This window comes from Macaca mulatta, chromosome 14 (genome assembly GCF_049350105.2).
Source record: "Macaca mulatta isolate MMU2019108-1 chromosome 14, T2T-MMU8v2.0, whole genome shotgun sequence".
NCBI classification, from domain to species: Eukaryota; Metazoa; Chordata; class Mammalia; order Primates; family Cercopithecidae; genus Macaca; species Macaca mulatta.
The window spans coordinates 16,733,330-16,805,418 of NC_133419.1; the positions used below are offsets into that span (position 1 = coordinate 16,733,330).

General features: G+C 35.0%; 5 protein-coding genes and 2 pseudogenes across 5 annotated transcripts; 4 read left to right on the forward strand and 3 right to left on the reverse strand.

The window, feature by feature from the left end:
* Positions 1 to 436: 436 nt before the first annotated feature.
* OR8K3 (olfactory receptor family 8 subfamily K member 3) lies at positions 437 to 1,387 on the reverse strand. The gene has a single exon (XM_015114453.3). It carries the CDS (start codon positions 1,385 to 1,387, stop codon positions 437 to 439), a length of 951 nt encoding a protein of 316 aa, XP_014969939.2.
* A 10,357-nt stretch (positions 1,388 to 11,744) lies between these two features.
* Positions 11,745 to 21,279, forward strand: LOC100427488 (olfactory receptor 8I2-like; annotated as a pseudogene).
* A 5,178-nt stretch (positions 21,280 to 26,457) lies between these two features.
* Positions 26,458 to 27,399, forward strand: OR8H1 (olfactory receptor family 8 subfamily H member 1). The gene has a single exon (XM_001103843.4). It carries the CDS (start codon positions 26,458 to 26,460, stop codon positions 27,397 to 27,399), a length of 942 nt encoding a protein of 313 aa, XP_001103843.3.
* A 4,482-nt stretch (positions 27,400 to 31,881) lies between these two features.
* On the reverse strand, positions 31,882 to 33,025 carry OR5T1 (olfactory receptor family 5 subfamily T member 1). Its single transcript, XM_028833654.2, has one exon. It carries the CDS (start codon positions 32,985 to 32,987, stop codon positions 32,067 to 32,069), a length of 921 nt encoding a protein of 306 aa, XP_028689487.2. The 5' UTR covers positions 32,988 to 33,025; the 3' UTR covers positions 31,882 to 32,066.
* A 9,532-nt stretch (positions 33,026 to 42,557) lies between these two features.
* LOC114672321 (olfactory receptor 5T3) lies at positions 42,558 to 46,411 on the reverse strand. The gene has a single exon (XM_077964746.1). The coding sequence runs from the start codon at positions 44,699 to 44,701 to the stop codon at positions 43,799 to 43,801; it is 903 nt and encodes a 300-aa protein (XP_077820872.1). The 5' UTR covers positions 44,702 to 46,411; the 3' UTR covers positions 42,558 to 43,798.
* Positions 46,412 to 54,740: 8,329 nt separating this feature from the next.
* On the forward strand, positions 54,741 to 58,663 carry LOC719191 (olfactory receptor 8J2). The gene has a single exon (XM_001113026.4). It carries the CDS (start codon positions 55,234 to 55,236, stop codon positions 56,197 to 56,199), a length of 966 nt encoding a protein of 321 aa, XP_001113026.2. The 5' UTR covers positions 54,741 to 55,233; the 3' UTR covers positions 56,200 to 58,663.
* Positions 58,664 to 61,213: 2,550 nt separating this feature from the next.
* LOC100424590 (N-alpha-acetyltransferase 50 pseudogene) lies at positions 61,214 to 61,707 on the forward strand (annotated as a pseudogene).
* Positions 61,708 to 72,089: the final 10,382 nt, after the last annotated feature.

Genomic DNA, 72,089 nt, shown 5'->3' on the forward strand with positions numbered 1-72,089 from the left:
GTATTAAATGCAATGTCAAAATATACAAGCAAATGTATGAAGGCTAAAACAAAAGGAAAGTGCTTATATACACGAAAACACACAAACACACACTCTGCAAATATTATTCCAAAGTGGATAGAAACACTAGAATCCTTGTCATTCCCTTCTCTAATGACCACTGTTTCCTACTCCCACCCAGCATACTAGCTTTCCTTGTCTCCTTTTTCTTTGTATCCATCATGCATATTCTACTATTTTATAAAATGGAATTATTATAAATTCAATTCATCTATCGATCAAAGAAGGCAAATGTTTCTACTGTTTTATGTATAGCAATTAGAAAAGCCTATCATGTATTAAACATATGTAAATATATGTTGAATCAGTTATGCTAGTTACATCTTCTGGAAGTATACAGAGCAAAAATTGATGCCCATAACCTAATTTATAGGAATCATATTGTACAAACTTTAAAGAAAAACATTAAATTATTCCATGTCCTCCATAGGGCATATTTTACATCTTTGTTTCTTAAACTATAGATCAAAGGATTCAACATGGGAATAACCAAGGTGTAAAATATGGAAGCCACTTTATCAGTGTCAAAGGAATGACTGGACTTGGGCTGCACGTACATGAAAAGCAAAGTCCCGTAGAACACTATGACCACTGTCAGGTGGGCTCCACAGGTAGAAAAAGCCTTTTGTCTGCCAGCAGAATTCATCCTGAGAATGGCTACAAGGATGAGCAGGTAAGATACAAGAACTATCAAAAGAGATGAAATCAAATTGATAGCTGCGAAGATCAGAATTATCAATTCAATTTCATGTGCATTTGAGCAGAGCAAAGGTAATAAGGGGAGACTGTCACAATAGAAATGTCTAATGACATTGCAGCCACAGAAGGATAAAGTAAAAATCTTTACGGTGACTAGAAGAGAAATGAATGTGCAGTAGAGATAAGGGATTGCCACCAGCACTTGACATACCTTTTGTGACATGATTACTGTGTATAGCAGAGGGTTACAGATGGCCACATAGCGGTCGTAGGACATCGCTGAGAGAATAAAAAGTTCACTACCAATGAACACAAGAAAGCAAGCTAGCTGTGTTGCACAAAAATAATAAGAAATTGTATTCTTATCCACAACAAAATTTACTAACATTTTGGGTCCTACGGTTGTTGAATAACCAAGATCCATGAGAGCCAGATTTCTGAGAAAAAAGTACATAGGGGTTTGCAACCTGGAGTCCAACTTAGTGAGGACGATCATGCCCAAATTGCCCATCACTGAGATCACATAGATCATGAGGAACAATGCAAATAATGGTGCCTGCAGCTCAGCAATATTTGTGATTCCCGCAAGAATGAATTCATTCACCGTTGTTAGATTGTGTTGTTCCATCCAGGTTCATCAGAAAACCTATTCTGATAGAGACATCAGCATAGTCAATAGATTTCCTCTATCATCACCTGAGAAAATTTTTAGTATGCAAAGCTAACATAAGATACATCTAAATTTCACAATTTGTGACATTTGAAAACAAATGTACCTCTCACAAATAAAAACATGTTTAAATATAATTCAAGAAGCAGATAAGACAGATCAGCAGTTTTCAGTTGGTTTTGATTTTACTCACCCGAAAACATTTTCCCATTTCTAGAGACATTTTATTTATCACAATTTGGAGGTGGGCCACTGTTGCATCTAAAGGTTAGAAGCCAGTAAGCTGCTAAACATTCTACGATAATCAATACTCAGCCCATCGCAATACCCAACCCCAAATATCAATAGTGCTAAGGTTGAGAAACTCCGATGAGATACATGGATAGATGATAGATCATAGATAGATAGATAGATAGATAGATAGATTATGGATGAATAGAACCATATGAGAGAAAGATACGGACAGATATTCATGTATGTATAGATATCTAAAGAAAATTTTTAAAGTTAAAAATATTGTTAATACTGTGGATACCTGATATATTTACAATTATTGCACTATGTTTTTAGAGTGGTCATATTTATAAATTACTATTACGACATAATACAATTTTAGTTACATAAAAAATTTGTCACAGATTCCAAAAATGCATAAAACCACCTGCTTCAAAACATCATCCTGTGAATACCCGTATCTCTTCGGGTGGTACAGCCGAGACTTTAATAGAGTTGACAGATATTAGGCATATGAGTAAGAGCAGCATAACAGATGACAGTGGCAATTATTTGTATTTACAAAGCAAAAAATATCAGGAAGTGTATGGATATAGATATATTCTACACTGTATCTTAATTCATGTCATATTTGAAAGGTTATGGTAGGCAAATAGTGTAAGTTATCTAAAACTGTTTGTTCTTATGTCCAGAAGCAACATGTCATTGTGGAATTGTTGGGAAGGATGACTGAAGATTAAGTGATTCAATGTGTCTTTGTTGCCTAGAAGTAGTTCTAAAATATCAAGTACATTGTGAGTTTTCTTCTTCTTGTTATTGTGACAGCGCCTTACTTGAAAGAGGTTTTTTTACACATATACACGTACATTATTCTGACTGTGAATTAACATCTTTGTTAGGACCATAAGGATGCCTAGGGGAGTTACAGGTCAAGTAGGATGTAATGCTTGCAACTTAGGGCAGTTCTTCTCCCCTCCCCCAATTCATATTCATGACTAAACTTGGTTAATCGGTATGCTATTGTTTTGGATTACTTATCTGTTTTTCACAACGAATTTAATAACATTTTAGATAAATTGTTTATATAAACTTTATTAAAACATTAATCTTCCCATAGTTTAATCTCAATATAATTGAGAAATGCTAACTTGAATGTGAAAGTTAAGTTTGTTTTATCATACAAAATCTTAGGGGAGTTTGAGGAAATCTGAACAAATTGGGAGAAAATGTGGTCCTTCATATTGGTTTGTATAACGAAGATTTAGTAAAAGCTCCTTTTTGGATAAAAGGATACTATAGATTAAAGAAATGATTAAAAGTCACTTCGTTACACAGTAACATAGAGACAAAATAAATACACCAAACATGAGATATATGTGGATTTCTGGCTGTTTAAAAATTTTCTGGACATGCAAGCCACAGAAACTAGGAAATAAGGTATAGCACATAATGCAAATAAACATATGTATAATTGAATAAATATATATCTAAATATCCCCCAATAACCCACAGATGGATATGGAGGGCATGATAACCTAAGATAATTATTATTGGTTAAAAAAATTCTAAGCCCCAATGCTTTTTGAAAAAGAAAAAATAGTGTTTACAATGAAAATTATAGTGACAGCAATCTGAGTGAGCTATGAAAAAATAAAGACATGCAATTGTTACATTGAATATGAAGATGATTACATATTATTTGAACTTAATTTTCTTAATAAAATTATGACCTCCTCCTATCCTACCCTGACTCAATGAACACACCTTTCTCATATTAGATATATGGTAATGTGTGGCAGTAGATAGGAAAGTTAGATAAATATCTTTAGTAAATACGATGATAAGCAACATAAATCCTGTATTTTGTTTGCTTGTTTTGTACAGTTTGGCAATTTAGAAAGGCAAAAAAAATCATCATTGGTAAGTACCTGTTTTCTTGTTAGGTAAGGAAATCTAAATGAGCTTCCTCTCACCACCATTGGAGTTCTGTGGAAAACCCAGATTGCTTTTTCATATTTTGCTGTCTTTGTTGAATATCAATGGCATTTTTAAAGCTACAATATTTGAGAAAATAATATCTGCTTTGGTCAACTCTTGGTGGAAATTGAAGTACTTTCTGAAAATTGTATTTTTCCCTAAAACTCGGTACGTAACAGTCTCCTAATTTTATTTTCTTATATTTTTAAATGTTTTTTTCTGTGCCTATGATTACCCAAAAAGTCTCATAATTTTTAATACTTTTCACATTCGAATGTAAGGTGGAAACCCCCTTTTTGTCTCATGAAGAAGTGAGAAAAGAATCATATCTACACATTTATTTAAATAATTATCCACTGTTAAATTATTGTTAAGGAGTCTAAGCCTAGAGCATCTAAATAACAAGTATTTGGAAGGACATGAACATGACTGACTAAATAGTTGCAGTTTCTCCATTCTTTCATTAAAAATATATTTATCTCCTTGTCGTTGTGCTTTATATTCTCCAAGTTTTGGCCTCAATTAGATAAAAATATTTTATGTAAAATATATACTTTAGAAACAATATCATGATAATCTTTCAAAGATGCTTATGAGCATTCAGCCTGTGAAACCATGTAAAAAACAGTTAAAAATTATATGAAAAATGGAGCACTGTTATTTCTGCTTAGGCATTATTGGATAACAGAAATCCTGGAGAAATGAATCAGAAATTGTCACACTTTACTATGGTTATGTCATCAAATTAAAGTGGCAGTTTTCCAATGTCACTGAAGCATTGTCGATATCTGTAACATATGGCACCAAAAGAAACATTCTTACCTTTTTTTTTTTCCGTTTGTTACCTGTAATGAAGCCTCTGTCTTGACTCCTCCATGTGTCTCACATGGCACAGTGAGAACAATTTATGCATTTTTTAATCTTTTGAGACTCTCCCTGAGGAGATGGCAGGCAATTTGTTGATAATTCCTAAAGCATTTGAGAGCGTAACAAAATGTTTCGAGGCTGTCCATTAGTTGTAGAAGACAATTTTAATTCATTAGTGTATCAGAGTTCTCCAGAAAAACAGAGCCAAGAGGATATAGTTAGATGAGCGATAGATGGATGGATGGATGGATAGATAGATAGATAGATAATATTATGAGATGGATGGATGGATAGATAGATAGATAGATAGATAATATTATGAATTGTTTTATGCAATTATGTAGGCTTGAGGATTCCTGTGATTTTTTTTCTCTGCAAGCTCCAAGAAAGCTGGTGGTATAGATTCAGTTCAAACTTGAAATATTGGGAGCCAGGGGAGCCAACGGTGTAGGTCATAGTCTGAATTAGAAGGCTCTAGAATCTGGGATGTCAATGTCTGATGCAGGAAGTGAAGGATGTCCTAGCTTAAGCAGGGAGTGAACTCACCCTTCCTCTGTCTTTTTGTTCTATTCAAGGCCTCAGTTGATTGCACTGATACCCACCTATATTGGTGAGGATGATCGTTACTCTACCAATTCTAGTCTTTTCCAGGAGCATCCGCACAGGCACACCCAGAAATAATGCTTGCCAGCTATCTGGGCGTCATATAGCCTAGTTAAATCAACACCTTAACCATCATTACTCCACCCCTTGTCAACTTGGCAAACATAAACATGTACTTAAACCATACTTAGTCTCTCTAAACATAGACAATAACAAGGTCATAGTTGTGCTTTAGATGACACAACTATCTTGCATATAAGTAAAAACTCATTAATCCCTTATTCCAAACAGGAAATATATTCTTTGAGTGATATTGACTAGTCTCCTGATTTTCTCAGAGTAAAATTCTACAATGTAAAACTAACAATATTTAAATACTGATGTGAAGTCCATATATCTTATTTATATAAGGTAATAAAGATGGAATAAAGCATCTTTACTTAATAAATACACACACTTATTTACAATAAAATCAGGATGGAATTCTCATTACAATTACAGCCCTCATTTCTGAACTGACCACATGATTATAGCTGGTATTTGTAACTGTCTTCTTCTTCTTTCCATACTGTATTCCCTTTGTCTTTAGCAAGCACCTTAGCTGGCCATAGCTTTTTTTCTTTTCTTTGTAAAGTGGCCCAAACCTTTATTCCTGAAGAGTTTGAGCCATTAGTAGTTCTGGCTAGTTCAGGCTATTACAGTGTTCCTTTTATTATTATTACAGTTTTTCTTATTAATAAGAGATGTCCTAAGGAATGTCCCATATTCCTGGCTTATTCTTCCTTGTACTGTGAAGTAATAGCGCAATTTACCCTGGAAAGTCAGGATCAAGTATGATAACTTCCTGTTTTGTCTATTGATTCAGTTGCATGAGGAGCTCAAAATGGCTGGGTAGGAGTCTTAACTTCCAATTCAATAGAATTATTGCTATGTCTTTAGGTGGAAGCATTCATTCCTCTGTGACTAAAACCTGTAGGTCAGTAAAGCTTAAAGTCAATGAAGCAGGAAACAAATTTTGACAGTGGGTCACTAGGGTTAATAGTCAGTGGTGTCACTCACATTTCCATCTCTTCATTCCTAGGCTCCTAGATCCAGTCTATGGCAAAAAACAGCGCAATACACTGGAGACTAATTCAAAGTATATATAGCTTTCTTAGGAACCTTTCCCCAGCTATTCAAGTTATTGCCATGTAGCTGGATTGTAATTAAAATTTCAAAGCCAGTTTCTTAGGATGATGGGCAGCATGGTAAGACAGACTAGTGAATTCCATGATCATGGGCTCTTTGCTGCACTTCTTTACCTGTGAAGTGGGTTTCTTGATTATATGTAATGCCATGTGGAATATCATGACGGTGCATAAGGCATTCTATAACTTGGAAGGTAGTTTTGGCAGAATTGCTTGCAGAGAGGGATAATCTGTATCCAGAGTAAGTATACATTGCAGTAAGAACAAAATTCTGCTCTTAAATGTTGGAAACAGTCCAATGTAACCAAACTCCTGCCAGGGAGCTGGCTGCTCCCACTGGGTAATGGTGTCGTATTAGTCGCTCTGTGTAATTCTCCGCTGTTGGCAGATTGGACACTCAGCAGTGACTATGGCCAGGTTGACCCTCATGAGCCGAAGTCCATGTTTCTGTGAGATCACACGTAACCTACATCCCTGCCACCATACCCACTTTGTTTGTGAGCCCATTGGGTGATGACAGGGTGCCTGAGGAAAGAGGCTGATTAGCATCCACAGAATGTGTCATACTATTGACCGGAACATTATAGTCCTCCTCTGCTGAGGTCACCTTTTGGTGAGCATTCCCCTGGGACACCAATATCTTCGCATTTTTTGCTCATTCAGAGAGTTCTAGTCATACTGCTTCCCTAAATTTCTTTGAAAAATAATGACAATCATGTCCTCTCCACGTTTTTTTACTGTCTAGCCACACCACTTGCCACAGCCCCTGAATCCATATATAATCATGATTATCACATGTCTGGTCTCTCATGATGACCTTCTAAGCAAAGTGCATGAGCAGGTGCACCGCCCAAGGTTGTGCCCAGAGGGAGTATTTCCCTTTACTTCTGTCCATCAGGAATGTCCCAGAAAAGGCCTGTAGTGCTACAGTTGCCCACTTTCAGGATGGTGCCTGCATATGATGCAGAACTATCTTTAAACGGGACTGCAGTCTTCTTTTTGTCAACTGACTATAAGAAACTCTAAGGACATGGGTGGAGACTGGGAGACAGAAGATAGTGTAAGAGGAGTGGGGACCATGTGCATCGGGCTGCTACTTCATGTAACTTACTTGTGCCTCAGGGCCTGTTCAGTCCTGAACATCATATACAGTAGTCCCTTTTATACCTATTTTTTTACTTTTTATGGTTTCAGTTACCTGCATTCAACTGTGTTCCACAAATGTTAATTTCCAGAAACAAACAACTCATACCTTGTAAATTACATGTCATTCAATATAGCATAATAAATTCTCACACTTTTTCACTTAGGACATGAATCATTTTTTGTCCAATTATCCACAGTGTATACCTTCCCTGTCTGTTCCACTTAGTAGCCATCTTGGTTATCAGATGACTGTCACAGTATAGCAGTAACTGTGTTAGATAACCCTTATTTTACTTAATGATGTCTGATACTGCAATAGTCATGATGCTGGCAATTCAGACATGTCAAAGAGAAGGCATAAAGTGCTTCCTTTCTTTCAGTGGAAAGATGAAAGAAAAAATCTTATGCTGAGGTTACTAAGAGCTGCAGTGAGAACAAATCTATTTGTAAAATTATGCAGATGGGGAAATGGACTGTGTATGTCCGACTTTATGGCCGAGTCAGAAACCATGCAGTTTGTGATGTGTCACTAGTGAAGACTTCAGTTTCTAAGGCCTAATAATAGTAGGCCAAGAGATTTTTTAAAAATTTGTTACCTACTTTTTACACTTACTTAAATTTGCATTTGTACCACAGAGAACTCTTGATTAAAATATTGTATCTATAGTGCAGGCTCACAGGAAAAAATATTGTATATACAAGGCAGGCCCATCCACAGTGGTTTCCTCAAAAAGGTGACAGAGTGGACATGGTTTTCAACATTGTCCTATTACTTTATTTAAGAATTTTACATGGAATAAAATAATGCATAAAGGAGAGGTGTTGCTTTTTTATTTATGTTGTTCCTTTTTATTTCATCAGGGAAAATGTTTAATTTTATTTTTTTATTCTTCAAATATCAAATGGATATAATTACCCCTACTATGTACCTATAAAAATAAAAATAGTATTTATAACACAGTAAATGTGTTAGTATTAATAAATTATTTTAACTTTTATTTAATGTGACTTACCATCATATCTCTGTTTATAAATTTAGATTTTTTTTCTTAGTTACGTATTGCAGCATTTCATTTGTTTATTCTGTTTAACCCTCAACCAAATTTTTCTTTTCTGTCTTGACATAAACTGTTTTATTAATATATATGTCCTATATTATTGTGTTCTTGTGAATACGTAAAATTTGTGTGTGTGTGTGTGTATTTACCATGCATATTTGTTGTGTTATAATTTCATTGCTGTATTTAAGTCACTTTTTATTTGTGATGTATCAATATTGTAACATTTGTGTTTCTTTTTGCATTATGTACCTGCATTATATTATGTATAATTATATAACTATGATACATGTCTGATAATTTTACCTTGTTTTTTGTTCAAGGCAAGCCTATCCATAAAAAACAGCAACTTCCATGTTAAAGGCGGGGGTAGGGGGTAATTAGATTTGGAGTAAATGGTAGAAAATCCATGCATGGTAGTGAATGCAACTTTTTTAACCTCAGGTTATGGTCATAGCTTGAGGTAAGTAGCAGAAGGGAAAACTGGCCAGAAATTTAAAGTTCCTGGAAAGGAGATGCCAACTGAGGGATTTGATAAAAATTCCAATATCCTATACATCACCAGCTGTCTGACAATCTATATGCACATAATGGAGACTTTAGAGTACTCAGAAGAAAGTAAATGCTGGGGTATACTTGAACACTAATACAGATTAATATGCTCCCCAAACCAGGCACAGGTCAGCAGCAGAGGGTGTGGTGCAAGCCTTAGGAAATCAAAAGTTTTAGAACAACTTTGACCACTAACCTGGAAGACAAAGAGGTAACTCTTAGAAAGTCGAGCTAAAAGTTAATAATGCAAAGGAAATACTGAGCAGAGAAATTAGTGGCCAAATTCTGCATATTCTAAACAAGGTATTTTATAACAAAGAAACAAAAACACACAGCAACAGAGAATCATAGAGGGAAAAAATAAAATCAAATTTTAGAGGTGCTAAAATATATTACAAAATTTCCAGTTCTCAATGCAAATCTGAGTCATGAAAAGCAGAAAGAGGAAATAATGATCTATACTTGCATATGATTGATAGGTAGTCTATAAGCACTGCCTATGACTGGACACAGATGTTGGATTTAGCAGACTCATAGTTCAAAGAAACCGTTAGCTAGTATTTCAAAGAATCAGAAACATGTTTGTAGTACTTGAGAAAATAAATCCACAAAAAGTGAATATCAATAAAGAAATTAAATCCATTGAAAATAGATTTTAGAGTTGAGTATGGAAGTAATATTTTAAGAAAAATTTTCCTCATGGTTCAGTGTATAATATGCAATTGGCTTCTTAAAATACAGATATTCAGCTGTCAAACCCAGAGGCTCAAACCATGCCTGACTTGAGGCTCTGCAAAAGGAGAAAGTGAAGTCTTCGGCAGAACTGTAAGCTGCCTCTGAGCATTTGTTTTAGTCCATTTGTGCTTCTATAACAGAATACCTAAGAGTGGATAATTTATAAAGAACAAAAATTTGTTTCCTCACAGTTCTACAAGTCAATTTTCAGAAAAGAGTACTGTAGAAAATGAATCACTTAAAAAAAGAGAATGACGAGTTGATGGGTGCTGACGAGTTGATGGGTGCAGCACACCAACATGGCACAAGTATACATATGTAACCTGCACGTTATGCACATGTACCCTAGAACTTAAAGTATAATAATAGAAAATTTAAAAAAAAATCAAAAACATTTTTTTTCTGAAATCATCAAATAGAAAATCTGGAGTTAAAAAACAGAATAACTGAAATGAAAAATTTACTTGTTAGATGCAACAGAAGATTGAGACGGCAGAATTAAGAATCAACCAACTTGAGGTAAAGAGACATTATCCATTATAAATAAAATAGAAGAAAAGATCACTAAATCAAGAAATCCTTGGACACTTGTAGTACTACTATTATGTTTATTAATAGAGTCAGTTAGAGTAGCAGCAAACGTTAAGGAAAAAAGGATAAAAATATTTCAAAAACTTCTGTAATTATAGAAATATCAGTGATATGCAGATGTAGGAGACTAAACCAAACTTAAATTTGATAAACACAAAGATTCTCACAGAGACACATAAGTCAACTTTTTGGTAGCAAAAAGGTAAACAATGTATTTTAAAATATCCATATAGACGGGGAGCCAAGATGGTCGAGTGATCACAGCCAGAAAGAATGTTTCCCAGTTCCTGAGACATTGGGAAGACTGGCACACTCTGAACATATCTTCAGAGAGAAGGGATTGAAAGTGGACAATGGGAAAGTGCAGACACTGGGCTAAGGTAGAAAGCTGAGAACCCTACACAGGACTACTGAGGACTAGGACCTGCTCCTGGACCCCACTGACTCCTGGTGAATGGGTGAGTTGAATAGACAGAAACAACCTGCTTTATCCATGGGCCTCCAGAATCCTAGTGGCAGTAGAACCAATGATCCCCCATGGACACTTGAACAGGCAGGAATTGCTGCCTAGAAAACTAATGGGGGCAGGACTCCAGATTTTACAGAGCACAGAGGGTTTCATGCAGCAAGAGCTTCAGTGGCGCATGGCCAGGGATACCCATTCCCCAAGGATCACCAAGCTCCTCTAGGAGGCTTTAGCCTTTAGGGGACTTATGGACCTGGACAGAACAGGGAGATCTTATCTGTGTAATGGGGACAGCCTTATCTGAGTGCCACCCTGTCTCCCAGCCTTTCCTGGGGCTCCCGCCTGGCTGTCCCCACTTGCAGCACAGTCTCCAATACCCAATCAGGGTGCTTTCTGGGGGCCCTCATCATAGCTGCTCTGCTGGCAGGCCACACATAACTAATGAAGAGGTCTAGCAGACTGGACCCCGCCGACATGAGCAGCCCATACACAACCATCGCCTGCTGCTTTGCTAACACACACAGCCCCCATGGAAGTCCCACTACAACTTCACTAGCATGTGCATATGGGCTGATCTTTCTCCCCTCCTCTGATGATGCATATGTGCACATGTACCCCACCATCCTACTGCCAGCATGAGTATACCCCACTGTCCTATCCACCCCTGCTGGCATGCTGCCCCCACTGAGGCACTGGCAGCCAGCCATGTTATCACTACTGTAGCCAGTGCAAGTGTGTGTACAGACACTGGAACCATCTCCCCAACCTGCACTAAACCACTGCCACCACCAATGCCACCAACACAAATGTGTGCGTAGATGCCGGTGAATCCATCACTACCCTTCCAATGCATGGGCGCCACACCATGACCCTGCAGCTGCTGGTACATACATGTGAGCATGGATCACAAACCCCCACCTTTACAAAGTGCTTTGGCTGACACCCCTCATCACAGTATTGGGGCCAGTGGACTGGGAACACCTTGACCCCTTCAGCACAACAGGTTTCTAACCTAAAGGAGTCAGAGAACAGAGTCAGTGGCACAATACAAACCCTCACAATTAGAGCACACAGCCTAAGAGTGATGAGCTGAGCTCATCTTCCAGAGTCAGAGCCAGCTGACTGAACTCATAAGAAAATCAAACATCCCAGGGTATCAAAGATTATTAAAAAGAAAATAAAAGTCCAAAGGACAGTAACTTCAAAGATTAAAGGAACATCAGGCCACAAAGATGAAAAAGAACGAGAAAAGAATTCTGGCAACTACAAAAGCCAGAATGCCAGGCACAGTGGCTTACATCTGGAATTCTAGCACTTTGGGAGTCTGAGGCAGGTGGAACACCTGAGTTCAGGAGTTTGAGACCAGCATGGCAAACATGGCGAAACCTCATCTCTACTAAAACTACAAAAATTAGCTGGGCGTGGTGGCACGTGCCTGTAATCCCAGCTACTTGGGAGGCTGAGGCAGGAGAATCACTTGAAACTGAGAGGCAGAGGTTGCAGTGAGCCAAGACCGTGCCATTGTTTTTCAGTCTGGGCAATAAGAGGAAAACTTCATCTCAACAAACAAACACACACACAAAAAACTGTAAGCATAAAAAATAAATTTATGTACTAATGACAAATGCTCCAGAATACCTGACATCAAAACTGACAGATAAGAAAGATAAAAACATAATTTAACTTGGAATTTTAATATCAGTCTTAATAATTAAGAGAGCAAATAAAGAAGAAAAGAGCAATATTACAGAAGACTTGAACAGCACTCTCCTCCAGCTTGAGCTGATTAAAATCAATAAAACAATCACACAATATTAAATAGCAATTGTTCACATAGGCTTTCTCAAAATTGGCACTATTAACATTCTGACAGGGTAAATTTTTTTGTGAGGGCTGTCTTGTGAAGATTAGATTATTTTGCAGCTTAAGTAACATCTACCTTCTGGATAGCAATAATGTTTGCTCACATCACCTCATCATCATAAAATCAACAATATTTGCAAATATTGCCAAATGTCTTCTAGTGGGAAATCTCACTCCTAGTCAAAACCACTAAAGTTTATTGTAATTTAATTGGAAAATATCATTTAACTTAATTGGAATATTATTTAAATTTAAATAGCTTGTTAAACTACCTTTATCAATATGTCTGTCATTTTTAGAATATCTTCCCTACAATATAGTAATTATTCTCAGAGTTCAAGAGAATTTTACCTCTCAAAAGATTTTCATGTCTTTTGAGAAAATTGAGCTCCTTCCTCCATTCTTCTATCCTTACGCATTGCATTATAAAAATGAATTGCAATTTTTTGTTTTCACTTTCAACCCCTCTTTTGATGTTTGTTTCTGTAAGGAAATGACTATCTTATTTAACCATGCTCCCAAGGTTACTAGTGAGAAGTGACAACGTGCTAGCAGCCCTCGCTCCCTCTTGGCGCCCTCTTGGCGTCCGCTCTGGCCGCTGGAGGAGCCCTTCCGCCCGCCGCTGCGCCATGAGGGCCCCTCTGTGGGGCTGGCCCAGGCCAGAGCCGGCTCCCTCTGCTCGCCGCCAGGTGTGAAGAGAGAGGCGCGGGCAGGAGCCGGGGCTGCGGGCGGCGCGGATTCCGGATGGGCGTGGGCTTGGTGAGCCCCGCACTTGGCGCGGCCTGGGCTTGCTGGGCGCCTGCTGGGCTTGATAGGGGAAGAGTTTCCTCTGGGCTGCTGGAGTGCCCAGGCTAGATGCAGCAAAGTCCCTCCGCCAGTCTCACTGCGAAGTGAAGCCAGCTGGGCTTCTGGATCTGGTGGGGACTTGGAGAACTTTTCTGTCTAGCTAAAGGTTTGTAAACGCACCAATCAGCACTCTGTATCTAGCTCAAGGTTTGTAAATGCACGAATCGGCGCTCTGTGTCTAGGTAATCAGTAGGGGACTTGGAGAACTTTCGTGTCTAGTTAAAGGATTGTAAACGCACTAATCAGCTCTTTGTCAAAATGGACCAATCAGCTCTCTGTAAAACGGCCCAATCAGCTCTCTGTAAAATGGACCAATCAGTAGAATGTGGGTGGGACCAGATAAGGGAACAAATGCAGCCTCCCCACCCCCCAACTCGCCCCAGCTTGCAGTGCCAGCTTGTTTGGGTCTTTTTACGCAGTGTGGAAGCTGTTTTTTTGCCCTTCACAATGAATTTTGCTACCGCTCACTCTTTGGGTCTGCTTTGCCTTTAAGAGCTGTAACACTCACTGCGGAGGTCTGCGGCTTCACTCCTGAGGCCAGCGAGACCACTAACCCACTGGAAGGAATGAACAACTCCAGACACACCACCTTTATGAGCTGTAACACACATAGCGAAGGTCTGCGGCTTCACTCCTGAAGTCAGCGAGACCACGAACCCCCCAGAAGGAAGAAACTCCGGACACCTCTGAATATCTGAAGGAACAAACTCCAGACACACCATCTTTAAGAACTGTAACACTGACTGTGAGGGTCTGTGGCTTCCTTCCTGAAGTCTGCGAGACCAAGAACCCACCAATTCCGAACACACTAGGAAAAAGTGACTGTCACATAAGTAAGTGCTCAATTTTTATTAGTTTAACAAATCGAGAAGTTAATTATTTCATAGAATTGTTTTTTTTTACCTATCACACACTTGCATATTTGACATTGAAAAGTAAATAGATAAATATTTTTCAAACTATATTGCAGTTATTAAAAACTACACTTTTTAAATAAGGCTTTCAATAACACTTGAAGAGATTGTGATATAAATAGTAAAAAATATCTTTTATCAAGTTCCATTAAATGTGGAGCTTGATAAGATATAAATGGTGAATGTAAACAAGGCTATGAAACTGATGGTCAGGGACTGTGTTCACAGAAATAAACATTTGTCCAACCATTCTAAAATGCCTCACAGTAGTGTGACATGAGAAGTCATAGTTTTAGTCCCAGAATTGTGCTGCTTTATTTGAAGAAAATAAATCAAGGGCATTAAAAAACATTTTAAAGGCCGGACGCGGTGGCTCATGCCTGTAAATCCTAGCACTTTGGGAGGCGAAGGCGGGCAGATCACCTGAGGTCAGGAGTGCGAGACCAGCCTGGCCAACATGGTGAAACCCCGTCTCTACTAGCAATACAAGTTTAGCTGGTCATGGTGCTGGGCGCCTGTAATCCCAGGAGGCTGAGGCAGGAGAATCGCTGGAACCTGGGAGGCAGAGGCTGCAGTGAGCGGAGATCACGCCACTGTACTCCAGCCTGGGCGACAGAGCAAGACTCCGTCTCAAAAAACAAACAAACAAAAATGTTAAAACTATGATTAATGGACATACCCAACAGTAGAGAAAATGGTTGAATAAATGGGGATGTATAAATATAATAGATTATTATAAAGTCACTGGTATTACCAACATAGGTATTCAATAAATATCTATCCTATCATATCCTCAATATCATTCTAAATGCTTCATATACAATATGTAATTAAATATTCACAGACACATGAAGCAGGTATAGTATTGTCGCTTTGCAAACATGGACACTGATATGACAGCTTAAACTTTCATGTGGTCACAAAGTAAGCATATGATTTCGTACACAAATTCAGAATTATGGCTTCCAAATATAAACATTTTTTACTGTAGCATAAAGTCTTTATCTGAAAAGTTGTAATTGCACAATGTTGAGAATGTAGAAATATTCAAAACGTGTGAATCCTTATTAAAGGGAAAATACAAGTACACATATAGTAGTATTACATTGTTCAGATCCTGTTTTTCCAAATGCCGTAGTCTCATAAAAGCAAGAATCCTTGGAGAAGTGGTTAATTTTAGAGCTGAATCCAGGAAAATACAAGATGACCTGGAACACTTTGTGCTGCTAGAGTTGTAAGGAATAAAAACACCAATGACAAAAATAATTTTAAGACAGGGACGTGTTCAAAGAGCAAAGAGCCCAGGAGCCAATTTGATGGTGATTCTATTAGCAAAGCTAGAACGATTTGAGCAACAGAATAAATAATGTCAGTATGAGATAACACAAAGAGTAAAATAATTGGCTGGGTGCGGTGGCTCACGCCTGTAATCCCAGCACTTTGGGAGGCCGAGGTGGGCGGATCACGAGGTCAGGAGATTGAGACCATCCTGGCTAACATGGTGAAACCCCGTCTCTACTAAAAATACAAAAACTTAGCCGGGCGTGGTGGTGGGCGCCTGTAGTCCCAGCTACTCGGGAGACTGAGGCAGGAGAATGGCATGAACCCGGGAGGTGGAACTTGCAGTGAGCCGAGATCGTGCCACTGCACTCCAGCCTGGGTAACAGAGCGAGACTCGGTCCCCCCACCAAAAAAAAAAAAGTAAAATAATTTTGAGTGTATATTGATTTAAATAGAAGACTGAATAAATAAATATATAGGGAAGAAATAACTCTTCCTTACAGAATTCTGATGTATAGAAAGAGTAAGGGAGATAGTAAATTTCTACCAAAATTGCACAGTAATAATTGCTATAAGCAACAAACATTGATGAATGGTAAAAAGTAGTCATGGAATATTTACATAGTCTAAATTAGCTTTCCCTCGATACTTAACAAATACAAAGAAATAATTATACTTCTACAGTAAAAATGTCCAGCACACACTACTTTAAGTGATCAAATTTAATATCACTAATATTACCTATCAACACATATCCTGTGAGAAAATGGAAAATGGTATACAGATCGGCTCTCAGGAACTATTCCCAATCATGAAAAACCTCAATTTAATCAGTAGAAAACATCAGGCAAAGTTTAATTGAAGGATAGCTTATAAAATACTTGACAGGTACTAAAATATCAGTTATGAAATAAAAGAAAAGAATATAGAACAGGAACAGACTCCAATAGACTAAGGAGACATGACACTAACCACAAGGTGGCACCCTGGATTGGATCCTGGAAGAGAAAATAGGACTTCAGTGGAGAATTTGGTGAAATTTAGTAAGTCTGTAGTTTAGCTAATATTATTTTATCACTATACATTTCTTAAGTGTTAATGTTCACACTGTGATTAAGTTGACATTAGTAAAAATACAATAGTTAATGAAAAGTAAAAACAGAGTCGATTGACAGAAACCAAAATAGATGTATAGGTAAATGTAAATTCAGTTAAGCTGTTATTAAATATCTATTTTCCTGTAATATTTTCAACAATAGCCCCATAGCAATTATTTGTGATCACTATACATATTAGTTCACCAAATATAAGAATATTAAAAAGCTGAAACAAAATTTGAATCTTGAAACAGGCAATTAACTCTAAGTAGTGTGAAAGGAGAAATGATATCATTTTCATATTTGTAGTCCCACACAAAGCATAGTGCCTGCCATCTAATAAATGTTTAATCATTTTGTGTTGGACAAGTGAGTAGATGAAAAGTTGAGGTTGAACGTGTATAGCCCAATTCTCTCAAAATTTTGTTTTATCAAGTTGAACACGTAGTGGGGGAAAGAATTACTGTAGTCCTTATCTTTTAAATAATCTACAACTCCCAGAGGATACCTGCAATTTCAGGTACTACCAAACTCAATATACACTTTTTTTCCTATACGTACATACTTGTAATAAACATTAATTTGTAAATTAGGCACAGTAAAAGATTAACAACAAATAACTACTAATAAAATGGAGCCATTATAACAATACTCGGAAATGCACAATTTAAAACCTCTGAATTGTCTATTGCTAGAATTTTCCATGTAATATTTTTAGACTGATTGACCAAGGGTAACTGAAACAACAGAAAGTAAAACCATAAAAAATGGGGGACTACTGTATGCCATTTATTTTGTCCTATTACCTGATAATATTGATTATCAGTGAGTGATATGGCACATCTATAATAGATTTTATTGCTTTTTAAAAATCTCTAACGTGACAGGTATTAGAGATGGTTTCTGTTGCTAGGAAAAATGTATTATTTTTCTTTTCCCCATGCAAATATCTGTCTTGTTTCATTATGTAACAGTAGGAAGATATTCGTTAAAGGCTATAAAATTACAGCTTGAGAAAAGGAATGTGTTCTATTGTTCTGTACTACTGTACAATGATTATAGTTAACAATAACATATTATGTAGGGTCAAACAGCTAGATAGAGGATATTGAATATTCCCAACACAAAGAAATGATGAATGTTTGAGATGATAGGTATGTATGACCTGGTCACTACATATTATGTTTTGAAACATCACTATGTACTCCATGAATATAAACAGTTATTACTTGTCAATTAAAAATAAGCCCCCTTTAAAAACAAGAAATAAGGAGAATGTAACAATCACAGCAGAAAAGAAATTTAATTAGGTAAGTCTGAGAGATCCTTCCAAGGTAGTCTTTGTCAAAGTATAATCCATGTAATGTGGGGCATCTTGAAAAATTTAATTTTATGGGTCAATACCAAACCTAATAAACTAGAATCTGTCCAGTATAGTGTAGGCTAGGAAGCTGCTCTGAAACAAATAAAAATAAATGATAATAATGTGAATACAACTGTGAGAAATATTGTATTTACTCATAAATTGAGCATTAAATGGAGAGCATGAGTTTGATTTGTACCATGGGTTTCTTGTTCATTTTCTTAGATGGCATATGTATTATCAGACAATGATATGTATATACCATTGAGCACAATTAAAAATAACTGAATGCCTGAATTTAAAGTAAACACATCTATGATTGTTGACACAGATGGTAATATAATTTCAACACGTATTAACAGCACAAAGTTAATGAGTAGGAAAGCTTACTTCAGTTTCATGGAGGGTTATCTGGGAAGCAGTGGTTATCTGAGATACCCTAACATCATATGTCACCTTTATTTTCATAATGATTTAATGTTTCATGAATGTTTCATGTATACATCTACCCATAACATGTAAATAACATGATTTTTAAAGCTACATCAATTGAATTTTTTAATAATGTCTTCTGCCATTTAACTGAATACACAAAAATGAAGATTATACATTTCCAAACACTTACATTGGAGATATACCCCCAGAAAAATTAAGAAGAGACCTTAGAGTACAATTAAGATAGAAATCTCAAGAGATCAAAGATGATAATTGTCTAACCTCTTTATTAGGTGAATTTAAGTGTTTGAGGAAGAGTTCCAGGTATAAGAATACTGCTTAATGTACAAGATTTCAGAAGAAAATCTTTTGTTATGGGATTGCTTTAGAAATACACTAAGACCAAGACTAATTATAAGAATCCAGGCTTGAGCAAAAAATATAAACTTTCAATTCTCACGAATGCACACGAAAACAACAAGTTAACAAATTAATTTGGCTCTTATTTATATCCTATTAATGGAAGGTAATATATATAATACCCAATATTATCATCAAAACCACCAGTATTTTTTCATCAACATCATAATATTTAGGGTCCATTATATAGGAAATAGAGATTTATGCTAAGTAACTACAGTAACAACAACAACAGATCCAAGTCATTATGTTGATAATTCATGGGATTCAGAATTATAGATGAGGCAAATATAACAAACCTGAAAATAAATGGAAGATAGCTAAAATAATGATGTTTCATTTGGATGATTGAATACCAGGCATATTTAATTTTATTACCTTTTTTCCCCTAAAATTTGCATATCTGCCTGACTGTGAGTATTATTTGCGTGTTTCTCACATCGAGAAACTTTCTATTTTTTAATGTCTGCGTCTTCCATCAGGTTTTAAAAAAATGCCCTTCATGATGAGCAAGACATTTGGTCTTATCTCACCCAAAGAGAGAAAGAATACATGATAGGAGATAAAAGTATAAGAAGTTTTAGCATTAACATGTCAAGTGAGCGGGATGGTTTCTAGTTTTCTCTTTTCTATTTTTTTCTTAACAAAATATAAAAAGCTTTACAGAGCCCAAGGAAATAATAGCTATATTCATCTAAGATTTTATCAAGTTCCTAGAATAATTCTGTGAAGTAATTGTTAGATGTTAAGAAAGTAAGACTGAAACACAAAGGAATTATTAAATTCACAAATTGTAGAACTTCCTTTTCTAAATGGGTTTTATTTTTTTCTAAGAGTATCATACAATTAATTTCATTAGATAAATTGCTATATTTGTTAGATAAAATTAATTTCATTAGATAAATAGCTGTATTCATTAGATAGAATTAATTTCATTAGATAAATTGGTATATTCATTAGATACAATTATTTTCATTAAGTTGCAAGACCCGATGATAGACTGGGGCAGAGAATGGTACATCTCAGGAGCAATCTTTCTTCCTAGACATCCTTCCAGACATGTTTTTTAGTCCACAAAATTGTGAACTTTTTTTTTGTTAATGTTTCTCAGTTTGTAAAAAATAAAAATTATGCATAAATCCCTAACTAACTTGAAATCACTAAATTTTACTTTCCATTTGTAACTCTTTCATTGTTGGAGTCTGAGTCAATTCTGATTATAGGGCCTTTAGATCTAACTCTCCTTATTGTTATTCAGCAGTCAAGTCAAAGGCCTGAGTTGATGTAAGTGGCTGGCAACAATTTCACTGAGGTAACTGTCTTCATCCTCTCTGGATTTGCAAATCACCCTGAATTACAAGTCAGTCTTTTCTTGATGTTTCTCTTCATTTATCTGTTCACTACTTTGAGAAACCTGGGACTGATCATGTTAATCAGAATTGATTCTCAGCTTCATACCCCTATGTACTTTTTCCTGAGCAATTTAGCATTCATTGACATTATTTTACTGCTCTACTGTAACGCCTAAGGCATTGGTGAATTTCCAATCCAATCAGAGATCCATCTTCTTTGTTGGCTGCTTTGTTCAAATGTACTATTTTTGTTGGATTGGTGTGTAGTGAGTGTTTCCTTCTGGGATCAATGGCCTATGATCGCTATGTAGCAATCTGCAATCCCTTATTCAGTAGTCGTGTCTCAAAGTGTGCAACTGGCTGGGAGTAATGCCATATGCGATAGGCTTCACAAATTCTCTGATATCCGTCTGTGTGATAAGTAGTTTGGTGTTCTGTGATTCCAGCATCAATCATTTTTTCTGTGACACCACAATTCTTTTAGCACTGTCCTGTGTGGATGCATTCAGCACAGAAATGGTGATCTTTTCTTAGCTGGATTCACTCTTCTTAGCTCTCTCCTTATCGTCACGGTCACTTACATCACCATCATCTCAGCCATCCTGAAGAACCAGTCAGCACCAGGAAGGCAGAAGGCCTTCTCCACCTGTGCATCCCACCTCATGGGTGTAACTATCTTCTATGGGTCCCTGATATTCACCTATTTGCAACTTGATAACACATCATCCCTGATCCATGCACAGTTGGCATCTGTATTCTATGCGACTGTCATTCCCATGCTGAATCTACTCATCTATAGTGTGAGGAACAAAGATGTAAAAAATTCTCTTCTGAGAGTCATACATAGAAAATTTTTTCCATAACAAATTTATGTATGTTACAATTAAACGTGGATGGCTTCAGGAATTCAATTATGCCAACAACTAGGAAAATAGTAGAGTAACCTCAAAAAGCGTAACACAAACTAAATGAGAACTTAGAGTCTTGCAGTTTGTAAGTTGAATTATTGTTTAATTATATGGACCACTAACTCACTGTATTTGGAGGTCAATTCAGCATATACATTATTCAGGCATAGAAATGTACAAGGAAATAAGAGGCATCCGAACATTCATATGTGAGCATACCATCATGCTGAAACAAGTTCAAAATTACTACATTGAGAACATGTAATTTTTGTCATTCTGTGCCCAGTTTATATCATGTAACTGGATCGTTTGTATCAGCCTGGTGCGAAAGTAATGGCAGTTTTTGTCATAACGGAACAAAACAAACAAAAAACAAACGGCAAAAACCGCCATTACTTCTGCACCAACATATTAACTCTATGGATCAAGTCTTAGAAGAAGGATAAAGCATTCTCCAAGATGTGCTTATTTCACATTGCATGCCTATATCAGAACAGCACATGTGTACCCCATAAATATACACGTTTACTATGGACCCGTAAAAAAAAATTTCTTTTAAAACTAAAAAAAAAACTAAATTGACAATATAACTTGACATTCTGTTTTCTCAGCTATTGGCAACTTGAGAGTAGAAAATGAAAAATGAAGGAATAAGAACAGTTAAATTTTACTAAAAATATTTAGTGACAGCTGATCACCTGAAAGCAAAGAGTACAGAACTGAACAAACAAAAAATAAAAATAACAAAGCAAATATTAGCCACAATGAAAAATGAAAGATTGAAATAATTTCAGTGCAATCACTAATGGAACAACAGATACCAGGCAGTATAGAGAAATCTCTTGATAATATGGAGTCCTTTGCCCCTAACAGTTAAGTTCTCGATCATGTATGTATGAACACAATTTTAGATTACATAGGAAAGTGTTCTGTTCATGGCATATATTTCTATAAAAAACAGGACAGTTTAATTTCTCATTAACTATAGATGTCTCGTTAGCAGTAGCATAATTCCTAGAATATTTTGGATATAAACAGAGATTCTTGCATCTCCAGATCAAAAGGAAAACTGTTAATTCTATAGCACTAAAGGAAGAAAATGCGTATGTATGTGTTCCTGTGTGTGAGGTAAGAAAGATGGTGCTTTCCTTGAAAAGAGACTTAAACCTGGTTTAATGAACTCTCCCAGGTGTTATTAGAAGATAACCATTGAAAAAGTTTTATCAGTACCGGCCTGTCCAACATTGTGAAAACCAGTCTCCACCAAAAAGATATAAAAATTAGCCAGATGTGGTGGCACACACCTGTAGTCCTAGCTACTAGGGAGACTGAAGCAGGAGAATCGCTTGAACCCAGAGGCAGAGGCTGCAGTGATCCCGGATCACACCACTATTGCTGGGGCAATAGAGTGACACTCTATCTCTAAAAATAAATAAATAAAAATCAATATTTGTAAGATAAAAATAATTTTAACTCAAAATTTTAAAAAATTAGAATTATAATTTTATTAAGATTTTAATAACTTAATGACTAAGTATAACTGAGGTTAATCTTAGTCAAATAAGAAATAAAAAAGTTAACTTTACACTATTTTCATAATATGCCACAATAGGAATAATTCATATCACTATATATAAGTGAAAAGTGACACTCAAATGAATAATGCAAATACTAAATTCTGGTATTATTAAACAGGTAACCATGAGAAAATACTGTTACTAGGTATTTTCAATACCTAGTAAGTTTATCAGTACCGGCCTGTCCAACATTGTGGACATTACTTCAATACCTAGTAAAAGTAGGTTCAACATTTGGACCTGTCCAACATTACTTCAATACCTAGTAAAGATATGCAACCTGATAAATTAGGGGAAATAAAATAATAAAACAAAAATAACTAATGAATAAGCAAGTTAGTAAGTCTTTGAACCAAGTTTATCAAAAGTCTTTTTTTTATTGAGCCAAAGATGAAAGACAAATAAAACAATAGTTAACATAATCCAGACGACAGAGATTGAGAGAAAGAGAATAGGAGGGACATAAGTAACGTAGTTTAAAATATAATGACCTCAGGCCAGGCACAGTGGTTCATACCTGTAATCCCAGCACTTTGAGAGGCCAAGGCAGGAACATCGCTTGAGCCCCGGAGTTCAGGACAAGCCTTTGCAACATAGTGAGACCCTGTCTGTACAAAAAAATAAGACGAGCCTGGTAGTGAGTACCTGTAGTCCCAGATAGTTGGGAGGCTGAGGCAGGAGGATCACTTGAGCCCAGGAGGTGGACATTGCAATGAGTCAAGATAGCACAACTGCACTCCAGCCTGGGCAACAAACGAGACTCTGTCTCTAAATAACGAAATCACAACAAAAATAAAATACAATTACCTAGGGCATTACACACTATATTATTTAAATTGAGAGTTTTAAAATCTCTGATCAGAATTAGGCTTCTGCCATGACACAGTAAATGGTAAAATAATTTTCTTGCCATTATAAACAACTCTGAACCTGAACAAAATGGTTTTTAATGTTAGAAAAAAAAATGAGCAAGAAAACCCCTTGTTCATGGCTATTGAGGTGGCTTTGACATAGAAAGTCACCTTTTGCCTCTTATTTGGCTTAAGCCCTAATGATACCTATATCAAAGAGTGTGATTCTGGCTTTTTAATCTCCACATTAGCCTGTCTCAGAATCACTAAATTTGTGATGAACAGAATTGCTCTTCCAAAAGCTCATCAAATGTACAATAAATACATACAAATGTAGCTGCTTTATACATACCAACAAGTTATCTCCTGAAATTCTAGATTATGGACATGTTTCCTTCTAGACTCACTTTTAAATTTACATGAAAATTGATTTTATTATCATGACTTAACACAAAATCACATTAATATTTTACTCTGATTTACACTGTGTTTTCTTTCAGACCCTTCCTTTGCTTCCCCATCTTGGGCAAATAGTACTCAGTACAATATTTCAGCTCAATTTTTATATTTTAACTTTTAACCCATATTTAAGAGAAAATCTGATCTGATTATATATGGAGGAAGTAAGTTTTAAGCAACTAAATTAATTATAAAATGTTTATTAGTCTCAGGGTTGATTTTGTCTTTCTGCTCTCACTTTTATTTCATAAAATTTTTAAAAGCACATGAAAATAACAAAACATATTGCACAAATACTTCATGTAGATGAATTAGGTGACACTGCGAAACCAGAATAAAGCCTGCATTACTTTTTTGGTAATGCTTCAAAATGTCTATTAGCTGGTAAGCACTTAGTTAACGTAGTAAATTATCCCCAGGGCACTAGCCAATACCTGAACCATAGAATTGTAGGGTTTATAAAAGGTTAATGTAACATAGTTCATGGCATAGCATAAAATTTTGGTTATTAAATGATGAAAATACACTGAATATATAGTATAATTATTATGCAAGCTATAGGTACATGTACAAATAGGAATTAAGTGCACAAAAGAAAATAGAAAAAAATTATACTGTTGGCAAAATGTTAACAGTTTAGAATTACTTTCATTTTCTTTTTTTGAATTTTGTTATGTTCTGATTCTTCTTAATAGGTTTTACTTCTATGATAGTATCATACATTTGAATATACAAAATTTTAATTGTAAAAAATGTATTATCCCATCTTTGGTGTCAGTCATAGAATAATTATTTTTCTGGAAATGGCTTCTCTACCACCCCAGTAAAATTATTGAGAACATCACAAGAAAAGACCAATCCAGAATTTCCTTCATTCATGTGGCTTGTAAGGTAAAAAGGAAAACCTTTGCTCAAAAATCTATCATGGCTGCATTTATTCCCTGCACCTTTATCCTTGGAAACATACCAAGCAATTCTTCATTGGTAATTGGTCCACAGGGACTACCAAAAGATGCATTATCATCAGCCCCTCATATATAAGGTACTCTAGAATTATCAGAGTGAGGGGCAAAGAATAATCTCCCTGTAGTCACAGTGGCTTCCAGTGTCCTTTTGACACAACTTCCTGGTAATCTTTCCATTTGACCCAGGACCTCAACAAAATTTCTAGGTTGGTGTTTTGACACAGAATAAAACAAAATGAATGCACAAACATGTAAAAACAATTTATCTCAAGGAAAACAAATATTAGAGAAAATTTTATCTCCTTAAATGCTTTTCATGTTTTATTTATAAGAAAAATTTGAAGTTGACAAATTTCTAGACAGATAATACAAGAAGAAAGCTTTTTCACCAACTTTGGCTCAGACACAGTAAGTATTATTCTCAAAATTGGAAGATTTTATTCCAGATGAAATTAATTTGGGACTTTATCATAATAATATACATATACATATCATTTAGTCCTTACCCTAAGTAATGTCGGGGTTTGTGAAAACAGAAATGTAGAGTTGACGAAATGAGTCTACAAGCAAAGTACATATTTTGATCATATAATTTTTGGAAGCAATTTGATTTTAATTGGTTAAGTTACTAAAACATCATATTTTTAATAAATGAATACATATATGGTCTATAATTTTAATGTATCCTACTAAAATCTTTAAGGGTGGAGTTTATTTAAAATTACTATTAAATGATATTAGAAACAAAGGGGCAGGAAATCTATTAAAAACTGTTTCCTCTCATTTTTTATTACATGTCTAGCTCTTTCTCAAGTTTTCTGAAATTATTTATAAACAGGAGTATGGTATTATAAGCCTTCTCTCTGAAGTCAACATATGTTGGCAGAATCAGTGTCAACATTTAATTGTTCTGACTTTGGATAAGTTACTCAAACCTTCCATATCTTTTTTTTCTCATCTAAAATATGTGGATAATAGTATCTATGGCATAATTTCACGTGGATTAAATGTGTTAATAAAGGAAGGCATTCAGAACAAGGTCAGGTTCATTCTAATTATGCAATATGTTACATTTTATTATATCACATCTAAATGTTAATTTACACTTTTATCTACATTGGCGATATAATTCTGTTTTTAGGTCACATTGTATAAATTTATTCATAATTTATAGAAACACTAAACTAATTAAACGCTAGGTTATTATATAAACAGAAACCTTTTGAAGTCATTCCTGTTAAGTATCAACTTTGATTTCTCAGCAGTTTAAAGCAATTGAACATGATGGGTAGAAGAAATAACACAAATGTGCCTGGCTTCATCCTTACGGGACTGTCAGATTCTGAAGAGGTCAGGATAGCTCTCTTTATGCTATTTCTCCTGATATACCTAATTACCATGCTGGGGAATTTGGGGATGATATTGGTAATCCACCTGGACCTCCAACTTCACACTCCCATGTATTTTTTCCTCACTCACCTGTCATTTATTGACCTCAGTTACTCAACTGTCATCACACCTAAAACCTTAGCAAACTTACTGACTTCCAACTCTATTTCCTTCATGGGCTGCTTTGCCCAGATGTTCTTTTTTGTCTTCTTGGGAGCTGCTGAATGTTTTCTTCTCTCCTCAATGGCCTATGATCGCTATGTAGCTATCTGCAGTCCTCTACACTACCCAGTTATTATGTCCAAAAGTCTCTGCCTCGCTCTCCTCACTGGGCCCTACGTGATTGGCTTTATGGATTCCTTTGTCAACGTGATTTGGATGAGCAGATTGCATTTCTGCGACTCAAATGTAGTTCATCACTTTTTCTGTGACACGTCCCCAATTTTAGCTCTGTCCTGCATGGACACATATGACATTGAAATCATGATATGCATTTTAGCTGGTTCCACCCTGATGGTCTCCCTTATCACGATGTCTGCATCCTATGTGTGCATTCTCTCTACCATCCTGAAAATTAATTCCACTTCAGGAAAGCAGAAAGCTTTCTCTACTTGCACCTCTCATCTCTTGGGAGTCACCATCTTTTATGGCACTATGATTTTTACTTATTTAAAACCAAGAAAGTCTTATTCCTTGGGAAGGGATCAGGTGGCTTCTGTGTTTTATACTATTGTGATTCCCATGCTGAACCCACTCATTTATAGTCTTAGAAACAAAGAAGTGAAAAATGCTGTCATTAGAGTCATGCAGAGAAGACAGGACTCGGGTAATTAAAATAGCAGGAATGCTGAACATTTAAACTCATCTTTTCTTTCTTTTCTATTCGGTATTTCCTTAGTCTTTCTATAAAAACAATTGAATCCTTTAATTTGTTTGCATTTTTGTTGTGCTAACCTTTGCTTGACTAAACATGATCTTGAACATTTCAAGGTGTATGTTTTCAGAAATCCAAATTGCAATTAGAAATCATAGTATGTGTTGGCCGGGTGCGATGGCTCATGCTTGTAATCCCAGCACTCTGGGAGGCCGAGGCGGGCGGATCACCTGAGGTCAGAAGTTCAAGACCAGTCTGGCCACGGTGAAAGGCTGTCTCTAGTAGAAATACAAAAAATTAGCTGGGCCTGGTGGTGCGTGCCTGTAATCCCAGCTACTTGGGAGGCTGAGGTAGGAGAATCGCTTGTATCCAGGAGGCAGAGCTGAGATGGCGCCATTGCACCCCAGCCTGGGCAACAAGAGCGAAACTCTGTCTCAAAAAAAAGAAGGAAATCATAATATGTGTGTCATATTTACAGTCTAAATATATGTTTTTAAAAGCAACTAATGTGGAAAATAAGAAAATATGGTTGTCCTTTAAAATTATGTTATACAAATTCCTATGCATACTTCAATTGTAGGTAAATTTATGGAAAAGAACGATTTGGGGTACAATTATAACAGTTTCAAAAGTTATTTCATTTATTATATCAGTAAGAATTATAACAGAATCTTTAGGAGTACTATTTTGAAATAAAGTTTTCCAAGAGTTAGATTCTAAATATGCTACATTTTCAGCTGTATAACCCAAAATATGTTATCTACAATTTAAAACTCTCTTTCCTTAAGTGCACAAGATAAATAATAACTCCAAATTTGATCAGAGGGTAGTTGTAAAGTATTTAAGGTGACAATAATCAAGGCTGCTCATTATGATTAGAAGACTTGCATTCTAGCACAATGCTTTTTGTGAAGGATATTCACTTGTGTTTTACTAATTACTTTTGGTTAATTTAATTGACACAAGCAACTAAAAAGGAAATAAAAATAATATCGGCAATTCACAATTTGGAGTTTAGGAAGTAAAATATTTCAGTAGAATTAATTATAATAAAATAGCATATATTATGTTAGAGAATAAAAAATATTGTAAAGTATTATGGAAAATAGAAACCCTCAAAATACTGAGTTTCGGCTGTTTTGCTTATGGCGTAGCCATTCTTTTGTTTCTTTATTTTTCTAATAAACTTGCTTTCAGTTTAAGAAAAACAAATACCGAGTTTTGTGCTTGTTCTTCTAGATCAATAGTTTTGATTCAATGTGTCCTGCACGGACACATATGACATGGAATATATAAACTAAATTTCTGTCACTTTGTACTGATTTTCAGCTTTCGGTATCCATTTACAAGTTTGACATTGGATAATCTCTTTGTCATGACAACTCTAATATAAATTTTTTCTTGGTACATAGGCAAAATCAAGACTCATTTCACAATGCTTTGGACTTGAAATATTAACTTACCATGTTACAAATCTACATGCAGTGATATTCTTTTGCGTGCTAAACATTTGAAAACTTGACTTCTGCACTGTGTCAAACTGTTTCTTTGTTCAAATTCTGTGTGTGTGTGTGTTTGACGGAGTTTCGCTCTTGTTGCCCAGACTGGAGTGCAGTGGTGCCTTCTGGGCTCACCACAACCTCCGCCTCCCGGGTTCAAGTGACTCTCCTGCCTCATCCTCTCGAGTAACTGGGATTACAGGTATGAGCCACCATGCCTGGCTAATTTTTCATGTGTTTTTAGTAGCGACGGGATTTCTCCATCTTGGTCAGGCTGGTCTGGAGCTCCCGACCTCAGCAGGTGATCTGCTGTCTCGGCCTCCCAAAGTGCTGGGAATACAGGCATAAGCCACCGTGCCCAGCCAAAATTCTGTGTGTTTCAAGATATCATTGCCTTGCTCCTGATGTCTACAGGTTTGTTTTAGTTTTAAAAAATAAATCCTTGAATTAAATGCTTTATTCATTGATTTTACATTTCTTAATACAGAAAAGTTGTAAAGCAAAGAGTTGATGATGAATTCAGATGTTGTGACATCTTGTAAACTTTAGTCAGAGTGATAAAATGTCTTTTATTTTTAAATTTTTATTTTACATATTCTGGAATCACAATATTCTTTTTCTGTGCTGTTTAAAGGTTATTTTAGAAGCTATTTTCCATTTTCCAAGTTACTTGACTTTTTTATTTAAATTTTCGTAACAACTACTAGATAGTTTTCATTCAAGCAATGTTTGTTTTTACCTTTTGAAATTTGTTTTCTTTGTAAAATTGTATTTGATTTTTTTAAGTGCTTTATGAATGTTTAAAATAGAATGTAACCTCCATTTTAAGAGTTAATATTTTAATATTTTTTCAGTAATTCAAACTGTCAACTAATTTATTCAGATCTTTTAAATATATATTATTGCCTCTACTTAATTTATTTCAAAACTTTGCTTTATCAAATATTAATGCTATATAAAATTATTATGATTTAATTTTTGCTTTGATATCCACGTTGTCCAGAATATATATTTATAGGTTCCCATATTTGTTTTCATTTGCAATTAGAAACAAGTATGTAGTAGAGATTTATTGTTTAATAATATGTTTTTTGGCTCATTCTCATCTTATAAATGCATGATATAATTTCACATATTTAAGGCTCTTTCCATGTTTCTCGTCATTTTTATAAGCTATGGTTTTATCTTGTTTTCATTTATGTCTACTTCTATGATTTAGAAAATGAATCCTGTTAATTTGAGTTACAAAGATGGCCAACCGAATCTATCACTTTGTAGACAACACGTGTGCTGAGAAATTGCTTAAATTCTAATTTAATTAGGACTACCCTATCTGTTTTGTTTAATTTAAGAGAGCTAAATAATTAAACATGAGGCCAAAGTACATAAGAAAGTGGCAGTCTTTTATTGCAAATATGCACACACACTCGGGCGAGGTTCTCTGGTCCTTAGGTGTGGGGGGCCAGGGAAGTTGCGCCGGAGCTCTCGGGTGAGGTTCTTATTACTCTTGACCTGACAGGTCACCCCTTTCTTTCAGGTCTTGTCATTCCAACTGAAGAGACACCATTTGACATTCTAGGGATGGCTCCATGCAAACATTTAAAACTTTTGAGATAATACACTGCACCAGGGAAACTACTATTATCAGGAGGATAATACCAAGAGTTTGGAGTATGCTCTTTACCCAGGGTCCCCCTAAACCAAACCATCTAAAATCAAAAAGATGAAAGAATGAGCTAAAAAGTCTACTCGCTTTACTAAGCAGTCTCTTTGTTAATCACCTCTTTAAAACCTGATGTGATATATTTCTCCATAGGCCACAGGTGCCAGCAGCTACACAGATACTTCTCTGTTTAGCCAGTAAGTAATGCAGAGCAATTCTATTATTTAGCGTTAATTTTACAAGAGAATTTAAAGTCTGTTGTATAATCATCACCTATACAATAGAATCTGCTGTGGAGCCTATCATGAGGGATACTTTTCTAATCATTACCTCTTTTACTTAAAACCATGGAAAAAGAGGACCTAACAAATGATACCATTCTAGTAAAGGGCTTACTTTTAATGTTCTCTTTAACCTATGAGGGTAGGTTAAAAACAGTGAACCAATGTTCTGTTTCTGACTGATTATGAGACAACATATGTACCACTGAAATGTCTCATCTACCTTGGACCTTCATTTTCCATCTATCAAGATACCAGGTTATTCATGTATAAGGCTGGCTTCAAAATCCTTTACAAATAAAAGTATACCCCATGAATGTACACAACAGACCCCCATTTCACTTCTATTGTTCATAGAGACTTAAGCAAGGAAAAAAAAATTCGAAGATAGGAGTCTCATGATAGTAGAGAAATCTTGATCTGTGATCTTTGGGGAAAAGCTGTTCACATCAAGGATGCTATCTTCTGTGGAGAATCATCCCTGGTTACCTTTACCTTAAGGGTTCCAAAGAGGATTGTACAATTTCAGTAGCGTAGAGGGAGCCTTCTGAGTTGTGAGATTTTGAACCCAAGGTTCAAGGTATTGAAGTTTTGCTACAGTGTGGATGGCAAGGGCAGTCTCTCTGTGATATTCTCAAAAGATCCAGTCTTTGGGTTCTAGATTGTAAAGGGGTTGATTGTCCTCAGTCAGCAAACTATAAAAAAGCTTTCTTTACCTGGTAAACATATACTATAGCATAATAATCTGCAGTTATAACATCAGCCCTCTTGCATGAGAAAGCTTTTATACAACCAAAACCCATGCATTGAAAATGATAATTGCATGAAGTCCCTCTATAAATGTTTGAATGGTCCATCAGGTAGTGAAATGTACCTGAAGCTTTGATTGTTTTCCTAGGAATATGAAATATTCTTATATTTGACAAACCAAATACTGGTCATAAACTATTTCAGCAATTTAGAAGTCACCACACCAATATGTATTTAATTGGATCATTTTATCTTTTGCATGATAAATGGTGCAATATATTGATATTTCTAAATGGTGCATTAGTAGACTGATTGATGCTTTATTTGAAAATATTCTAGAAGTTACAAGCACTGTTAAAGAAACAAATTTTGTTTACTTTCTGACCATAGAGGTGTGGACTGACACCCAATATTGTTTACAACTTTACTCAATTTTAAAACTGTAACTTATGTATGAACCAGTTTCTCACAAGCGGTCTTTTGATTGCCTCCTTTACATCTTTGTTCCTCAAACTGTAGATGATGGGATTTAGCATGGGAATCACAATGGTGTAAAATATTGACACTATCATGTCATGGTCTGAAGTGTAGCTGGAACTTGGTCTCACATACATGAAGAAGATTGTCCCATGATAAATTGTCACTCCAGTTAGGTGAGCTCCATATGTGGAGAAGACTTTTCTCCTCCCTTCAGCAGAATGCATCTTCAGAATGGCCAGAAGAATGAAACCATAGGAGATCAGGACAATCAGGATAGTGACTATCTCAATAGAGCCCACAAAGTAGAAGAGTAGAAGCTGGTTTACGTGAGTGTCAGAACAAGAAATAGCAAGGAGAGGAGGCATATTACAAGAGACGTGCCTAATTTCATTGGAGCCACAGAAGGACAGGCTAAATGTAGCCACTGTATGGATAGTAGCATGTAAAATGCCAGCAATGTAGGAAGCAGTGATGAGTGGCACGTAGACTCCGGGTGACATGTTCACTGAATACAGGAGAGGGTTGTAGATGGCTACGTAGCGATCATAAGCCATTGCAGCCAAGAGAAAACATTCTGTGGTTCCAAAAGTACAAGCAAGAAACATCTGTGTTGCACATCCAAGAAATGAAATAGATTTATTTTTTGCCAGGAAATTGACCAACGTTTTTGGAGTGACAACTGTAGAATAGCAGGCATCCGAGAATGATAAAACACCAATAAAATAGTACATTGGGTTGTGAAGCCGGAAATCCCCAATGACCAGTACAACTAGCCCTAAATTGCCTATTAGAGTGAAAAGATAGATTGCTAAAAATAATAAAAATAGGAAGACTTGCACATCAAATTCTTCTGTGAAGCTCACTAATATAAACATGGTGACTTCAGTAAAATTGTTTAATAGAAACTTGTATATTGGGAGCTGTTCTTAAACTGGAAGATAATTGAAGCATATTCTCTTGGGCATATCTCCTGTGAGTTTCATCAGCATTCAAGTAAGTGGATATAAACAATCTATATGAACTATATTCATTAAGAAATCAAACCTGCATTTGCTGTTCCACAGGTGAGAGAAATTTTCAGATCATTAGGAGATGATTTTAGTAGCTAGAATCTAAGAAAACAAGATCAAATATGTTATTTTGTACTAAACATTTTAGCTACTAAGCAGACTGTAGAAAACATTAATTCTTGACCATTGTATAGGTGAATAATTTGTATTCGTACACATCTGATTTGTGCAAAGTTCTTGCCAAGAATTGAAAACAGATCAGTTTGAAGTATGAACAATCAGGAATTAACCAAGAAAGGGCAAGAACATATTTATCTTATTCAACTAATGAGCACTTATATTTTGATATAACAAGAAAAACAATAAAAAATGATCTTAAGTTTATTTTTGCTAGCCGTGGTATCTAGAAGTCACTTAGGATTGCTACTTATTTCTATCGTTTCTCTAGCTTCAATGGTTAAAAATTCCAAATACTTCGAGAATCATGTTTTGTTTTATTTCACTGGGGATGGTGGGTGGGGGTGGAATGTAACTTCCAGAATGTATGCAAGGTCTAATAGAAGGCAGTAAATCAGTAAAAAGTGCATGCATTATTTGGGTGACAGGAGGTTTAATCTTGCCTCTGGCACTTGATAGCTGTGAGATTTCCTGCAAAGTTGCAATAAAACAATGTGCACAAAAGTCTATTTCTATAGCAAGAGCTCAATAAATGCCTATTTATCTCCTTGTTTGCAAATTTAGTGTTTCAATGTCAAACTCAAGATACCTGGAGATTTATGTCTTCTACTAAATTTGTATTTATAGATGTGGCTTTATATTTTCAAAGCTGATCCTATATTATTAGTTTCTTCGAGAAACATAGTCATTTACTCTTTATAACTCTCAATCTTTTCAATATATGCTAGTATTGACCTAGGCTAAACCAGGAAAACTCATCTTTTGGCATCTAGTAAAAATGCTGGTTTAAAGACAAATTTAGCTGAAGTGCTTAACATCATAGCTTTTCTCTATTTCATTTATTTAAAGCAATATTAAGCCCACTATGATGTAGCAAATAGTATTGTGGTAGTATAATTGTGGTAATTTTGGGTATTAACAGATCACATAATTTCTGAAACGTCTTTACTTAAAATAGTTCAAAGTCATAAAGAGTAGACAGAAGAAAATCACAATCAAGATACTAAATTTAGAATATTTAAAGTTAATCCTGATAGAATACTGGAGTACATATTAATAATTTGAAAAAAATAAAGATTCTGGTTCAAGACCCTTGTCACGTATTTTTCAATGATTTATAATATTAATTTGTGACCTAATTTTTACTGGTATTTAAAATGTATATATGATGACAAAAATTCAATTATGTTGTAATATTAAATATAGCAAATTGATATATTAAAGGAAGTTGCTTCATATATTTATTTTTTGAACAATTATTTAGCCTGCCTATCTGCACATCATTGTGCTGTGTGGTCATTCAAATATATTGATATTTTGAAGAGGAAAAACCTTCGTAGAGAAGGCCTAACATCATACATGGCTCCAATCTGTGGAACTGGAATAAAGCAGATTGCATTCCATCATTTGGGTGAGCTTCATCCAATCGATTGATTGGTACAAAATGACCACCCTCTCACAAAGAAAAGGGTATTCTTCAAAAGACTGTCTCAGACATTATCAACCACATTGACTCTTCCTGGTTCTATGGAAGGCTGCTTATGGACTCAAACTGAAACAGTAGCCTTTCTGGGTCTCCTGCCTGCCAACTCAACCTACAAATGTTGGACTTGCTAACCTTTAAAACTAGTAGCTCTGGGATTTCTGCAATTGGCTGTCTAATATGATTAGTTTTAAAGACACGAATGAGGCTGGATGTGGTGGCTCATGCCCATAATCCCATCACACTTTGGGAGGCCAGGGTGGGAGGATCACTTGAGTCCAGGAGTTCAAGACTAACCTATGCAATATATTGAGAACCCATCTCTACAGAAAGAAAAAAAAAACCAGCGTGGTGGCAAATGCCTATGTTCCCACCTACTTAAGAGGGCCGAGATGGGAGGATCACTTGAGCCTAGAAGGTTTAGGCTGCAGTGAGCAATGACCATGCCGTCAGCATCCTATAGGTGAGGACAAAATGTAGACTATGTAGAGGTATGCTATACTCTAAAAGAAGTATTTGAGTTTCATAATATATACAGGCTGAAATTCAGAGAATATGTTTGGAAATGGATATTAAGGACGTAAGATAATGATGAAAGGAATATAATACTGGATCAGACCAAATTTTTTGATACAAGTCCAGTAAGCAGAGATACTACATTTAATGTTGGAGCTCAAAGAGTGAGAAAAGACTCTAACACATTTGTTGTTTGGCTAAAATATGGACCAAAAGGTGGCCCACAGCGAGTTAAACGTGCAGTCCCTGCTTTTATGTTTCTGTAGAAACATGGATGTAAAGGGTTAAAGATATTGAAAAGTTGAAGTGAATTTGCCTGTTAAGATCTACTAACCCAAACTGGGAAAGTCCAAAAGATACATTCCTCACCAAAATAACCTTTGGTTCATTGAATAATTTCCATACTGATTTCCGTATACGTTGAACTAATTTACATTCTCACCAGTGGTGTATAAGCAATCCCTTTCACCACATCCACGCCAACACCTATTGTTTTTTGACTTTTTAATAATGGCCATTCTGTCTGGGGTAAGATGATCTCTCATGGGGGTTTCAATTTGCATTTATCAGATAATTAGCGATGTTAAGCAGTTTTTCATATGTATGTTGGCCATTTGTATATCTTCTTTTGAGAAATGTCTCTTCATGTCATTTGCCTACTTTTTGAAAGGATTATTATTATTATTTTTGCTGATTTGAATTCCTTGTAGATTTTGGATATTAGTCCTTTGTTGGATGCATAGTTTGCAAATATTTTCTCCCAATCTGTGGGTTGTCTGTTTACTCTGTTGATTGTTTCTTTTGCTGTGCAGAATCATTTTAGTTTAATTAGGTCCCATTTATTTATTTTTGTTTTTGTTGCATTTGATTTGGGGATCCCAATTATAAAGTCTTTGCCTAGGCCAATGCCCAAAAGAGATTTTTGTAGGTGTTCTTCTAAAAGTTTTATGGTTTCAGGTATTAGATTTAAATCTTTCATCTATCTTAAGTTGATTTTTGTATATGGTGAGAGATAGAAATCCAGTTTCATTCTTTCACATGTGGAATGAAAAGAATTTTCCCAGCACCATTTATTAAATAGGGTGTCTTGTGCCCAGTTTATGTTTTTGTACGCTTTCTCAAAGATCAGTTGGTTTTAAGTACTTGTCTTTATTTCTGGGATTTCTGTATTCCATCTGTCTATGTATCTACTTTTATACCAGTACATGCTTTTTTTGTTAACTGTAGCTTTGGTTGTAAGTGTTTGTCTTTATTTCTGGGTTCTCTGTGTTCCGTCTGTCTATGTATCTATTCTTACACTAGTACATGCTTTTTTTGTTACTATAGCCTTGGTTGTAAGTATTTGCCTTTATTTCTGGGTTCTCTGTGTTCCAACTGCCTATGTATCTATTCTTATACTAGTACATGCTTTTACTGTTATTATAGCGTTGGTTGTAAGTATTTGCCTTTATTTCTGGGTTCTGTGTGTTCCATCTGTCTGTGTCCATTCTTATACCAGTACACGCTTTTCTTGTTATTATAGCCTTGTAGTATAATATTAAGTTCAGTGATGTGATGCCTTCAGATTAGTTCTTTCTGCTCAGGATTGCTCTGGCTAGCTGGGTTGTTTTTAGGTTCCATATGAATTTTGGGATTGTTTTTCCTAATTCTGTGAAAAATAAAGTTGGCATTTTGACAGAAATTGCATTGAATCTATATATTGCTTTGGGCAGTATTGATGGTAAGGGCAGTCCATCTGGAGTAGCCACTGCGAAGACACCGGCGGCAGCCAGGGAGGCAGCCAGGACTTTGTGCTCCACAGAGCCAGAGTGGGCCAGGAACAGGCAGGAGCCCTACCCACTACCAAATTGGCTGGGTGGGAGCCCTGTATTCCCAGGCACAGCTGCAGCCACTAAGCTGTGGCTCCAGACCTGGGCATCCCTGTGCTTGGATGCCCAGGAGACCCCCTGCCCCCACAGGCTTTAAAGTGCCTGCTTTTGCTCCCTGCCTTGCCCCACTCCTTGCTCCCACTCCAGGGCATAGCAAAGTTGTGGTCGAGCCTGGGCACTATTGCAACCCATCTAGGTTTGTGCACACTCAAGGCAGCACTAGCACACCAGCCCCCTGCTGCCTTGGCATCCTCTGGACTTTGGGCACCAATGAGCATGGGAGGGAGGCTGTGGGTTGTGCCGAGGGTGGCTTGCCATGGGCTTGCAGGCACCCCTTGGCACAAACAGCCTGGGTGCCTTAGATGGCGAGAGACAGACAAATTCCTGGGCAGAAAAAGGCAGTTCTCCACTCACCTTCAAGCCAGGGATAGCCTGAAGCCTAGGGGCCTGGGCTGACAGTTCTGGGTGGAGTCTATGACCTGGAGTGAGAACTTAGTTGCTTTTTCTGGGCCCTTCCATGGCCGCCCATGGGCCAATCAGCATGCACTCTCTTCTTTCTGAGCCCATGAAAACCCCAGACTCAACCAGACTTGGACCGAAATCCAACTACCAGCTTCAGGAAGAAGCTACCAACTTCAGGTCTCCTTGTCTCATTAGGATGACTTACCTATGTAAAGGAGCTACCCACTGTGGCTCTCCTCTCCACTGAGAGCTGGACACTCATCAGGATTATCTGCCTGCAGAAAGAAGCTACCCACTGCAGGTCTCCTTAGAGCTGTTCTGTTGCTCAATTAAGCTCTTCTCTGCCTCCTTGTTCACTCCCCAGTTGTCAATGTGCCTCATTCTTCCTGGATGTGGGACAAGAACTCGGGACCACCAAATGATGAGACTGAAAGAGCTGTAACATAAACAGGACTGAAACATGCTCCCCTGCTACATTGTGGGCAATGATTTGGAGAGAGGAGCTGCAGCCCTTTGGGCAGCCCAGACCTAGTGACTCCCCAGGCCGGGGCTATAACGTCCTCTTTGGGGTTCCATGGTTTCTGACATCTCCAAGCTTTCAGACGCTACCACACACCCCCTGTTCAGATGCAGGTACCCACAGTGGAAGCTGCTCGTGGTACATCTGATCCAGCCACAGCCTCGCACAGAGCCGGGAGCTGTGCTTGCACCTGGACCTGCCTGCCCAGCTGCAGCAGCCAGTGTGCCTGGCTGTGTGTAGTGGCTGGATCTCATTCTCGCTTGTTCATATACCCCTTGCCACTCTGTGTCTGGCCCTCCCTTGGCAGGTGTGGGTCCTGGGCCAGGAGCTCAGGCTGAGGGCAGACTGCCAGGCAGAGCTGATAAAATGAGTCCAGTGGGTGTGAGCAATACTCAGGCATAAGGCCACAGAGATTTCAGGCTGACAAAGCAACACCCCAAGTATCCTGTGACAGTGTGGTCAGTTTCACAATATTGACCCTTCCCATACATGAGCAGATTTAAATAAAACTCTAGATTTTTTAGGATTGAATTGCTTTTGGAATGAGTTAAGATTTCAGGGTGCTATTCAGATGGAACAAATGTATTTTTTTATGTGAGAAGGACATGCATTTTAGAGTCCTGGGGCAAAATGTTATATTTTAAATGTGTCTCTTCCAAAATTCAGGTGTTGCCAATATGGTAGTATTAGGAAGTGAAACCTTTAAGAGGTGATTAGGCTGTAAGGGCTCCTTCTTTGTTAATGAAATTAAGGCTTATTAAAAGTCTTCGTTCAGTATTTGGCAAGCTTGCTCCCTTTCCTGTCCACCTTCTACCATGTGAGGATGCAGCAAGAAGGGTCTCACCAAACAGTAAATGCTGCCACCTTAATTTTGGACTTCTCAGTCTCCAGAAATGTGGGGAAATTTTTTTTTTCCTTTAAAAATCACCCAGTCTCAGGTATTCTGTTTGAGAAGCAAAAAATGGACTAAGTGAGTAGAATGCATTGGATTTCCATCACATTGTTTAAATATTGTCCACTTTAAAGCATGGTGCTCGAAGTATGGAATATCAAGGGACAAAAGTAAACATCATCTAAGGACTTTTCATTCTCTTCTAGGGGAGAGGGTGAGAGCAGTTTTAATTTTGTTAAGAATGGAAATATCATGTTAGGTAGAAGTTTGATCTTATTTTTGTTTTCATTTGGAGATCAGGTATGCTTTAAGGGAATGCATATGACTTCCAGGTTGACAAGGGGTACACGTGTATTGATTAATTTTAATGTGTCAACTTAAATGGGCTATGATGTGCTTACATTTGGTCAGACATTAATGTGTTTGTTACTCTAAGGATGTTTTGGGAGAGATTAACATAGAAATTGGTGGCATTTGAGGAATGCCTATTGACCTCCATAATGTGGGTTGGCCTTACTCAATTAGATGAAGGTTTGCATAGAGCAAAAAGACTCACCTCTCCAGAGCAAGAGCTAATCCTCCAGCACACTGTCTTCAGATCTTGCCTACATCACCAGCTCTTCCTGGTTCGACAGCAGTTTGCTCATGGGTTCCGACTAGATTGTCAGTAATCCTGGATCTGCAGCCTGATAACTCAACCTGCGGAATTTGGAACTGCCAGCTTCCCAGAATCACATGAGCCAGTTCCTTGTAATGAATCCTTCACCCTCCTCCTCCCTCATACATCCTGTTGGTTCTGTTTCTCTGGAGAACCCTGACTAACACACGTCCTTCCTTGGGTCTTCTGAGTATTTTGTGCCTGTGATTTTATGTTTTCTTATTTTTAGGAAATTCTTGACCATTTTGTCTTCAAATGTTTATTCTGACCCATTCTCCCTTGATTCTTGTTCTGAAACACTAACTGTATGTATATTAGATTGTTTGATGTTGTCCTACAGTTTTTTTTGATAATTTTTAGTTCCGTATTTTTTCTTTAACTTTTCTCTCTGGTTAATTTATGTTGCTTTATCTTCAAGTTCACTAATACTTTTCTCAAGTTACTGAATCTGATAAGCTTGTGAAAGAAATTCTTTGTCTTAGATATTGTGACTGTGAGCATGAGTTTTTATTTATATTTTCCATCTCTGATATTTCTCACATATTCATGCATGGTGTTTACCCTCTCCACTAAAGCATTTATTCCAGTAATTTTCACTGCTCTTTAGTCAAAGACAACCAGAAACAATATTTGAAGAAGTTAATTTAATTTTTTTATTATTATTATTTTTTGTACGTGCTTGGTGGGGGCCTGCAGAGAAGACTTGGGAGTGAATGCAAACTCTTTTATTCTAAGACTTCCTGCTTTTCCCAATAGCTCACACTTGGCCTTTAACATTACTTAATTTTAAGCTGATTTCCTCTTTTATTTTTAAAATTATAAAGTTCTGGGATACATGCACAGAACGTACAGGTTTATTATGTAGGTATACATGTGCCATGGTGGTTTGCTGCACCCATCAACCCATCATCTACATTAGGTATTTCTCCTAATGCTGTCCCTGTTCTGGCACCCCATCCCCTGACAGGTCCTGGCGTGTGATAGTCCCCTCCCTGTATCCATGTTGAACTCCCACTTATGAGTGAGAACATGCAGTGTTTGGTTTTCTGTTCCTGTGTTAGTTTGCTGAGAATGATGTTTTCCAGCTTCATCCATGTTCCTGAAAAGGACATGAACTTATCCTCTTTTATGGCTGCATAGTATTCCGTGGTGTATGTGTGCTACATTTTCTTTATCCAGTCTATCATTGATGCGCATTTGGGTTGATTCCAAGTCTTTGCTATTGTGAATAGTGCTGCAATAAACATTAGTGTGCATGTGTCTTTATACTAGAAAGGTTTATAATCATTTGGGTATATAGTCAGTAATTTCTTCCTGTCTGTCTGGTGAACAAACATTTCACACTCTCTGCCCGCGGTGAAAGAAAGATGCTCAGGCATCTCATCTATGTTTGAAGTAACTTGGTCTTCCTTGGTATTCAGATTTCTTGGATGTTTTGAACCTTGGTTCTCTGACAGACTCATGAAAGGGTATAATTTGGTAGATTACTTGGCTTTTTAAGTTGTTAGAATGAGAAGAATTTACTTTGCTGCTTTCCAAATTCTGTGTGGAAGCAGAGGTCCCATATATCATTTAAAATCCCACCCAATACTGTGGTTTCAAATGTTTCTTTTCTGGATAACTCTCCACTCACCACTGCAATATTCTTCTGGAGTTTTAGTTTTATGCATTAAAAACGTAATGGAACCTCCGAATCAGTTTACATATAACCGATCTTAACCACTGAACTTCTACAATATTCATCTTTCCGGTGTGTCCCCTTCCTTTCTATCTCCTTTCTTCTCCTTTTTCTGTCTCTCTTTTTTTTCTCTCTCACTTTTACTTTTTATCTTTGTCTTGTTTTATCATATAGGCTCAAAACTTGCAAATTCAAAAGGTCTCAGTAAATAAAATGAATTGTCAAATCCAGATGAAATTTCACTTCCAATAACTTTTATTTTTAATGAACTTTAAAATTTATAATTGACTAAAATAATTGTACATATTTATGTACGGAGTACACTGTGATGTTCCAATGCATGTATACATTGTAAAATGATCATATCAAGGTAGTTAGAATGTCACTTTAAAAATTTATCATTTATTTGTAGAATAACATTTAAAATATTATTTGCCAGCTATCTTAAAATACATACTATACTGTTACTGCCACAGTCACCCCACTGTGTAATAAAACATCAGACCTTACTTTTCCTGTTTGTTATTTTATATAAATCAACTAACCTCATTTAATTAGTCTCCACTACCCTGTTCAGCCTCTGATAACCACTTTTACTTTTTACTTCTATAAAATCAAGGTTTTTTTTTTTTTTTATTCTACATATGAGTGAGATTGTGCAGTATTTGTATTTCTGTGCTTGGCTTATTTCACTCATTTATTCATCCATGTTGTCATTAATGGCAGGATTTCATTGTTTTATTTCTCAATAATATTCCATTTGTGTGTGTGTGTGTGTGTGTGTGTGTGTGTGACATTTTCTTTATGCGTTCATTTGTAGATGGGCATTTAGGTTCATTCCATATCTTGGCTACTGCAAATAATGCTGCCATAAACATTAGAGTACAGATACCGCTTTGACATACTGATTTCTTGAAACTTCTACATCTCAATGAATGGAATGAATGGCCAAATCCAGTGGAAACCACATTTTCAGTACTTTTAAAATACATTCCTTTTTCTTCTTATTTCTGCCACAGACTTAATGAAGAGCTTCAATGCTCTCAATCATGCTCTCTGGAAGATGACTAATAAAGTTGGTAAAGTGAAAAGATAAATCTGTTCTTTCATTCCATGTATAACAAGCTTAAAAACAGAAACTGTGTAACCAGACAGCTTAGATGTGAATCCTGACATCACCAAAAGATCATAAACAGAAAACTATATTTTAAGATTCTCTATATTCAAATAGCTTATTATTTTAAAAGAAAATTTTGTCTACAGTGTAATCAGGGTTTTGTATCTAAAAAGTTGTATTTTTTTAAGAGGAAATTTAGTACAGATTTTGGCTGCAAGCATTTGCTCGTTCACATAGACAGGGTTAGGTTCTCTTTGCATAATTGATTAATAAAGATTAGAAACTGATGTCTGAAATTTTCAGTGTGGTTAACTATGTTATGATTGGATCATTCTGGTTAATTCACATAAAAATATCCTTGGAGGGAAAAGTGTGTGTTTTATTGAAAAACAATTTCCATTTTTAATGAATCTTCCAATGTTGTAACAAAACTTACTAAAGTGGAATTCATAAAGTAGAGCCAGATGTGAGTAGAGGTAAAGCAAAATAATTTCCATTCTGCAGGCTTGTTCACTAGGTGTAAATTTTGTGGAAGGATGACATTGCAGTCATTTCTTACAGATAAAGTAGATACAAGATAATGGCAGGACTACAAAGTGAGCAAGGACATGCTAGTTTGTCAGACCTTAGAGCAGTCATTTATACATATATTGTGGTTTCATTCCTGGGGTATAGTGTTTCCTGAGCCTTCAGAACACTCTCAATAAATATTAGCATTTACAACCAATATAGTTTCACAATGAATACAGTCAACTTCTGTGGTTGAAAAGGGGCAAGGAAAACATTTAATCATGGAAAAACTTTAGGATGTAGAAATAAACACAGCTAAAGGCATGTTTAGAAGCTTGACTAGATCTCAGTTTATGAAGGCACATTTAGGGAAAGTAAAGTAAAATTTGGATATTTCTTCTTAGGGATTATAGATTGGGGAAGTAACTCCACAATGAATACAAAAACTTTTAATAAGCCATGTAAGCATTTATCAATTCCCAGGATTCTGTAGGATTCACTTACTAGTTATAAGTGTGTAAATGATTTTTACTTACTGTGAAAGCTGTTGTTAGTAGTGTGTGATTGGTAACAACAATATATATCAAATAATATTTAATATAGATCTCTGAACGAACAAATTAATTGGCATGTATGTCATGCAATTTGTTTAAATTTGAAAATGCTGCATTGGCAGTCTGCTTAATGCTTTTTTGAAACTATTCTTTGATATGCAAATACTTTACCTAAAATATAGAGATGTGAACTCTGACACTCAACATTTTTTTCAGTTTTACTCAATTTTAAAAATATTCTTCATGTGTAAACCAATTTCAACATTTTTTTCATTGCCTTTTTTACATCTTTGTTCCTCAAACTATAGATGATGGGATTCAGCATGGGAATCACAATTGTGTAAAATATTGACACTATGATGTCATGGTCTGAAGCATACCTGGAACTTGGTCTCATATAACTGAAGAGAATTGTTCCATGATAAATTGTCACTCCAGTTAGGTGAGAGCCACATGTAGAGAACGCCTTTTGCCTTCCCTCAGCAGAATGCATCTTCAGAATGGCCAACAGAATGAAACCATAGGAGATCAGGACAATCAGGATAGTGACTATCTCAATAGAACCCACAAAGTAGAAGAGTAGAAGCTGGTTTGTGTGAGTGTCAGAACAAGAAATAGCAAGGAGAGGAGGAATATCACAAAAGACATGCCTAATTTCATTGGATCTACAAAAGGACAGGCTAAATGTAGCCACTGTATGGATAGTAGCATGTAAAATGCCAGCAACGTAGGAAGCAGTGATGAGTGGCACGTAGACTCTGGATGACATGCTCACTGAATACAGGAGAGGGTTGTAGATGGCTACGTAGCGATCATAAGCCATTGCAGCCAAGAGAAAGCATTCTGTGGTTCCAAAAGTAACAAAAAGAAGCATCTGTGTTGCACATCCAATAAATGAAATGGATTTATTTTTTGCCAGGAAATTGACCAAAATTTTTGGAGTGACAACTGTAGAATAGCAGGCATCCAAGAATGATAAAACACTAATAAAATAATACATGGGGTTGTGGAGCCAGGAATCCTCAATGACCAATACAACCAGCCCTAAATTGCCTATCAAGGTAAAGAGATAGATTGCAAGAAATAGTAAAAATAGGAAGACTTGCAGCTCAAAATCATCTGTGAAGCCTGTCAATATAAACATGGTGACTTCAGTCTTGTTCTTCAATGGAATCTTGTATATATCCAAACCTGATGACAACTTGTTCACTTCAGTTTTTACTTACAGATTATAAAGATTATAGCCTGTGAAAATGGAGTCCATTCAATTGTATCCTTGTTTTATTTCTTAAGCATAATAATTTCCCTGATAGTAATGAAGTAGACTATGATGAAGTAATTGGAGCCAAAGAGATGAATTTCTCTGTATAAGTAAAAGGAAAAAATATGTAATTAATTTATTGGCTAAATTTATCATGTTTTTAAAAAACCGTGCTAATTAAAGTGATTTTATTTTCCAGTTAATTTTCTGTTGAATTTTTTACCACTTGCTCTCATATTATGTCCTAAAGCTCACAAAGATTACTGAATGTAGAAATATTTAAAACTAAATATGTCATAGTGGAAAGCACACACTTGAGTACAGTCTTAGATTTGTGATGAAGTACATGAGATGTCTTTTGTAAATGTTCACAATTTTTAAAATAGGAGAAACCACACAGCACAGTTCCAATTTAAATTTTTTAAAATATCAAAATTACATAATTTAAAAGGCTTCCAGATGACTAGAAAATGGGGATAAGTCAGACATACATTTCAACTTGTTGCATGCAGTAGCCTTTTCAAATAAAATTATTTCATGTACTCTGTTCTGGCAATTATCTTGTTCCATTAAATATAGAAGAGCAGACCATATTCTAGAGATAGATGTAACTTCTTTACAAACAGTGCAATGTGTTTTATTTTCAGGACTTTTTCTTCCTGAAATATATATCACCTACTTGTCAGTTTTGGCCTCTGTACCTTATTTATCATAACTGTTTTTAAATTTCAACTTAATAACAATGTGAGATGCATCTTACTAATAATTCATATGTTATTTTTGCAAAGTCCTTGGATGTATTTTAAAACATATTTCTGTTAAAGATAAATCATTGCCATTCTTTTAACATATTATAGTTGCTTTTAGAGTTTCTAAAATTACTATGAAATAAAAATCACCAATAATATAAAAATGATGGAATATCTGGCTAAAAATATAACATTAGTATATTTGTGAGAAAGTAGTGTTTGATATCTGGATTTCTTTCCTAATGTTATTCTGTTTCACATTGAGGAGTATGAAGAAAGACAATTACATGACCAAAAATAAATAAAAGAAAATAAGGTAGCAAGGTTAAAGGGACTCCTGTATCTACACTGAAAACCTGTTATTGAAACAGTTTAGTACTACACATACTAAATTTAGGGGGTAAAATTAGAGGGGAGATTTAAGCAAGGTAATTTAGTTTTTCTTTTAGCGTGTCATAGATTATGAAAGTTTTAAAAGGAGTGACAACTCTGTCATATGTAGGTCCAGTCTGAATTCAGTGACTTACAAATGATTTATATTCATGATGTGAAACATACCAAAATTTTGTCATATTAAGATGACCATGCATTAAGAAGAGAATGAACAAATAAGACTAAAACCACTTTTAGAAAGAAGAGAAAGGCCAGGTATTTTTATATATTGTTACAGAAATGTTCTGACAGATCCATGTGCAAGATTTTTTCTAATATACAAAATAAATACCCTCAAATGAAGGACTACAGAACAAAACAAAAATTCTCATGTGATTCTTAGAAAATTCTACAGTAAAAGGTATAATTCAGTTAAATTCCACTTTCTGTGTTGTAAATCCAGACTACTTACATATTACTCGTGAGAACACACACATACACAAATATATTAAGTAATTTTGTGTTATGTTAATAGCTTACAAAGTTATCAATAAATAGTTTAAATATGTATTAATGTATTTTTGAGTCATAAAAAATACAGTTCTGTTATACAAATTCCTATCCTCTCTTTCCTCCTATATTTTCTCCTCTCTCTTTCTCTCTCTTTCTTTCATTATTAGAAGAATCAATGGGATATTTACAAACGTTCACTGACAAGACTCAGGAACAAACAGGAATTAGGCAGACAAGAAACATGATTCAAAAAAAAATATGCCAGTGAATTTTGAAAAATGTACTAATAATCTACCAAAGGAGTCCATTACAAAATACATATTTACCACCACATACAGGAGAAAGGTCAGCTACATTACAGTTCCAGACTTTATTTTCCTAAGATATCTGAAATAAGGCAATTGTAGAATACTAGGAACTATACTTCGACTCTAAAACCCTATATTAAAATGTCATGTTTAGCAGCATAAACTTGGAAAAATTACTTCTCCTTCCAAACTAAAGGATAACTAAGATTGGACAAAACTTGCACGTATACCTCATTCAACTACATAAACATGAGGTGATTGCACAGTTCTTTTTTATGAGATGCATTAAGATCAATTTTAATAAATTTTTATATTACATGTGAATAATACATATAAACTATGACTTAAATTTTTATTTGTATAATAATATAAACAGGAATTTACAAAATCAATATTTTAATAGAACCGTGGTGCAACCCTGATGTAACCCGCCATAGTTTTAGAAATGTTATGTCCTAGAAACTATGTAAAATAGCATTTTTTTGTGTTATTAAATTATTTAAAGATATTAAGCTTAAATAGAGTATGAAAATTTAAAATAACTAAATCTGCTTCTTAGTCAATTACCTAACTTTTATAATAAACTTAAACTTTTCTGGTATTCCTGTATCAGAAAATAAAATAAATTGAACCCAAAGTGAAATATACCCAAAAGCTAGTTGAAAGTTAATTTTCTCTCTAGCTAATTTTTCTAAATGTGAAACATTGGCCCTTAATCCTGCTGCCATTTTTACTTTTCATCAGAAAAAATTAAAACAAATTTCTAATTTATGACTCTATTCACCAAAATATGTAGGAAGTCCTTTATATTTTCTGTGATATATATCCTAGGAGGCATATGATTTAATTTGTGGTGTAAATTTTGAGATTAATAGAATCCTCTCTTTTATATTTAAATATTAAAGCATATATTTTCAAACATAATATAGCTTCTATAATGTGTTATATGTAATAAAGGGGTTTTCCTCCTACCTGTGGAAATAAACTGTTCACTCAATTAGGTACGTGATTAATGTTATGCATGTGGATTCTTATACCAGCTTCTCAAGCTCTTCAAGTCCTCAGGGAGGCCCTTCGAAGAAACACACAAATTCTTTTCTGGGACAGAAAGGTATCAGGAATACTTTTAAAATAATAAACAGGTGAATGTTTCTGGAGTAATGAACTACATGATGAAAATGATTACCTGAAGGAACTTTGGCTTCTGGCTGGAAAAAAAAAAAAAGTGATCCATCAGTGGAAAAGAAACCTAATGATACAAGATATAGTCCCAACTCTGATGCTAAATAGCTATATGCCACTAAGATAATAAATTCTCTGATTTCCAGTTTGCTTTTTCTGGGAAGATAACATGCACATTATCTGGAAATGCTGGAGACATGTGATAAAATAATAGCCAAGCATAACTTATGACAAGATTTACAATCTTCAATAAAGTTTGGTTTCTTAACTTTAAAGTGCTATACTTCTAAGTTGTATGAGAAGCAGATTTAGACTCCTTGAGTGTTCTATTCCTTGAGAAGAGATAAATATGAATACATGAATACATGAATAGGAAATATTGACAGGAGAGAGGGAATAGTGTACAGATAATAATGTTCTATATAATAGAACCTTAGAATATTAGAGCTCTGGCAGAGATAAAGGTCAAACTTTTTGAGTTGAATTTAGTCTTGTCTTGGGGAATTCTACATACTAATGTATAAGCTACTCCCTAGCTATGTACATAAGCAAGTCTTGGGGAAATTATGGAAAAATACATAGATGTCTAGCTGGGCTCCATACCCAGGGATTGTAAATTGATAGGTAGGAAATATTGGTTTATGGAATCTGAATGTGAAATATAAAGAAAAGAAAGTTGATACTGGAAGGCAGACTGTGAACTATCTATTAAGATCATGAGCTCATTATAGATTCAGTGCAATTCCAGTTAAAATTAAGAACTTTTTGTAGACATTGAGAAGTTGATTCTACAATTTATATGTAAAAGTGAAAAGAAAAACTTAAGGGAGTCAAAATAGTTTTGAAAAAGAATAAATTTGGAATGTTTACATAATCTGTGAATATGGCTGATTTTAGGACTTACCACAAAGCTAAAATAGCAGAGTGAGATATTGGGTAAAAAAATACACTTTAATTAATAAAATGGAATAAAATGTTCAGAACCAGATTCACATATATATGGTCAATTGATTTCTGACATAATAAAAGGTAATCTTCGTTGTCTGCTCATCTTTAAAAGTGGGTCACTGAAAAGAATTCTCAGTGTCATTTTACATCACTTCATTCAGATATTATTTCTGATATCCCCACATCATAAAGTTACAGTCTAGACCCTCTCTAAAATATGTCCAAAGCTTGCCACAACATAATATTTCATCCCTTTGTCTTTGTTTCTCTTCATGGTGTTTATAGTCCCTGATACAAGTTTTCTGTTTCTCCCTAAAATAGGCCCAAAATTAATTATAAATATATAAATATGTGAACAATTATGTAAATTATTTCCCTATTCTAGTTTCAATATGCTTACCTACAAAGTAAAAAAACCGTTCATTAGATCTATAGTTTCTAACCCGGTTGCCCTTCAAGAATATCTGGAGAATTAAATAAATGTAATAACTTTGTTATGCCTTCTTGGTCTACCAATGTAAATTTCTTTATTTAGATTCTAGGCATGTGTATGTGTGTTTTGTGTATATTTATGTGTGTGTATCTACGTGTGTATATATGTATGTAAAGATACATATATACACATACATATGTATATATGCATACCATATGTACATACAAATGTATATACATACATATACATATATATCCACATATATACACACATATGTATATGCACACATATTTATATATATACACACCTCATATGTATAGGACTGTGTATAAACAAATACACACATATATAAACATATGATATAGTAGTACCCCTTGATCCATGGGGGATATATTCCAAGACCTCCAGTGGATACCTGAAACTTCAGTTAGTACTAAGGCTTATACAAGCATAGCTCATTTCATTGAAATTTGCTTTATTGATCTTTGCAGATTTTGTGGGATTTTATTCTTTTTTGGAAATTGAAGGTTTATTGGCACCATTTTTCCAGCAATGTGTACCCACTTTGTATCTCCATGTCACATTTGATAATTCTTGTGATATTTAAAACTTTATTATAATTATATATTTTGGTAATCTGTGATTAGTAACCTTTGATTACTATTTTAGTTGTTTTGGGGCACCATGAACTGTGCCCATATAGGAAGGCAAGCTTCATCAATCTATCTCCCAGACTTTGGGTCTCCCGATTTCCTGAGACACACAATATTGAAATTAACCCAATTAATAATGCTACAATAACTACCAAGTGTTCAAGTGAAAGTAAGAGTCACATGTGTTTAACTTTAAATCAAGCTAGAAATAATATGAAAAAAGGCTTATCATCACTGGTCATTAGAGAACTGCAAATCAAAACCACAATAAGATAGCCATCTCACGCCGATTAGGGTGGCTATCATTAAATAGTCAAGAAACAACACGTTGGCGAGGATATGGAGAAATAGGAATGCTTTTACACTGTTGGTGGAAGTGTAAATTAGCTCAACCATTGTGGAAAACAGTGTGGTGATTGCTCAAGGATCTAGAACTAGAAATATCATTTGGCCCAGCAATCCCATTACTGGGTACACACCCTAAGGATTAAAAATCATTCTACTATAAAGACACATGCCCACATGTGTTTATTGCAGCACTATTTACAATAGCAAAAACTTGGAACTAACTGAAATGGCCATCCATGATAGACTGGATAAAGAAAATATGGTACATATATACCATGGATTACTATGCAGCTATAAAAAGCATGAATTCATGTCCTTTGCAGGGACATGGATGAAACTGGAAACCATGATTCTCAGCAAACTAACATAAGAAAACCAAACACCACATGTTCTCACTCATAAATGGGAGTTGAACAATAAGGACACATGGACACTTGGTGGTGGGGTGTGGCATCACACACCAGGACCTGTCAGGGGCTGGGGGTCTGGGGAGGGGATAGCATTAGGAGAAATACCTAATGTAGATGATGGGTTGATGGGTGCAGCAAACCACCATGGCACATGTATACCTCTGTAACAAACCTACACGTTCTGCACACATACCCCAGAAGTTAAAGTATAATAATAAAAAAAAGGTTGTGATAGTCAAAAGTGGTTAATTCTGAATAGAATGGAGGAAATGGAAATGAGAGAATAGGTTAACTGCAAATTTAGATTGTATTTAATGATCAATTATTTTTAAATAATAAAGCATTTAATATAAAAGTATTGTTTAATTTGAGTGATGGAAATAGTGTCTAGAATGTAATTGCAGATGTACCTTTTGCATCTACAATGCTTACAGACTAGAAAACTCCACACAGTGAGTTAAAAAAAGAAATGCTATCAGTATACTTACGATGTTTCTGTATGCTTTGAGGGAAGATCACAGGATCATATAAAAAAAAATTTTCCAACCAAATAATTTTAATTAATCACTAGAAATAAGACCAAATATATGATAAGTATAATAAGAATTTTAATTAATACCCCTTCTGGTCACATTAAGAAGTTAATTAAAAATTGATATTCACTTTTTATAACCACTAACATGTTGAATTTATATTTTATATCACTTGGTTTTTATGACTTAGAAGTTGCTCTTGATGCAGAATATGGGGGTTACATTTAGTTCTGTTCCCAATATTCACATTAAAATTGACCACTGGAGCCAGAATCCAGTGCTTTCTATCTATTTTTTCAACGCAGGGCCAGTAGTGTCAATTCTCATTTTATATAGGAGTAATTGGATTCTTTTTTATTTAATAGTATTATCTGAGTCCCTAGGCAATCTCCACATTTTCACTCTTTGGGTAAAATTTTGAGTGGAATCTTGGCTAATGAATCTGTTTGTCTGTCTTTCCCCAGGGAATCAGATTTTTATTTGGAAAATCTTGTTGTCATGCTTGGGGACTGGGATCTAGAAACAAACATATTCAGCATGAAAGTCTTCAGAGAGTTCAGACACTTGAAAAACTCCAGCATGCTTCGAGCAGAGAAACCTTGGGTCTGGGCCTGGCCAGATCTCTCTACCTGGGTAGGTTACACCAAATATTTTACTTCTTAGTAAGCTTCATGTAAAAATCAAGTATCTTTGAGGATTTACCAATTTAAATCAGGCTCAGGACTGAAATGATATCTAATTTGTCTTCTTTTCCAAGTAAATCAAGTATCTGCCCACTGATTTCTTATTGGAAGTGACAGTGATACAACATAAACAATAGCATCTCTATTGATAGACTAGACAGCTTGAACATTTATACTAAATAATGAGTAGTCATTGCAGTTAGTATATTCCACTTTAATATGAATAATAATTTTTTTCTGCCTTAGAACTGAGATGTTTAGAGAGAATGCTACATGAAAAGGGAAGTATCTTATGTGTCTCCGATGCATATGATTTGATGTTTAAAAAAAGGACTTTCAAAAATACTTGACACTGATGAAAATGAGCTTTTCTTCTTGCATTCCCTGGGCTGAAAACTCCTAGGATGAAAAGATTCCCTGGTACTAATAGTCAATCTCCCTGATGATGCCAAAAACTCATGCTGAGATTCAGTGCTTGTCTCAAAACAGACCTGTGTCTCAACAAGCTTAACACAAATTCCACAATTAGACGCCAATGAAATATAGTCTTGAAATCCTCTCAGAAGCTATTTAAGAGTTAATTTGCAACATAACACCTCATCCAAAGGGTGACACTTTTTACAGTGAAATTGATGCTGAAATTATTAACATTAGATATATTTTTATTTATTTTATATTGAGATTCATGATATTGGTAGACCTATAAATATTTCTTTTCAAAAACTAATTTAAAAAACTTTTGTGAAAAATTATAATAGCTCTTAACAGGAAAATTCTAACTCGAAAAATATTCTAAAAGAAAGAAGACCCAACAGGAGAAAACTGGGCCTGTTCTGAGGAAGCTTTACATCAATGGCATATACTTGCTGAAATAATAATAAACTCCACCTCTGCCCTCAGTCATGCATCAGAAGAGGAAAAATTAATAATGGGTAAAGATATTAAATATTTGCAAAGTCTCTTCCTTCCCTGAGCTAATTGCACAAATTCAGAGTAGGCAGTAAATAATTGCTGTTGTTCATGGTGTTCTTTTTTTGTTGTTAAATTAAGGGTGTCTGTGGAATATAAATGTCAGAATTAACAATGCACTGAGTTGCTTTGTTTGTGGCAACCAAACAGGAAATATTTTGATCAAAGTAATTGTTAGCACAATGTTTTAAATCATAAGCTTGCCTGCTTATAAGACATGCAGTTCTTTTTAAGTACAGTGGCAAGAAACAAAAGATAGAGGACAGATGCTGCACACAATCAGGTCAGTTTCTCAGACTCATATTTGATGTATTTAGTAATGTATCATAACAAAGAAACATTGAAGATTTAAGAGAGAATCTGATTGCAAGACAGCATGTTTTGTTTGTTAAAAAAGTAGCTAGATATTGTAGGTCCCAGTTTTTTAAAAAAAATATGCAGTAGTATAATTCATTTGCTATTTCTGTATTAACTGTAAAAGCACTCAGTAAGGTAGAATGAATTACTGGATTAATAACCCACATTGAAAATCATTCAAAGCATGCTAGTAACAAAAACTGAAGGTAACATCCATTTTGCATTCACTTGGTACCAGGCTCTATAAAAACAAATCTATTTGTGTGCATTATCTCATTTAATTTGAATAATACAGGAATACAATGCTTGGTAAAAATCACCTAGGTATTAATTGGTAGACTAAAACCAATCACATAAACAAAATCACAAAAACAAAATCATAAAAACATGAAGTTTAGACCAATGTCTACATAGTATTTTTGAGTAATTTTGAGTGTTAATTGGTAGACTAACACAATCAAGCAATCACAGAAACAAAATCATAAAACCATGCAGTTTAAAACAATGTCTTACATAGTCTTTTTGAGAAATTTTACTTCATTGAGACTCAATTTTCTTATTAGACATTAAAATAATTACCATCTACGTATATTCTAGGGTGTTCCTGCAGAATAACTATTTCAAAATTCCTAGCATAATTCTCAATGCATGTTACTTTCTAAATAAATATTAACAGCCTTCCCCACTCGTTTTTCTTTACAAGTGTAATAAATCAAAGTAATCTAACTTTGACAAATAAAAGTTGTAAGTAATAGGAATTAAATAAAACAACTTTAACAATTTAAAATGAAAAAGCACAAGCTAGAAAGGGAAAGGAGAGTAGGACTTCTGAAACAAAATACTAGAGAAGAGTCTGAGTAAGAGAAGTCACAATGATAGGACAGGACTGGCTTATTTAACAGAAGTAATGAAATATGATTAAAGAGGATTCTGACTTTCAGAATTATACTCAGAAGGAAAAATATTGGAAGTGTAGGCCTACTTCTGCACAGTTGAAGCAACCATATGTGGTAGAAACTGAAAAAGCAAAATCCAGAATACTGAAAGTGTTTCCCATTGAAATGTTGAAATTCCCAAGGATTATTAATGACAAGGTATGGGCTGGAGAAGTCACCAGTGGAAGCTAAGGAAAAGATAACTGGTGGTCACTCTGTCTCATCAACTTCTTAAAGGCTGCTCTCTCTTATCACTGGAAACACAGAAACACACAAATAAAAATTGTAAGTAATAAATTACATGTGTATGTATGTGTGTATATATCATATGCTAATCTATACATGTAGTACATGTGAATATACATTAATATCAAATGCACATATATTCATTCAATATCATATGCTAATATAGTTGATAAATGCATAATAAACATATAATAAAACAAATATGTATTCACTCAATATAAACTATATCCAATAGTGAATACATAAATTGCTCATCCAAGCAGTTTTCAGACTTCTCTTTTTTATTTTTTGAGACGGAGTCTCGCTCTGTCTCCCAGGCTGGAGTGCAGTGGGGCGATCCCGGCTCACTGCAAGCTCCGCCTCCCGGGTTCACGCCATTCTCCTGCCTCAGCCTCCCCAGTAGCTGGGACTTCAGGCGCCCGCCACTGCGCCCGGCTAATTTTTTGTATTTTTTAGTAGAGACGGGGTTTCACCGTGTTAGTCAGGTTGTGCTCGATCTGCTGACCTTCTGATCTGCCCTCCTTGGTCTCCCAAAGTGCTGAGTTTACAGGCGTGAGCCACTGTGCCCGGCCAGTTTTAAGACTCTTAATTGTCTGGTGAGTTTTTATTTCTGAAGTTTATGAAAACATGGGGAGAAAAACAATTAGGTTCTGAAACTTTTAAGGGTTTGTAAAACAAAATAAACTCATTTCAAATGAAATATTTAACAACCTAGCATCTAATAGAAACATCAATTTTATCATCCATTAATTTCCTTCAACTTTCTCAGGTAAAAGATGAAGGCAACAATACAAATGGCTTCAGGAAATCTCACATGGGTGACGGAGTTCATTCTTGTGGGAGTCTCAGATGATCCTGAGCTCCAGATTCCTCTCTTCCTGGTCTTTCTGGTGCTCTATGTGCTGACGGTGGCAGGGAACCTGGGCATCATCACCCTCACCAGTGTCGACTCTCGACTTCAAACCCCCATGTACTTTTTCCTCCGACACTTGGCTGTCATTAATCTTTGCAATTCTACTGTCATTGCCCCTAAAATGCTGGTTAACTTCCTGGTTACCAAGAAAACCATATCTTACTATGGATGTGCAGCCCAACTGGGTGGATTCTTGGTTTTCATTGTGGCTGAGATTTTCATGCTGGCTGCAATGGGTTATGACCGCTACGTGGCTATTTGCAACCCTCTGCTCTACGCAGTAGTGGTGTCTCCAAAGGTATGTCGTCTGCTGGTGTCCCTCACATACCTTCAGAGTCTTATCACAGCCCTTACTGTCTCTTCCTGTGTGTTCTCTGTGTCGTACTGTTCTTCCAACATCATCAACCATTTTTACTGTGACGATGTCCCTTTGCTAGCATTGTCCTGTTCTGATACCTACATTCCAGAAACAGCAGTGTTTATCTTTTCAGGGACCAATTTGTTTTTCTCCATGATTGTTGTTCTGATATCCTACTTCAACATTGTTATTACCATTTTGAGGATACGTTCCTCAGAAGGACGACAAAAAGCCTTTTCCACGTGTGCTTCTCACATGATAGCTGTGGTTGTGTTCTATGGGACTCTCCTTTTCATGTATTTGCAACCAAGGAGTAATCACTCATTAGATACTGACAAAATGGCCTCGGTCTTCTACACCCTGGTCATACCTATGTTGAACCCCCTAATTTACAGCCTAAGGAACAAAAACGTGAAAGATGCACTAAAGAGATTCCTAGATAACCCATGCCGATCACTCAAACTAATGTAAATTTAAAACTAAAACTATCCTCCTTTAGTGCTTTTCATTTTTTTCCTGAAAACTATTTAAAAAAAAAAAAAAGTGGCAAGAAATTGTTAGAAATTCCATTCATTTTAGTGGAAAATGTTTAATTGTTCTTATGTCAACCTCACATACCCAAACAAGAAAACAATGTCTATAAATAATAAAAAATAATTTGCAAATAATCAGTTTGTAGACATAGATAAAATGTAAGCCACTAAAGGGTTTTTAAAATAATTTCCAAACAAGGAAGAGAAAGCGTGGTAGTGCGTGTGGAGGTATGTGGCATCATTTCTTGGAAGATGGTCAAAACACAGATCATCCTCCTTGCAAGAGACATATTTTGTTCAGCTACTAAAAATTATATTTTTAGTTTTGTAGCATTTATCCATCAAGTTCAACTTTTGTGGAACTATTTTTATCTTGTATTTAAAAATAAATTTTTATCACAGAAAAACTACACGTGGAAATAAGACTTAAGGGAAAACAGGCTAACATTTTTTAAAGGGGATTTTCTTTTTTCATTATTCTCAGTTGGTGTGTGCACCCAAAGCAAAATGTTGATGTTCACTCAAGTAAGACACACAATTTTTTTCCATCTCATCATAAAACATTTGTGTAAAGTTAATTGCCTTTGTTATGAAACTACAATACCAAGCAGCACTACTTTTAGCATTTTCATTCAGTGTAATTTGAAAGAAAATTTTATTAGACAAAAATTTTTTAAAAGAATATTATCTTTAAAATGTCACCAGTTCTTGAGTCCTCCTGTTTTTTTAAAGAAAGTTAATAGTTACTATGAACTATATCTCTTTGCATGTAGAAGGCTACTAATGCATGATGGAGCGAGGGAGAGTGGCACTTATATGTGAAATAAAGGTAGTGTCTGGAAATAAAGTACAGTCATCATATTTTCAGGAAGGTTAGAAGCATACCCTATCCAGGGACTGTGTGACTGAGATCAGTATTTCAACTTCTAACTTTAGCCTTAAAGGAGCATAATCACTGAAGCCTTAAAGTAGCAGAATCACTGAAGGGAATACACACTATATAAGGAGTATTTCTGGTCTCAAGGGCAACATTGATAATAGTTCGATGGCATTTGCCTTTATGTTACTTATTTGTTTATTTGTGTATCTTTTTCTACTTTATGATGTATGTACTTGGCTTCAACTGATATCATTGTAACCAGAGAACTAAAATTCCCATTAGAAACAATTCTTTTGGGTCTGGCTAGATGAACAGCATTGGAGTAACAGCGCTAAACTCACTCTTACATTTATACCAATGTTATGCATATTACTAAATTAGTTAAGGTAAATAAGTACTCCAGTGTTTTCTACCTTTTAATTTGGCTTACACGTGTATTTTGTAAAAATAATGTGTTTTTTTTTTTTTTTTTATTCATTTTCTATTGCTACTGTAAGAAATCACTACAAACATAGTAGCTTGTAACAACCCAAATTTGTTATCCCACATTTCTGGGGGTCAGAAGGTCAAAGTGGGTCTCACGAGGTTAAAACCAAGATGTTGGCAGTCTGTGTTCCTACTGGAACTTCTAGGGACAATCTGTTTTCTTGCTTTTTCCAGGTTCTAGAGGTTGCGTACAGCACTTAGCTTATGTTCCCTTTCCAGCTAGCAATCTCATCACTGACCTCTGCTTCCACTGCTGTGTCTCCTCTGCCTTTCACCTTCTTCCCTCCTTCCCCTGTGATTGTCGTGGACTCACACAGATAATCCATGAAAACCTCCTCATCTCATGATTCTTAATCACATCAGCAAATTCCCTTTTCAATGGAATGCGACATGTTCAGATAGGTTCCTGTACCTGTCTTATTCATTAGTGCTCAATGGTATAGTCTTACAAAAGTTGACATGCTATATATCCTTTCTACATTATTTACTATAAAATTTATGTAAACAAACTATACACATGGCCTTCTTTGAATAAAAGATAAAAATCAGTTGGTTTTAAGTTTATGAAAGTGTATACACACATACACACTCACATAACACTTGTGGCACTTTTACTCATATGTGATGAATTAACTCAACCAACCAAGCAGACAAGTTTTCAAGGAAACAAGGTAGAAAAAGTAAATTGTCAGCTCTGGTCTATGTGTTAATCATCCCATGGGGCATGTCAGCCTAAATAGGAGAGGCTCCCTAAAAGAGAATAATATTCAGGATTACAGCATTGCAATGAGAAAGCAAGTGTCATATTAATTATGTGGGTTAAGAGAAAAAAGGAAGAGAAAAAGGAAGACAAAGGGTTTTATAGAGAAACAAATTGAGGAGAATTACATAATTTTTGAGATAATTATCTTTGGCTTCAAAAATCAGTAATAAGAGTGATACTAGTCTGAGGTTGCACAGGCAGTTGCTGGACAGATGTCCTTGCAGAAGTATACATATTTTTAAGGTTGTGATGGCCTTTGAGCAATGTTGTGATTTTTGCCACCATTTATGATATTTTTGTTATCAGGCATACAAGCATGAGAACCCTCTCTTCATAGCCTTTTATGGCTTTATTTGTCAGTTCATGTGTATGTGTGTGTTTTTGGTTTGTTTTTTTTTTAAATTATTATACTTTGAGTTCTAGGGTACATGTGCATAACGTGCAGGTTTGTTACATATGTATACTTGTGCCATGTTGGTGTGCTGCACCCATCAACTCATCAGCACCCATCTTTAACTCGATTTTGATTCTGACAGCTTTCACATTTCCCCCTTTTGATCAAAATATTTTTCCAAAAGCACCACTAGTAATTCATATTGTCATTAAGTTTTAATATTTTTTTGGTGCCAAAATAGACTTGTTCTGAGTTCCTAATCCCATCTCACATTAGAGAGAGTGCTTACTGACTATGAGTAAATGACAAAACTCCATTAGCCATATTGAGCAACATGAGAGGTTTGAAGGAAGAGAATCACAGGCTAAGTCTACCTGGAGTTCATTATTAAGTTCAATTCTGTCTGTTGCATAATCTTTTTGCCATCATCTCAAAGTGCTGAGTCATCATTGTTTTGTTAGAAATTGTATTTCTGGAAAAATTTAACGAGTGACACACACAAAGTTTAAAAGTGGAAAATACAGAGTAAAATTAACAGTAGTATGAAAGTCCCAATTTGTGTAATAGTTTTGACCCTAGGCTTAAAGACAACCAATTGAATAAATCAAATGACTTTTATGCTGCCAAGTGAAAAAGGTAGGCCTGAGAATAGGGAGCCTCATTATAGAGTTTTATTCTGACATCATGGGAAAAGCTGCCTATGGCATTAAGACATCAACTTTTTGTCCTGGTTTGTAGTTTGACTGTCTCTGATTATGATATCAGGTTGTTTGGTAAACATTTTCTGTGGCCCATATATGAGGCAGGAGGCTTGTTCCTTAAAATTTATCTAGTTTCAGCTTATAGGGCTTTTGGAACAAAAAAAGTTTCTGTTTTTAGTAATTCCATAGAAAGTTGTATTGGGAGAATCTAGAAGAATTGAAAATTTAGTGTAGTCTACAGGTAAATAACAAGAACTTAAAAGCAATGCAAACTGCTATAACCGAATAATGGATATATTATACCTTTGCTTTAGAAACATGACTTTTGCTCTGCCTTGATCACATAAAAATCTCAGATTTAAAAACCTCTTAAGCTAGAAAGCCAAACCAAGGCAGACTTTGGATTTTGTTTAAATGCTTACAATCTTAAGGTTCCTAGGCCTGTCAGGAAGTGATAATTTTTACTTAATTCCTTGTAAGGCTGGAAACTGTTGAAATCTGGCATTTTATGCAAATTTTCAAATATGACATATTTTCAGTCAAATCCATGGCAATATGACCAATATTTCTGATTGTGTCCTCCTGTAAAGATAAATCAGATTTTTACTGAAATTATGTTATTACATAGATTGTCATAAAAATTAAGAATACTTATGAATAGTTTTTGAATTGTCAAGGAATTAAATTGGGAGAGAAATCAAAGGGTTTTAATTTTTTTCACAAAATTATCGTTTACCAAATTTGTGTAAATCATCTATAGCTTAAGAGATAATTTTTTCTTAAATCTTGAAAACAAACTACGTAAAGAATCAATAATGTTTTAAATAATAAAAACACTATTTTCATCAGTTATTTTTATTGCTTGATCTTGATTAGCAGTTTTATGAACCTATAAGTTTTATGAACCATGAGTTTTATTAATCCATAAGTTTTATGAACCTATAAGTTTTTAAAATCAGAGTTCTAGACATTTTTATTTATGTCATTGCCCTTAAAGTTGTCATAAATCTGCTCAAGAATACTTGTTAGAGTCCTTTCCATGAAAGGCAATTTTGGATTATAGCTAATTGTAAATACTTTTAGAGGAGAATTTAAAGCAATAATTGTGAATGACAAAAAGCTAGAATAGTCATGGATAAAAATCTGATGAAAGTTTTTAATTGACAAGGAAATTTATTATTACCTATTACATTTTAAAATATCAATCAGAATTATGACTGGCTGAATCACATCAAGGCTATCAGACTTTTGTAAATGTGATACAACTGAAAATCATAAAATGCGCACATCAATAATACATCCATACAAATATAACTTTAAAGAAGATTAAGCTTAACCAAAATTATGACTGACTATTAGATTTTTGTAAGTTTATGTGGATTTTGAAACAACTATATAGATAACATACCCCTGAATGTAACTGAAAGAAGATTTAGCATCACTTAGTATTTGACAATGTTTTCCCCTTATACTTTACTAAATAAGACTAATCATTTAACAAGACATATGTTCTTGACATATGGGCCGAACTGAGAAATTTCAAACTTAATTATAGATCAGAAAATCTTCATTTTAGAGCCCAGAGCCCCATTTGACTGCCTCTGACACCTGCTCAGCTCCCTGTCCAGGCGAGGACGCCATCTTGTGGGGTTGAGTGTCTTGAACTGAGGGCAGCAACTATGACTGAGTTGCTGTTGGTGGTAACAAAAGCCTCAGCAGGTGGGGAAGATGAAAAGTAGCAGGATAAAGCTGGGAGATGGGACACCAAACAGTTGAAGAGACTGAATCAGGTGATCTTTTCAGTCAGCTACAATGGTAAGTTCTACAAGAATGTGATGGAGGTGGTGAATGATCAAAACTTGCTTATTTCAGTGATGTTCCTGTAGGTGCAGTGTACTCTCGGGTGGCTCATTCACAGAATCAGAAAAGACTTTACATCATGATACTAGGATATCTGGCTCCTTACCAAAGGCTAGGAATAGGAACTACAATGTTAAATCATGTCTTAAACATGTGAAAAATATGGCACTTTTGACATCTGTCTGCATGTCCAGATCAGCCATGAGTCGGCAGTTGACTTCTATAGGAAGTTTGGCTTTGAGATTACGGAGCCCAAGAAGAACTACTATAAAACCATAAAGCCTGCATATGCTCATGTGCTGCAGAAAAATCTCAAGTTGTCTTTTGGTCAGAATGCAGATGTGCAAAAGACAGACAACTGAACAAATTACCTTCTCAAAAGGAGAAAGAAAGAATGCTGAAGGCAATAATATATAACCTGAAAATCATGTGCAGTGAGATACAGCAAAAGTTGAACTTCTGAGATAAGAATCTAAAATACTTTAAGAGAAAAAATCTACCTCTAGAAGTAATATTATCATTTTAAATAAAAAAGACAGCATTTCCAACCTGAAAACAGGGAAATTAATTGGATCTCAGGAAGAAATTTGTCAGAAATAGATACTGTTTGCAGTTTAGAAGATGACTGTTACAGAAACAGATTTCAAAATTAAAAATAAAAACTTTTTGAATTTTATTAAAAGCAAATCAACATTTCAATAAAACCATACTGTTTTACTGTAAGGGACAAAGATTTAGTTTCATATTAGTTTATTTTAATACTAAAAAACTTATAAATATTCTTATACATTTAGTTATAGACAACCTGATTACAAACAAAATTTCTTTTATAAATTCCTCTTTAAAATTGTTTTCATGATTTATTCAGACCATTGTTGGCATGTTTGGAATTTTAATCTTGTCCTATGCTTGCTCCTTTTAAAACAAGCATTTTACTTTATTACAAAAATTATCACACAAGATTTTTTTTCTACAAAATTTTTTAACCTCCTTTGCCAAAAATACATTTTCATACCCATAACTTTTGTTACATCTCTCTCATCTATTTACTAGTTTTTTTTATCTTGTTTTAATTTTTTTCCTAAATCTATTTGTTGAAATAATCTTTAAACAACCTCTGAATTTTACAGTATTATTTTTAAAAGAACATATTTTAGGTTTGTAAATAGTTTTTTATGAAAAAAATCTTGTTTTTGATACATTTTCTATACAGAATTATATTGATTTTGATTTATTTATTTTATTTATTTATTTATTTATTTATTTTTGCGAAGGAGTGTTGCTCTGTCGCCCAGGCTGGAGTGCAGTGATGCGATCTCGGCTCGCAGCAACCTCTGCCTACCAGGTTCAAGCGATTCTCCTGCCTCAGCCTCCTGAGTAGCTGGGATCACAGGCATGTGCCACCACGCCCAGCTAATTTTTGTATTTTTAGTAAAGACGGGGTTTTGGCATGTGGGCCAGGCTGGTCTAACTTCTGACCTCAGGAGTTGGCCTCCCAAAGTGTTGGGATTACAGGCGTGAGTCACTGTTTCTGGCCCAGAATTATATAGATATTAATTAGAATTTTAACTCTTAGTAACCTAATATCTACCAGGCAGTGTTAAACCATCTGTCATTTATCAGTATTTTATAGAATGGAAGCCATTTTATATATTTCAAAACATGTTTTCCTATAGCATAATTTTTGTATGTACTGATAGACTCTAGTATATTTACTATTTCTATATAATTTAAGAAACCATGAACAAATGTATTTTTGTTCAACAATCAGTTGATTTTGTTAAATTTGGAAATGACCCAGTTATTTAGTGAATGTTTATTATTTATTTAACATAAGATAACTTTACAATTTTAAATTACACGAAAAGTTTATAAACATTTATCTCATTTACATAAATTTTATTTAATTTTACCAGTTTACCTTTATTATCTATGATAATTGACATATTAAAACTAGAATATTTTCAAATTATTTTCCTATCAATTATTATTATAGCCTGTGACTCTCAGGTGTTCACTTAAGAACTTAAATTTAATTACATGAGTATTTTATCAATAATTCAAAAAATACAGTGGTTTTCATTAAACTGACAATATAAAATTACCCTTAATGTATCAAAGAATTACAGAAAGATTATTCTGTTTTAGGCTGGGTTTATAGTTTTACAACCTGTGTGTCAAATCTTGACACTTTAAACCATCTAGCCCAGATAAATATAAAAGTGACCAGTAAATTCAGGCAGAAATATATGTTGACAATCCTGCAGATTTTTCTTTCTTTCTTTACCAATAATTTTAAAAGCAGTGAATTTATTAAAGCTATACCTACGTCACATGAACTAAAAGTCATTTGGGTTATATATTGTATAATTTTATATGAGTGCTCACTTATTTAAGCCAATTTAAATAAAATTTCATAATGAATGTCTGGCCAACTGCACTAGGTTTTACCATGTAGATACAACATACAACAATATATTTACATATCAATAAGTTTACCTAAACACACGTATATACACACAGTGATTTTATAGTCTTTATTTTAGTCATGAGACAGTAAACTATAGAAACTCACTGGTTTATTAAAAAACAGTTGTATTCAAATTATATTTTTTATAAAATTGGTACATCCTCACATGACTAAATTTTATTTGCCTGATAGGCAATCTAATGAAGGCTGTGGACCAAAATTTTGTATAAAGCAGCACTTTCCATAGCAATTGGACTTTTTTACACTATTTTTTCCTTTTTTCCCTTTCTTTTTAGCTTTAAGTAAATTTAGGATTAAATATTTGACACTTACATTTTTGCTAGGATTGGCTGAGTTGTACAAGAAAAACAAATTTAAGAGTAGCCTTGAATCTTTCTTTTGTTTGACTAGACAAATATGAGCGGGAAACCATTTTAGTAAGTCTGGATTTTTTTCCTTTTTTTTTTTTCTTTTTCCTTTTGGCCCTTGCATAGCAGACAATGTGAACTTTTATCTTATTTAACAAAGACATCTTATATTATTTCCCTGATCTTAAGAGTTTGACTTGTTTGATCTGTTAGCCAAACTTTTATAAACTTTAATTTTGTTTTTTTTTAGACTATTAATCTTTTAACTAACTATTCTACTATCCTAATTGTTAGTCAAACATAATTACATTTATATTTCCAAATTACCATGAAGCTGTTGTAGCTTGTAAAGCCATTGATTTGAAAATTCTTTAAAATCTATTTTTTTAAAAAAATGCCTTGGCTGGAATGCCATAAGAATTGAGTTTTGGCTTCACACCAGTACAAAAGTCAGTAGATTTAAAATAGGCAGAAAAGAAAAACAGAGAAATAGAAAACCTTGACAAATTTACATGTCAATTCTATAGTTTCAGGGCTCTTTTTTTTTTTTTTTTTTTTTTTTTGAGACGGAGTCTCACTCTGTAGCCCAGGCTGGAGTGCAGTGGCCGGATCTCAGCTCACTGCAAGCTCCGCCTCCCGGGTTCACGCCATTCTCCGGCCTCAGCCTCCCAAGTAGCTGGGACTACAGGCGCCCGCCACCTCGCCCGGCTAGTTTTTTGTATTAGTAGAGACGGGGTTTCACCGTGTTAGCCAGGATGGTCTCGATCTCCTGACCTCGTGGTCCACCCGTCTCGGCCTCCCAAAGTGCTGGGATTACAGGCTTGAGCCACTGCGCCCGGCCTTTTTTTTTTTTTTAAGAGAGTTTGACTGATGACCATTTGAGCTTTTAATTTTTCTTAATGTAATTTTCCCATCAATTAAACAATGTATATAAGAATGGACCATATTATATTGCTAGCTGTTATCCCAGAAAACCTGGCATGTCTTAATATTTGAAAGTAACGTCTTTATACATTAATCTCTTGAGAGAAAAGAGAAGCTTATAAATCCTGTTAGAAAATGTCAGGAGTTTTCAGGACACAGGCATGGGCAAGGACTTCATGACTAAAACACCAAAAATAATGGCAACAAAAGCCCAAATACACAAATGGGATCTAATTAAACTAAAGAGCTCCTGCACAGCGAAAGAAACTACCATCAGAGTGAAAAGGCAACCTACAGAATGGGAGAAAATTTTTGCAATCTACCCATCTGACAAAGGGATAATATCCATAATCTACAAAGAACTTAAACAAATTTACAACAAAAAACCCCATCAAAAAGTGGGCAAAGGATATGAACAGGCACTTCTCAAAAGAAGAAATTTATGCAGCCAACAGACACTTGAAAAAATGCTCATCATCATTCGCCATCAGAGAAATGCAAATCAAAACCACAATGAGATACCACCTCACACCAGTTAGAATGGTGTTCATTAAAAAATCAGGAAACAACAGGTGCTGGAGAGGATGTGGAGAAATAGAAACACTTTTATACTGTTGATGGGACTGTAAACTAGTTCAACCATTATGGAAGACAGTGTGGCAATTGCCTCAAGGATCTAGAACTGGAAATACCATTTGACCCAGCCATCCCATTACTGTGGATATACCCAAAGGATTATAAATCATGCTGCTATAAAGACTCATGCACCCGCATGTTTATTGCGGCACTCTTCACAATAGCAAAGACTTGGAACCAACCGAAATATCCATTGATGATAGACTGGATTAAGAAAGTGTGGCACATATACACCATGGAATACTATGCAGCCATAAAAAAGGATAAGTTCGTGTCCTTTGCGGGGACATGGATGCAGCTGGAAACCATCATTCTCAGCAAACTATCACAAGGACAGAACACTAAACACCCCATGTTCTCACGCATAGGTTGGAATTGAACGATGAGATCACTTGGACACAGGGTAGGGAACATCACACACTGGGGCCTGTCGTGGGTTCGGGGGAGGGGGGAGGAGGGATAGCCTTAGGAGATATTCCTAATGTAAATGATGAGTTAATGGGTGCAGCACACCAACATGGCACATGTCTACCTATGTAACAAACCTGCACGTTGTACACATGTACCCTAGAACTTAAAAGTATAATAACAATAATTAAAAAAAAGAAAATGTCAGGAGTTTAGATCAGTGTTTTACTTGGTGGTGACGCTTTAGTGACTTTCAATGAACCATCTCATGTCCAGCATTTAGGGTGTATATTTTTACTCCCAGAAAACTCAGAAGCAAAACAAATGAGTCAAATCATTTGCATATGTAAAATAATAAAATCAAAAGAAACCAAGATAAGGGTGTTGTCAAAATTTTTAGCCCATATGTGCAGATTAAACAAAATGTTAAATTAGACATGTAGGAAAAAACCAAAATAAATTCACCTGAAAAGACATGCCTCAGAGACCGAATGTAAATTCCATAGAAACCAGAGTACTCAACCCAGAAAGACACTTGTATTTATACAAAAAAAAAAAAAAAACAAACTTACCAGAAAAGATAAAAAGTATTTTATTATCCCAAGAGGCATCCTTGATTTAAGGCTGCCTTATACAAACATATACTATCAACTTATTCGCACATATGCTATCAACTGACATGATAGAGGCATCAGTGTTTTCTAAAAAAGAATGATGTTTTCGATAAATGGCATTAATTTATATATCTATTTTGAATTAAAAAACTAAGCATCTACCTCATTCCCTATTTAAAATCAATTTCAAATAGTTTAAAGATCTAAATATAAAATACAAATCATAAAGCTTTTAGAAGAAAGCATCAGGGGCATCTTTGTGATATTGGAGTATATACAAAATTTTGAACAGAATAAACAAAGCAATAAAAATATAAAATTAAAGAGTAATCAACTTGGAGAAGCCCTTTTCATCAAAATTAACAGTGTCAAAAGGGCCACCTTTGTAATAAAAGAGCACATTTTATTACACATGCTTCATCAAATATATATGTGTATCTGACAGAGGCCTCATCTGCAAAATGTGAAAGTAGTTCTTACAAATAAATACATAATTGATATGAAAATCAATGTAAAAGTGGAGAAAAGACATGAATGAACACTTTTCAGAAGAAAATATGTAAATGACCATTGCACATATGAAAAGGTTCTCAGTGTATTCATCATTAGGATAATGAAATTTGAAGCAATGATACCCACACCATACAGAATGGCTAGGTCTCGACAAGGATAGTGAGCAATCGTAACGATTATGTCTTTCTCACTGGAGTGCACGTTGCTATAATTACTCCGTAAACTCATTTGGAAATATTTACTAATGCTGAACTTGTGTTTATTATGACATAGCAATCCCAGTCTAAGAAGTATACGCAAATGGAAATACAGATTTATGTTAATTGAAACATACAATAGAATGTTCATATCATCACTATTCATAAAACCTCTAGAATAATGAATAACTAATGTGTGGTATACATATAATGTTTAATTGTGCACAGAAATGAGAATGAACCATGTAGAACTACTGTGACAATACATTGAATGAAAGAACCCAGGAATGGAAACATAACATACATAGGATTTTACTCATATAATGTAACAAAAATATCTGTACGTTATGTTGTTAGAAGTCAGAATAGTAGCTGTACATTTTTTGCATGTGTTGGGAGAAGTTCATGGAGGAAAAGAGAATGAAGGATTCTTATGGGGTCCTGACAATGTTTTATTTTGTTGTTATTGTTGTTTCTGTTTAATCTGGATTCTGGTTACGTAGGTTGAGTTTATAACAGTTGAGTTAAAAATTAGGTTTGTAAAAATTTATTTATGTTTTGGACATTTACTTATTTGCTTATATGCATATTCTACTTCAACAATAAACCTAAAATCCCACAAAATACAGAAAAAAAAAACTACACATTTATTACTTTCTCATGTAAATTTTTGAAATAATGCAATAGGCAGTGTTTAAGCACTTTATTGTATCCTTAGCTACAAAGCCATAAAAATTCACTGTATTGGAAAAGAGATATTAAGAGTTACAAGAAAAAAAAATTATGTTTTAATTCCAGATCTCTGTGTTGCGATAGAGAAAATATAACCAAGAAAAGTGGTGGAAAGGTAACTAAAATAACTCTACTTGTTTGGAAATATAAATGTATTCTATAATTAGCAGATGTCCCATTGGCTTTGTTTGAAGCTTCCAAATGCTTTAGGCATAATTAACACATTGTGTTCCATCTCCTCAGGGAGGGTCTCAAAGGAGGAAAGAAACGCATAAATTTTTCTTATTGGGTTACTTTAGGGACACATGGAAAGCACAGAAAGATCCCTTTTTAGAGGTTAGTAGACTACACCTGTTTCTGTGACTACACCTCAGAGTTCCAGTTACACTTCATGGTCTTATATTCCTTTATCTGTAATTTCTAAAAACTGATGTAGGTGATTTAGCCACAGCCTTAACAGTCTGCTTTTAAGTGAAGTTTCTGAGCTAGTGCAATGTTGCAACCATCTTCAGTATAATCTTTGGTGAAAGCTAGATAATGACTTTTCTGTAGTTAGCTGATTATTTCTTTGAATAGTAAAAACAAAAAGCAAGAACTCAAGTTCTGAAAAAGAAGTTAGTGTTGTTAGCAAGCTCCCACTTTGGTTCCTAAGATTTTTGTGATGATTTTCAACCAAGACGTCAAATATGATCTTGTGATTTGTAGTTAATTGGATGTGTTTCAGAACTTTAACCTCAAGTAACAGATTTCCATGGTGATTTCCAGTTACCTCTTAATTAAAGAAGTAATGTCAGTATTTTATGATTCTTGCATTTTCTCTTTCAGAGGCATGATGCATAGTTCACGTGTTTCCCAAATTTACCAGTATGATTGAAGGAATTAATGTCATTTGCAAAACATCACTTTTAGTTGTAGATAAGACCAAAGCAAAATACTAAAGCATCTATTTTACTACATAGTGCCTCCATCACACTGTAATACCTGCTTTGCAAGAGAACAGATCATCCCCTCTACCTATGAGGGTTAGAAGAGTCTTTGAAATGCCGTAGAATTGTGCCTTGCATGATCAAATGCACATCTACTGGAGATAAGAGCTAAGATTAAAACCGGCACAAATACAGTTATAATCAAAGAACAGTCCTTTAAAAATTACAAAGCAGGAATATATATTTTGCTTAACATTAAGGTGTCTTTTCCACTCCTTATTTATGTATTGGCTATTTCTGAAACTATTTTTTCCACGCAAAATTCACTTTGATGTTTAAATAAATGTAGACAAATGCATTAGTCTGTCATTGCATAACACATTTACTGTTGACTATTTTAGTGTTGAAAGTTGTATTTGTGGGGTGGGGAGGGTGGCAGGTCTGGGGAATGAGCTAGCTTCTCTCTCTACCTGGCCTAGTTTCGTAGTGAAGGTCCAAGGCTAAGATACGTCCAGTGTGATTTTTTGTATGTTTAGAGAGTCTAACAAAATAAAATTTTCTTGAAAAACAAATGTTTAAATGTCCAGAACTAGGTCATTTTCATAGTCACATAAAATCATGAAAATATAAATAAAATCAAGTAAAGTGAGTTTAGGGCTTTATATGGAACTGTAAAGATAAGTTAAAGAAATAGCTCATGTATTTTCTCATACATAGGGAAACTAGTATATACTACCATAGGCTTAGAAAAGAACACGTTTGCAACCTCTCACTTATGCAGCCAAACATGGGTCATACGACTACTTTTCATGTCCATTAGTATATATATAAAATGCATTGTCTCCAGAAAATTCAGTTTTCCTGAATAAGCCAAGTATGTTAGTCTGTAGTAGGTAGGAAATGATATAAAAAAGCCATTGTTTTATAAGTCATCATTAATGTGAGATAATTGTAGGTTGCTTATTACTATTGTAAAGTTCCCATAGAAATAGATGTTTTTATTTGCAGGGTGAGTGCAATCCAAAGAATGCTGATGCTGCTGTAATTTCACAATGGTCAAGCAATTTTATTTTATTAAATGAAAAACATGAATTCGCTGTTCAAAAATGCGTGACTCAAGGAAGTAGTGAACAGTAGTATGTAGTCACAATAAACATTACTCAATTATTTTTTATAAATTGAAATCCAATTTACAGAAGAGCATGTATCAAAATTTAGTTATAATTAAATAATAACAGGTATGTTATCAAGATGAGTAACATAAAGGTAAATGAAAGCAAAACAGTCCTAATGTGAAATAATTTTTTATTGGAATAAAATAAATTTGGCATAAATTTGCATAATATAAAATTCAACATTTAAAAGTTTATAAGCTAGTGCCACTTAATGCATTCAAAATATTATACAACCATTACCACTATCTAGTTACAAAATATTTTCACTACTCTGAAAGGAAACTCTTGTACCCATTAAGCGATTGCTATACCTTCTCCCCTCCCTTCTGGCCCTGGAAACGATCTGGTTTTTCCCTATGTGGATGAGTTTTAATATTCTGCAAATTTTACATACATTTAATTAAACAATACTCCTGACAGTTTTTATTTATCATAATGGTCTCAAGGCTCATCTATATTTAGAATGTATCAATACTTCATTCTTTTTATGACTGATTAATATTCCATTGAATGCATATAACACAATTGTTTATCAGTAGATGGGCAGTTGGATTATTTCTACCTTTGGCTATTGTGAATAATGCTGCTCTGAACTTACATATGTTTCATAATGATAATTCTATGTGTAACTTAATGAGTGACTGTCAAACTCTTTTCATAATAGGTGTAATCATTTTACATTCCCAGAGGCAATGTAGGAAAGTACAAATCTCTCTACATTCTTGCCAGTAGTTTTAATTTTCCTTTTTATTTGTTTTTATTACAGCCATCCCCGTGGTTACCAAGGGGTATCTCCTTACAGTTTTGATTGTATTTCCCTAATGACAAATGGTATTGAACATCTTTTCATGTGCTTGGTGGCCATTTGTATGTCTTCAGTGAGAAATGTCTGTTCAATTTCTTTGCCCACTTTTATATATTTTATTATAAATTGACATATTACATTGTATATATACATTGGGTACAAAGTTAGCTTATTATTTATGTAGCCATTGCTGAATAATTAAATCATGCTAATTAACATATCCATCACTTCAAATGCTTTTTATTTTATGTGGTGAGAATATTTGAAATGTAGTGTTTTAGCAATTTTGAAATATGCAATGCAGTATTATCAACAGTCACCATGCTATTCACTAGATCTCAGTAAAACTTCTCTCTAATTGAAACTGTACACTTTCACCAATATCTCTCCATTTTTTCCTTCCCCAGATTGGTAACTACCATTCTGCTCTCTGCTTCTGAGTTCCATTGTTTTAGATTCCATTAAATACATCATAGAGTATTTGTCTTTCTTTGTCTAGTATTTTCTTATTTGCTTAGCATAACGTCCTCAAGATTCATTCATGTTGTTGGAAATGACAGAATTTCCTTCTTTTTGAAGGCTGAATAGGATCCCGTTGTGTATACATACCACATTCTCTTTATCCTTTCATCTGTTGATGTAAACAGGTTGTTTCCATATCTTGGCTATTGTGAATTGTGCTGCAATAAACATGAGATTTCAGATCCTTTGGATATATACCCAGATTTTAAATCCATTGGATATATATCCAGAAGTGGGATTGCCGGGTCATAGGGTAATTCTATCTCTTCTATCTTTAATTTTGAGGAACCTCCATACAGTTATTTTTTGTTATAATGGCTGTACAAATTGGCATTTACACCAACAGTGTGAAAGGGTTTTCTTTTCTCCACATCTTTGCCAACACTTACTATCTTTTGTCATTTTTATGATAGTCTGACAGGTGTGGAGTGATATCGCCTTGTGTTTTTAATTT

What these genes read in the sequence shown, in the direction of transcription:
- LOC114672321 (XM_077964746.1), bottom strand. Translation starts at nt 44,701, where the DNA reads ATGTTTATATTGACAGGCTTCACAGATGATTTTGAGCTGCAAGTCTTC.
- OR8K3 (XM_015114453.3), bottom strand. Translation starts at nt 1,387, where the DNA reads ATGGAACAACACAATCTAACAACGGTGAATGAATTCATTCTTGCGGGA.
- OR5T1 (XM_028833654.2), bottom strand. Translation starts at nt 32,987, where the DNA reads ATGTTTATATTAGTGAGCTTCACAGAAGAATTTGATGTGCAAGTCTTC.
- LOC719191 (XM_001113026.4), top strand. Translation starts at nt 55,234, where the DNA reads ATGAAGGCAACAATACAAATGGCTTCAGGAAATCTCACATGGGTGACG.
- OR8H1 (XM_001103843.4), top strand. Translation starts at nt 26,458, where the DNA reads ATGATGGGTAGAAGAAATAACACAAATGTGCCTGGCTTCATCCTTACG.